Consider the following 69,475-nt stretch of genomic DNA (forward strand, 5'->3'; position numbering starts at 1 on the left):
ATGACTCAAATCCTTCCGTTGCCCCAGCCCCAATCCCAAAGCAGGTTTATCTCACCTGTCAGTTCACTTAAGAAAGGGAAGGGCTCTCAAGGAAAGGAAGAGAGGGACTCCCGAGCCCCTTGGTCACTACGAAGAGGCCATAGCAGGGCCCAGCCACCTTCAAGTACGGTCATTGTCTTTCCAGAGCAAGGCTGCTACATGTGCAACCAAAAAATAGGTGAAAAGGCAGGGGGTCCACTTGGAGGAAATGACCCTTCTGCCCAAGGATGGTAAAGAAGGGATGAGGCTTGGCAGAGAGGGATGAAGGAAAGCCCAAAGGTGCAATGGTTTGGAAGGGTGCAGGGACAAGGTGGCAAGCAAGACTGGAGGCTTCCCTCTTCCTCAGGAGCAGCTGCTCAGGAGCAACTCATGGGGACAAAGTCTTGGGAGGAACCCAGTGCGTCCAACCCCCAATGTCAGCATGAAGGGCCAATGCCAGAAGCAGATCTGTGACAGTGAGGATGACATTCTCCCTGCTCCCTCCTTGGCACAATAATAAAGACTACATTTCCCAGCATCCCTTGCGAATAGGTGCGGCCGTGGGCCGCATCCTGGCCAATGATATGTGAACATATCTGTCAAGTGGCCACTCCCCGACCCTTCAATGGGAGGGAGAGGAGGGAAGTGTCTGGGTGTCCGAGAACTCCGTAAAGCAGAATTCTTTTTTTTTTTTTTTTTTCTTTTGAGACAGAGTCTCACTCTGTTGCCCAGGCTGGAGTTCAGTGTCGCAACCTCGGCTCATTGCAACCTCCGCCTCCTGAGTTCAAGCGATTCTTCTGCCCCAGCCTCCCGAGTAGCTGGGATTACAGGCACACACCACCACACCCGGCTAATTTTTGTATTTTTAGTAGAAATGGGGTTTCACTACGTTGGCCAGGCTGGTCTCGAATTCCTGACCTCGTGATCCACCCTTCTCAACCTCCCAAAGTGCTGGGATTACAGGCGTGAACCAACATGTCTGACTCTTCCCTTTCACACACCAGAAATTGCTCTGTCGCCCAGGCTAGAGTGCAGTGTTGTGATCTTGGCTCACTGCAACTTCTGCCCCCGGGTTCAAGCAATTCTCCTGCCTCAGACTCCCTAGTAGCTGGTAGTACAGGTGTGCACTACCATGCCCGGCTAATTTTTGTATTTTTAGTAGAGACAGTTTCACCATATTGGCCAGGCTGGTCTTGATTGTGTCACTGGGATTAATTTACTGGGTAGAAACACATACGTGCACCCGGGTGTGTCCAACGTGAGCAATGGCCCACAATCCGACGGCCAGGGAGAGGTGTCTGGAACAGAGACCAGAACGGGCCAGGATCGGCCTCTCAGGTTGGCCCCTGTCTTCGAGCATGGCCAAGAATGGGGCTGCCAGCTCCCAGATCTGGGCAGCATCAGCAACACCTCCTCTCAGGCTGGATGGCGCTAGCAGGGAAGGAGGATGGGGCTTGAGATTGTCGAGTCTCTGAGTCTGGCCCTGTGGCATCACAGGCTGAGGACAGCACTGGGTGACCGTGGGCTTTCCATTCCCGCCCCACCCTGGCCCACCGCCTGGGCAGCTTTCCACGCACGCAGGCAAATGGGGTCTGATGGGCTTTTTCCAGGCGGGGTTGATGGCCTGGCCCAGCAGGAGCCACGGGGACAGGACGGGGCGGGGACCATTCCTGGACAGTCAGGGGAGATGAAGTATGACCCTGAGCCCCTGTGGCTGGGGCAGGGGGTGGGTAGCAGCTTTGCTGGGGGCAGAGGGAGGTCGGGAGGGGGAGATCAGCAGCGCCCCCAACCCACATCCTGTTTTCAGAATATGGGGCCCAGCATGTGCTTTTTCCCTTGGACGTTCTCCAGGGCAGCATCCCCCACCCAGGCCCACTCCCAAGGGAAGCCTGCATGAGGGTGGGAGGGTTCCCCAGCACATGCAAGCAGGGGCTCACCTAGAGTTTTTCCAGTGGGAGCTGGGCCCCTGAGCTGGAAGGGGTGGTGGGTGGAAGGCACATGCCCTCCCCTTCCTGAAAGCGGGCCTGGGGGTTTCTGTCAGCAGATGGAAAACCACAAAGGCCCCCATGGCTGACAGGAGAGGAACTGTGGCCGAGGAGGTAAGTCCCACTACCCTTCCTCCTCAAGGGACAGGTATGACCTCCCTCCAGTGCCTGCACCCACCAGTCCACACAAGCCTGGCACAGAGGCAGCCCCTGCCGGGCATTGTCAGGCCCTGGACACCACCTGCGAAGCCCAGCCAGGCTGGACAGTTCCACGAAAGGCTCAAGAGCTTGGGCTCCAGAACCAGCAGGGCCCACTTAGGCCTGGACCTGCTATTTACCGGCTTTGTAACAGCAGGCATGTGGCTTAGACCCTCTGAGTCTCAGTTTCCACATGAATAAATAGTGCCCTCCCGCCACTGTTCACAGAGAAATGAATGAGCTCTTTGGTATTAAGGAGCTAACGGGGCTCCACACCAGGCCTGACCCAGCAGGTGGGGTATGCTATGCATTCAGGCGGACCCCTAGGAAGGCAGAGCAGACAACCAAACATCTCAGCCTGGAGTGTCCCCTCCCTGACCACTCAGATCACCATCGGTCACCCTTACTCCCTTCTCTATAAAACAGCTTCCCCTGCCACCCAGGGCAGTAGGAAGGAACTCTCAATTCAGAGCATTCTGCGGGGGAAGAAGTCCTCTCTCTATTCTTTACATTATAAAATAACATGTTAGGATGGGCATGGTGGCTCATGCCTGTATTCCCAGCACTTTGGGAGGCAGAGGCAGGAGAATCACTTGAACCCGGGAGACAGAGGCTGCATTCAGCCAAGATAGCGCCACTGCACTGCAGCCTGGGCAACAGAATGAGACTCCATCTCAAAAATAAATAAATAAATAAATAACATGCTTATTATAGTGAAGCTGGAAATTACAGAAAAGTGGGAAGGAAACCAAAGATTTTATTTAACTACTAAAGCCAGCCACTTGGGATATTTTAATGGTTTTCCATATGGGATATTTTTTTCCAGGCCCAAGTGTTTTTCGGTTCTCTGTCACATGGTTGGGAACTCAATATTAAGAACTAGAGAATCCCAGCTGGTCAGGAGGCTGAGGTGTGAGGATCACTTGAAGCCAGGAGTTCAAGATCAACCTGGACTAATAGAGAGACCCCGTCTCAAAAAAAGATGTAGAGCTGGAAGGAAACTTGGGGGTTAGCAAGCCTGGCCACCTTGGTTGATGACGCAGGAAAACCAGGCTCAGTCCAGACAAACGGTTTTTCCCAGGTGAGTGGTGGCAGAGCTGGACCCAGAAGCTGTTGGATGTTTGCTGCCCCTTGAACTCCAGCAGCCAAACATCTTCACAGGCATGATTAGTGCATAGTGGGTCTAGGTTCTAGGCTGAGAGGCTGTCTGGGAAGGGCTTCCTGGAACCCCCCAACTCCCTTGATAAAAGATGTGGCTCTGGTTAACCCCCTCCCCCATTTCCAGATGGAGACTTAGCTATGAGGTGGGGAGGTGGGGGGCCAGAAAGTGAAGGCCGCACAGCCCAACAACGGGCGTGGCCCGTGCTGTTCCCAAGGGCGGAGCCAGCAAGCAGGGTCACCCTGTTCCTTTAAGAGAAGGGGGAGCGCTAGCCCCTCTCAGCCATCCTGTCCGGTCCTCCATCCCGGCCAAATCCGAAAAGGAAAATGAAAGAGGGAGCAAGAGGCGCCGGTCCCAGCCACCTCCCAAGGTCCCTGGCTCAGCTCTGACACCCCAGCCCCGGCCCCAGGGTGAGTGGGGTTGGGTGATGGTCTAGGAACACCAGGGGTGTGTGGGGACCTGTGTGAGTATGGGGTGGGGGAGGCTCTCAGGAGATGTGGAGGCTAGAGGCACAGGAGGTGGGGGAGGAGAGGGAAGAGGCTGGGCCCGCATTCCTACCACGCTGGAGTAAGAGAGCAGGAAAACCTCCGACAAAGGACCCTGGGACAGTTATGAAAGCGGGGTTGCCTCTATGCCAGCCCCCCCTCCTTGAGAGGAGTTCACTACAGTCTAAATGGTGAGAGAAATAGTGGGCCGAGAAAGAAATGGTCTGGCTGCCTCTGCCACTCTCTCCTCTCCCAGGGGCACCAAATTGGGTCTGGAGGCCGGGGTTCGAGGCTCCACTCTTCCCACAGCATCCTTGACAGCTAAGGGCACCGCTGGGTTTCTGCTTCCACCAGGCAAGTCAGGGGCTGGCCCAGCTGATCTCCAAGGTCCTTCCTAAGAATCTGGGATCTTCAAGATCCCAGGGTCGAACCGCGACGGCCCACGGGGGTGCGGCTAAAACACAAATGGGGGCTCCTCCCCAGCACGCATTGGCTCCAAAGAGAAGGGAACCCATACTTGAGCGTCACCTGCTCCTCTCGGGCCTTCCCGTGGCCCTCCCTTCCACACTGGTCTTCTCGCTAAACGCGGGCCTCTCCCACACCATGACTCACCCTAAAGTCAGAGAAGGCCCAAGGGCCCCTACCCCGACGGTCGTGGAAGGGGTGGGGGTCTCTGACCTGCCCCAGACCCTGACTCCCCGCCCCGCGTCCCCAGCGCCATGGGGGAGTGGGCGTTCCTGGGCTCCCTGTTGGACGCCGTGCAGCTGCAGTCGCCGCTCGTGGGCCGCCTCTGGCTGGTGGTTATGCTGATCTTCCGCATCCTGGTGCTGGCCACGGTGGGCGGCGCCGTGTTCGAGGACGAGCAAGAGGAGTTCGTGTGCAACACGCTGCAGCCGGGCTGTCGCCAGACCTGCTACGACCGCGCCTTCCCGGTCTCCCACTACCGCTTCTGGCTCTTCCACATCCTGCTGCTCTCGGCGCCCCCGGTGCTGTTCGTCGTCTACTCCATGCACCGCGCAGGCAAGGAGGCGGACGGCGCGGAGGTAGCGGCGCCGTGCGCCCTCAAGCGGCCCGAGGCCCAGTGCGCGCCGTGCGCCCTGCGCGCCCGCCGCGCGCGCCGCTGCTACCTGCTGAGCGTGGCGCTGCGCCTGCTGGCGGAGCTGACCTTCCTGGGCAGCCAGGCGCTGCTCTACGGCTTCCGCGTGGCCCCGCACTTCGCGTGCGCCGCCCCGCCCTGCCGGCACACGGTCGACTGCTTCGTGAGCCGGCCCACCGAGAAGACCGTCTTCGTGCTCTTCTACTTCGCGGTAGGGCTGCTGTCGGCGCTGCTCAGCGTGGCAGAGCTGGGCCACCTGCTCTGGAAGGGCCGCCCGCAGGCCGAGGAACGCCACAACCGCTGCAACCGTGCGCATGAGGAGGCGCAGAAGCTGCTCCCGCCGCCGCCGCCGGCCCTGCCCTCCCGGAGCCCCGACCCCGAGCCCTGCGCCCAGCCCGCCTATGCGCACCGGTCGCCCGCCAGCCACCGCGACAGCGGCAGCGGCCGCGGCAAGGCGTCACCGGCCACCGGCCGCGGGGACCTGGCCATCTAGAGGCGGGCCTTGCCTCGCGCGGGCTGGACGGCAAGGGCCGGACCCCGCCACCTAAGCCAGCACCGCAGAAGCCAGAAGCCGCTTCCTCCAGAGCTGTCGCCGGACCTGCCCCGGCAGGAAACGAGCCTTAGGGACGGCCCGCAGGCCGCAGCGCTCTTGCCTCGTACTGCCTCCCAGCGGCTGCCTGCGGCACCTGGGACCGGCGGAGCTGTGGGTGGAGGATGAACTCAGGCAGGTCCAGGTGGAAAGGAAGGAGGCCAGTTTCCCGAGAGTGGACCCGAGGCGGAAAGCAGAGCGGAAGGTGGAGGGTGATGGTTTTACTAGGGACGAAAACAACTGATGCCCGCCTTCTCAGGCACTCTCCGTGTTCAGAGAGAGTGCCCCTCCCCGTGTGGGCCTTCTGTGAGTGTGCACACACAGACACATACGCACTGTGAGCTGTGTGCCCTCGCACATGTACACCGTGTGAGCGCCGTGCATGTGCGCACATGTGTACAGCCTGCGTGAGGCCCACTCGTGCGCACAGACCCACGTAACCCCCCGGTGAGCTGTGTGTGTGCACATGCACACAGACACATGTGTGCCCTGTGAGAGCTGAGTACACACATCCTTGTGAGCTTTGTGTGAGTCCATTGTTTACACACACACCGTCCATCCTGCACGACTTCGTGTGCACACCTAGACACATAAACATCCTTGTTCGCTAGTGCGCATGTGGGCATCCTGCGTGACCTCCTGCGTGTGTGTGTGTGTGTGTGTGTGTGTGAAAGAGAGAGAGAGATCTCTGATATGCCCTGCGGAGGTGGCCAGGATCCGATGCCAGCAGCAGCCACAATGGCTGCCCCCCACCACCCTAAACCAGCTGATCTGCCAGGGCATTGCAGGAGGTCTGTCTCCCCTCCCGAGAGACCTGTCCAGGGAGACAAGAGGAGGAAAGGGGTCTCTTCCCCGGGCAGGCCTCAGTCCTCAGGGGCCTATGAACAGATCCTCCCTGTCCGCCTTGTGTTGAGGTGGGGGCTGGGCCCTTTCATGGAGGTGGCGGTGGAGGTGGGGTGGGGGCAGGAGGCAGGCCGAAGGACAACACAGACTTGTGTTATGCCTCCCTCCTCCATCTTTATCCTCCCCACCACTGCTGCTCCCCAGGCTATGAACGGGAAAGTCCCTTCTGTCCTCAGGAGAAAGTTCCCAAAACACACCGCGCTGGGGCCCTGACTTCCCTTCCAACCACCCACTTTTTCCTCCTTTCAGGCATTGGAAGAGCTGCTGCCTATGTAGGCATCCCCGTCCTGTGTCTCCACTCCTGTCTGCCCTCCCCCTTCACCACCCAGTGGGCTGTTATCCATAAGATCGCCCAGGACCTAAGTGACAAATCCAGGGGCCTTCATCGGACTGCACCTTAGAGGCCTCACGGTGTCCTGCCGATCAGGCTGTGCGTTTGCCCGCCATCACCCCACCCTGCCCTTCTGAGTTCCTGACATCCCCCTTCTTTCCTTATTTAGCTCTCCTTGTGCGCCCCACACAGTAGTGAGGGGTCTTTCTGAAACCGCCTCCCCCCACTTAAACCCTGGGGGTGTGCCCCTGCCCTCAGGGTGAGTCCATCGCCTTCAGGAGGCTTCCTTCTGAAGCCCTTGACAGTCAGGCTTCCAGCCCCACAGCACCGGCTTCCCAGTGTGTTCAGAACCACAGGGAATTTTCTGTTCCTAACAAGCACCAGGCCCACTTTTGCTGCCAAGTGTTTGAACGGGCTGTTCCTTTGCCCAGAGCAGCTGCTGCTTCCTGCAGTCTCCTCCCCTAGCTAATGCCCACCCACCTTTTGTTGTCATTTGGGAAGAATACAGACACCTTCAAGGAGAGGGTTTCCCTGGTAGCCCCCACCCTAAGACACAGCTGGATGCCCATGGCTTCCCTTGGGGGAGCACTTCTCCTGCAGGATGGCATTGCTCCCTCCCCTTCCATGGCTTAGTAAACATGTGTTGCATGAGAAACCGAAGGGTCCCCAGGCCTACACACTGCCATGCCCAAACACTATACATGCTACGGGGGCACCGTCTCTCTGATGAGGTTCTGTGTCCATAGTCCAGACCCCTCCACACAAACTCAGACGGGGCTGTCCCGCTCTTTCCCAGATGTATATTCATTCAACAAATATTTGTCAAGTACCTGTGTGTCAGGTAATGTTCAACATCAGTGTCATCCTATGGAAATAGCACGTGAGCCATGTATGGAGCTTCAAGTTTTTCATTAGCCACATTAAAAAGTAAAAGGAAACACGTGAAATTAATTTTAGTTATCTGTTTTCTTTAACCCAGTATATCCAAAACATTTTCATCTTAACACCTCATTGAAATTAAAAAGTATTAGGCTGGGCGTGGTGGTGCATGCCTGTAATCCCAGCTACTTGGGAGGCTGAGGCAGGAGAATCGCTTGAACCCAGGAGTCGGAGGTTGTAGTGAACCAAGGTCAAGCTATTGCACTCCAGCCTGGGCAACAAGAGCAAAACTCCGTCTCAAAAAAAAGTATTAAGGAGATAGTTTACATTCTTTTTCTCATACTAAGTCTTACAAAACTGCACCCACCTAACCAATTCTTTCCTCTAGAGATTTAGCTGAGAGGGGGCCAGGTAGGGTGGCTCACACCTATAATCCCAGCCCTTTGGGAGGCCACGTGGGCAGATCGCTTGAGGTCAGGAGTTCAAGACCAGCCTAGCCAACATGGTGAAACCCCGTCTCTACTAAAAATACAAAAATTCGGGCACAGTGGCTCAAGCCTGTAATCCCAGCACTTTGGGAGTCCAAGGCGGGTGAATCACAAGGTCAAGAGATCGAGACCATCCTGGTCAACATGGTGAAACCCCGTCTCTAGTAAAAAATACAAAAAATTAGCTGGGCATGGTGGCGCGTGCCTGTAGTCCCAGCTACTCGGGAGGCTGAGGCAGGAGAATTGCCTGAACCCAGGAGGCGGAGGTTGCGGGAGCCAAGATCGTGCCATTGCACTCCAGCCTGGGTAACAAGAGCGAAACTCCGTCTCAAAAAAAAAAATTAGCTGAGTATTGAGGTGCTCACCTGTAGTCCCAGCTACTCGGGAGGCTGAGGCAGGAGAGTCACTTGAACTAGGAAGGCTAAGGTTGCAGTGACCTGAGATCCTGCCACTTGTACTCCAGCCTGGGCAAGAGAGCAAGACTCCGTCCCAAAATAAATAAAATTACTTAAAATAAATAAAATTTAATTTAATTTAAAAGAGATTTAGCTACCTGGGTGCCATGGCTCACGCCGGTAATCCAAGCACTTTGTGAGGCCGAGGTGGGTGGATCATGAGGTCAGGAGTTCGAGACCAGCCATGTGGAGAAACCCCATCTCTACTATACAAAAAATTAGCCAGGCATGGTAGCTCGTGCCTGTAACTCCAGCTACTTGGGAGACTGAGGCAGGAAAATCGCTTGAACCTGGGAGGCAGAGGTTGTAGTGAGCTGAGATGATGCCATTTGCACTCCAGTCTGGGTGACAGGGCAAGACTCCATCTCAAAAAAAAAAAAAAAAAATTTAGCTGAGAGGGACAACCTCTTCCAGGAAGGCTTCTGAGCCCTGCCCCAGGCCTGGTTCACTGCCTCTGCCCTGCACTCCCGTAGGCCTGTCAAGCCTGTTGCAGCCCTGCGCAGGTGCCATCCCAATCACTTTCCAGCTCAGTCTCCTGTGAAGGATGGGCCCTGGCTCAGTGCAAAGCAGGTCAGCCTTAGAGGACCACACTCCACAGCAGTGGATCTCAATTGGGGGTGATTTTGCCCCCCAGGGGACATTTGGCAATGTTTAGAGTCACATTTGGGTGTTACAACTGGGGTGGGGCAGAAGCACCACTAGGATTTCATGGCAGAAGGCGGGAGATGTTCCTGAGCGTCCCACAGTGCACAGGCCATCCCCCACAACCTAGTCAGATCTTCACTTTGGTGCCGAAGCTGAGCAACTCAGCAACAGTGAACTGTCGACCACTGAGGACAATCTCAAGCCCAGAGGTTCCCAACAGCAAAGGTGCTCCCGGAAGGGGCAGTTTGTAAATGTGGGGGCCACTGCTTTGTTTTCACAATCATGGGGGACCCTGCTGGCATTTAGTGGGCAAGGGCTACAGATGTCAAGATATCCTCTCAAAATAAAAACCTGACAGGCACAACTTTATTTTTATTTTCATTTGACACAGGGTCTCCCTCTGTTACCCAGACTGGAGTTCAGTGGCATGATCATGGCTCACTGCAGCCTCAACCTCCAGGGCTCCAACAACTCTCCCATCCCAGCCCCACCAAGTAGCTGGGACTACAGTCACATGCCACCAGGCTAGGCTAGTTTTTTATTTTATTTTTTTGTAGAGACAAGGTTTCACCGTGTTGCCCAGGCTTGTCTTGAGCTCCTAGACTCAAGTGATACACCAGCCTCTGCCTGAAAGTGCTGGGATTACAGGTGTGAGCCACTGCACCTGGCCTTAGGCACAACTTTAGAATGTCCCACTGGGACATTGGCATAAGCGAGAAACCAGGGCCCACAACCTGTTTTACAGGTAAAACATTAAGGGTTTTGTTTGGGCCTTTTTTGCATAGTTTTATTATAGACCAAACATGCCGATTTTTTTTCTCTTTAATTTTCCTGGGCTATTTGTACAGAATGGCTTCCAACCTTCTTCTGTTAAATCCAAATGTATTCATTTAAAATAGAGGCATTAATGTACTGAAACACACAGCATTGCCCCTCAATTTAGCCTTTATAATACGGTTGTGACAAAATACTGATTTGTGTAATCACGTGTACAGGTACAGTATGTCAAATTTCATTGCGGACTCGTAAAGATGTTAGAAAATACTTACAGGAGGAAAAGCGCCTCCGTCCCTATGGTTGCCTCCGGCCTGGGGCAGCCTGAGTCAAGCAAGGTGCTGCCCGCCATCTGGTGGCTAAAGTAGAGATGGCAGGCGGCCCCTAGCAAAATTAGCCTTACACCCTCCGGAGGCAGAGGGCTGGGCCCCTAAACTTCCATCCCAATCCTCTGTTTTTGTTAGGTTTCTTTCTTGTTTGTTTGTTTGTTTGTTTGTTTTGAGGCTGAGTCCCAGGCTGGAGTGCAGTGGCACGATCTCGGCTCTCTGCAACCTCTGCCTCCCAGGTTCAAGGGATTCTCCTGCCTCAACTCCGGAGTAGCTGGGATTATAGGTGCCCACTACCACGCCCGGCTAATTTTCTTGCATTTTTAGTAGAGACGGGGTTTCAACATGTTGGTCAAGCTGGTCTCGAACTCCTGACCTCAAGTGATCTGCCCGCCTCAGTCTCTCAAAGTGCTGGGATTACAGGCGTGAGCCACCGTGCCTTGCCTCTTTCTAGGTTCCTATGAATCCCTGACTGAACCTCCTGTGCCATCTGTCACTCCTGCTGTGATGGTCAAGTCCAGACCCAATGTCTAGGGGTGGGGTCCGGCTTCCTCCCTCAGACTAGGAGTTCCCTGAAGGTGGGGACAGCTTTCCTCTTCTCCCCTCCCACTCCCAGACTGGGGCTCCATGACATGGGCAGTGTGGATCCCCAGACGGAGGCCTTCCCAAGGGGCAGGCCTGTCTCCTCAGTGTCTCCAAAGACCCCAGCACAAGGTGAGCCTCAGAAGGCAGCTTGGAGGGGTGCCCTGGCCAGCCTCCCAGCCCCAGTGCTCATCCTGAAAATCACAGGCCCAGAGCACAAGGAAACCCATCCCAAGCCCCCAGCCCAGACGCCAAGAGGAGCAGGTGGAGGCAGCAAGGCTGGAGGCATGTGTAGAATAAATAGAACTTTATTCTTTATCCAGTAGATCTCAGTGGAAAGCCCAACAGTAACAGGTGCACCCGTGGGCTCCAGGGGAAGGGGTCCCAACCCCGGGTGGAGGAAGTCAGGGCAGAGCCGGCTCCCCCAGCCAAGGGTGCAGGGGTGAGGGGAGACCCTCTGAAGGCCCGTCCTGCGGGGCAAGGAGGGGGCACAGGAGTGGGACAGGTGGGGGATGGGGGGCAGGCCAGGGAAATGGAGGAACTCAGGCCAAGTGTGTGTCCCATCTACTGTCCATAGTGTGTGTGTGTGCGTGTGTGTCTGGGGGCCCTGTGCGGGTGCTGGTGGCTGAGGCTGGGGGTGGGGGCAGCTCAGGCCCCTGGCCAGCCCCTTCACAGTGGGGGCTGGGGAGCTTGGATGATGTGGGCCCTGACAGGAGGCAGCTCTCGGTAGAACCAGGTCTGGGAAAACTCTGCTGGGTCCCCTGCTCTGCCCCTACTCCACGCCTCATGTACAGGCAGATGCCAAGGCCAGGAGCCTGTCCTTCCAGGGCTGTCCCCCACCGTCCACACCCAGTGGTCAGGCAGACGGAAAAAGGGGCTGGTGGCTTCTCCAGCGCAAGGGAGGGGAAGGCAGGCCTTGGAAAGTTAGTACTTCACAGTTTTAAAGAGAAAACTGAGGAGGAAAAGGCTGAGGAGAACTGGGGGACACAGGGACATGAAAGGAGAGTGGGGGCCCCTTCTGAGCCACTCCCTCCCCCAGGACCCACTCCCCTCCAGCTCTGGCTCCAGCTCCCCCCAATACACAGCACAAATTCCTTCAGTATAAATGTGCTTAAAATGAAAATTCTTATTTAAAAAAATCAAAACCAAAAAAAATTAAAATAAAAACAAAACCAGCGAGAATTAATACCTGGGGTTGGTATGGCAGGGTATGTACAGGGGGAACCCCCAGCCCCTGGCCCACCCCCTCTGTCACCAACCAAGGCAGGGGGGGAGGTTGAGGTTCCCCAGCTGGGGAGCAATGGCTTGTGAGTTCTGAGGATGGGGGAGCCAAGTCCTGGCATTTGCTGGTGATGAAGATGTGGTGAGCTGGGCAGAGGGGTGTCTTGATGAACACGAGGCCCCCCCCAGGAACCATCCTGAGGCCCAGGACCAGGGGCCTCACTCAGTTCCCGGCCCCAGCCTCGGCCTCTGACGTCAGCCCAGGCTGTGGGAGCAGGCAGTCCATTGAGGGCCCAGGCCTCTGTCCAAGGAGTCGCTGCCTCCTCCCTCCCTGTCCCCTAGGGAAGGTCCCCAGTACTGCCCAGGAGGACAGGTGGCAGGGCTGGCAGGGGTCACATGGTCGGTAGAAAGGCAGAGAAAAGCCAGGGCGGAGGGCGAGGGCTGTGTCCATGTGGCGTGGTCAGTCACGGGGAGTGGGTGGCCGGGCTGCTTCTGTTGGAGCTGGGGCTGAGGCTGGGGCTACAGCTGCCTGGCGGGGGAGCCAGGCCACCCCCGTCCCGCCCCCCACCCCCCGGCTGTCCACTCAGAGTGTCCAGGCCCTCTGAGTTCTCTAGCATTTCCTGGATGAGAGGCGGCATGGAACCCGGGATCTCCATCTTCAGCGTGATCACCCGCTCAGCCCCTGCAGGAGAGGAGGGGACAGAGGTCAGCATGCTGGGCCAGCCCTCCCACCCCAGCTCCAGCAAGCCTGGCTCGAGGTGAGAAGATCAATCCTGCTGATATTAGCATCTTTCTTGGAATTCAGTTCTTTGACATGAGCCAGCTCTCTTAAGCCCCCAAGTCCAGAGGCTGGTGGCAATGGGGCAAAGTGGTCCTGAACTCTTGCTCTAGGGCCAGACTGCCAGCCCAGGCTTGACACCAAGCCCTTCCTCCCTCTTTCTGTGCATTAGGGATTATCCTGACTCCTCTGTAAACACTAATGTTATCCCCACCCCTCAGAAGGGAAACTGCGGGCTCAGAGTAGTTAAGTGACCCGCACAAGGACAGACACCCACGTGTCTGGTTCCAGAGCCATGACCTCAACTACCACACAAATGTGACACAGGCAGGCCACCTGGGCACAATGCAGTCACTGGGGGACCTCGGCCTAGACACAGATGGGACAGGTGTCTCGTCGTCCTCCACAAAGACGCAGGCTGCTGGCTTGGACGTGGGAGCCTGGGCCAGGTGTCAGGGGCCAGCACCCCGCCAGGTCTGGAAGCCTCACCCTTGGCGCTGATGCTTCGCAGGTCGGTGATCTTCATCAGCATCTTGGGAAACATGTGGGGGCGACTGGGCCTCCGCTTCCGCACGTAGACCTTCAGCGCCTCCAGCAGCGGCTCTTGCAGCATGTCCACCCGGTCTGGCTGCTCCAGGTCCTGGCGGTCTGAGGAAGCAGGGCCACCCACTGAGTAGCTGGGAACACAGCTGCACCCCCAGCCTCAGCCACCTGGGGGCGTGCCTGCCCAGGCCACAGAGAAGGGCAGCTTTCAGGTGCCTCCCCACACAGGGCAGGGAATGGGGTCCCTACTACCACTGGGGACAGAGGCCCTTAAAAGGGGGCTGAGGGTGGGAGGTGCCCAAAGCCCTCCCTACAATCTTAGTTCGTGGGATGGGACCCCAAATGGGCAGTGCCATCCCCAAACAGGGGGAGGGTTCCCAGGTTGACTCCCACTCCCACCTGTTATTCTGGAAACCAGATGAAATGGCAGAAATCACAATAATAAAATAGCAACAAACATACACTGGGGCTTGCTCTGGGCACCTGCACAATCTCTGTTACCACCGTAATCCTCCCATCAGCCTCTGAGCTACAGACCGCTGCTGTCCCCACTGCACAGAAACAGAAGCTCAGAGAAGTTCAGCAACCTGTTCAAGGTCATGCACCGGCCAGGAGATGACCCTGGGAGGTTCGACCCTCAAACCCTAACTCTTAACTTCCCTAGAAGGGGTGTTGCCCAGAAAACGGGAACAGGAGTCCAGGCCCTCTTGCTGTGTAGCTGCAGACCCGACCCTGCCCTCTAGAGGGGCCTGACAGAGGCGGCCTGAAAGAGTTCCCTGGAAGAGTCTCCCAGGGCTGCACTCTCGTCCCAGCTCAGCCCCCGGACCCAGGCCCCTTGCCCACCTCCACAGATGAGGCAGATGGCGCTGAGCAGCCCTGTCTCTGCATCATCCATCTCCAGGGGCAGCAGCTGGTTGGCGAAGGCAAAGACCAGGTCGGTGAGGGGACCGAAGCCAGCGTTGTGCATCTGGGTCCGGTTCAGGGTCAGCCCGTCCGAGAAGGTCATGGTGTCCTGCTCGGGCGTGTACCTCGTGCAGATCCGCAGGATCTGGGTGCAGAGGATGCACGGGTTCAGGGACTGAGCCCCACCCACTCGGAGCACTCAGCACCAGCACTCCCGAAGGATCACCTGGCAGCAGCCGGAGTAATACTGTCTGACAGAATTTTCTACAATGATGGAAAGGTTCTATGTCTGCACCACCCAATACCTCAGCCACCAGCCGCATGCGATTATTGAGTACTTGAAATGTGGCTAATGCAATTGAGGAATTGAATTGAGTTTAATTTTAATTAATTTAAATTTAAATAGTCACATGAGGCAAGCAGCTACTGTACTGAACAGTGCAGATCTAGGCATCCTGCCTCCACACAGAGAATTTAGAGGGGACCTAGAATTTCCAGGAGCCAAGGAGCACTGGGCTGCTGCCTGCAGCTCTCAGGATGGGGCAGACGACAGGCACTCAGTAAATGTGTATGGGCTTGAAACATGTTGCACGAACCCAGACCGTGCCTCCTGCATCTGGGGTGTGCGGATGGGAGCCCCTGCAGGCAGAACACTCTACACCTCCCACCCATCACCTGCCTCAACATTCAGAGGTGTCCACAAGGAAATGACAGTCTGCCAGGCGCCATGGCTCACGCCTGTAATCCCAGCACTTTGGAGGCTGAGGCAGGTGGATCACCTGAGGTCAGGAGTTCAAGACCAGCCTAGCCAATATGGTGAAACCCCATCTCTACAAAAAATTTAGAAAAATTAGCCAGGCATGGTGGTGGGCGCCTATAATCCCAGCTACTCAGGAGGCTGAAGCAGATGAATCGCTTGAACCCGGGAGGGGGAGGTTGCAGGTTGCAGTGAGAGCGCACCATTGCACTCCAGCCTAGGTGACACAAGTGAAACTGTCCCAAAAAAAAAGAAATGACAGCCTCGTCAAATCCCAAGTCCCCAACCCTGGAGTAGGCCAAGAGGGAACAGGTGTACTGAGTCCTTGTCAGGAACAGCAGGGAGGACATGCAGTTCCCACTGCCTCTTCCAGCCTCCAGCCCAAGCCAATGCCACCCTTAGGCTTACTGAGTACCAGGCAGTCTCCTGAGTGCAGCATGGCCTCACAGCAACAAGTCTTTCACTTCCTGCTCCTAAGTTAGGGCTACCCTCTCCTTGCCCCTTCTACAAACCCCTAGATGTCACCTCCTCTGAGACATTATCCTTCAGGCCCAAGCAGTCATGAGCCCTCCCCCATCTCCAGGTAGCATTGATCACAGTTTTGCAACCTCTGTTGACTTATCTGTTGCCTCACATGGAAGGTGTTCAAGAGGGGATGGTGGTGCATTCACCGCTGGGTTCCTGACACCCAGCTCAAGCATTGGCCAGAGGGTTCCAGGTGAATCTTTTTAATTTGTTGCAGAAACAGGGTCTCACAATGCTGCCCAGGCTGGTCTTGAACTTCCATCCTCCTGCCTCAGTCTCCCAAAGTGCTGGGATTACATATATGAGCCACTGCACCTGGCCCCTAGGTGAATCTTTATTACCGACTAAATGGCTGGATGGAGGGGTGGCTGAATGTGTGTATGGTGAACAGGTGAGCTCCTGCACATCTGGTTGCTGGGTGGCTGAGTGGACAGGGAGACAAGTGGACATGTGGACAGGGGAGAGGAAGGGCGGACATTTGGGTGGCGGGCATTTGGACAGGTGATTGCAGACAGACATTAGGAGGGAAGGACAGCCACCCAGGGTACAGGGCAGTCCTGGGGGGCACGGTGCAGACCCTCACCAGGATGTCCAGGCAGGCAGCCTTGAGGAGGGTGATCTGGTCGGCGATAGTGAGGGTGGTGAAGCCTGGCAGTTGCTTGGCGAACTCCACAGTCTTAATGATGCACTTGGTGGAGAGTTCACTGAACTTGTCCCAGAGGTCAATGTCCAGAGAGACACGTTGTTCTGAGCTGTTGTTCTGGGGGAGGAGGGAGAGTGAGGGCCTTCTTCTCCATGGTACCCCTTCTCGGCCTGGCTCTGCCAGCCCCCACAGGCCTGCCCTCTACCTGGCCTTCACTTCCTGAGAGCTCCTTGGGAAGAGGCAGCGGGGGAGGGAGAAGAGATGGGAAGGGAAGGACGCAGTAAACCAGCCAGAGGGGAAGAGGAAATGCCTGGCACAAGAAGGGGTGCCCGAGAGGGGCCCGTCCTGGCCCTGTGGCCCTGGGCACCTCCCACCCTGCAGGCCAGGGGAAAGCCATACCGTAGTGTATTTGCCCAGCTGGCAGAGGGCAGGGAAGGTTTCCTGGTGCGCTTTGCGCACCTTCTCAATGAGCTCCCCCACCTCCGGGCTCAGCGTGTAGCTCTCAGAGCACTCAGGCTTGGGCACCTCCTTCTTCTTCTTGTTTCGGTCGTTTCTCACAGCTGTGGAAGGCAGAGGGGGTTAGAGGGCAGCTGCAGGCTGCTCAGGGCCTTGTCTACCCCCAGCCTGACAGAGAGCTACCAGCTGCTGAGGAGGTCACCCCAGCTTTAAGCATGCGCATACAGCACACGTGCACAAGCAGGCAAGACATCGCCATGCACTCCGGCCCTCCATGCCCACCCAACCCACACATCAAGCTCTGCCCAGGAGCTCCATGAGCACAGCTGTGGCCCTCCACACACACCCCGCAGCTGACTGTGTGCTGTCCCCCGCGCAAAGGTCCTTCTCCAGCCTCCACGAGCCCAGCCCTCCCACCTGCAGTCTCCCTGGGGGTCCCTTGGGACTGGCTCTAAGCAGCTCCTGGGGTAGGCGGGGAGTAGGGCTCCCCAGCCTGAGAGTGAAGGGCCTGGCGGGGAGAATCTCTCGGCCCATTAGCTGGGGAGCTGACAAATCACCAGGGGCGCTGAGCCGCACACACCACTCGGCTTTAAAGAAGAGATGGGGTCGTTACCAGCCGATTATCCCAGACACACAATCACTCACAGGGCCAGTGGTGGCGGCTGCTGACGCTGGAGGAAGGGAGGGTGGGGGAGGGGCTCAGGGAGGGGGTAGCGAGGAGGGGGTAGCTGGCATAATTTGGAGATCACTCATGTCGATTCTGCAAATTCAATAAAGTGCAGGGGAGAGAAGGAGAGGGAGAGGGAGAGTGGGGGGATAATTTGGGAAGAGAAAATTGCAGCTGTGACAAGACGTTTATCATTCGGAAGCTTTAATTCTATTGAAATGGCAGCTGCTCAGCTCCGGGGCACAGAGCAGCCGGGAGAGGGGGAGCTGGTGGTGGGAGGGAGAGGGGGAGTTGGTGGTGGGAGGGAGAGGGGGTCCCCACCCTGGTCCTTCTGCCATAGAAAGAGCAGAAGGTGGCACAAACCCAGAGGAAGGAGGAGGTGACAGCCCTTCAATGAAGGGTTCCAGGCTTGTGGGTCTGAGTTGTCACCACTCTTGCAGCAGGAACCCACCACTTCCTGGGCTCAGGACAAGGCACCCCCAGACTCCTGTGGCAGGATCCTCCAGTCCCCTCCACTCCTGTCTGGGGCTCTTCGTGCAACAGTCAAAACCATCTCTCCCATGCCCCCTCCCCACTACCCTCCCCACAAAGGGCTAGGGGGTCCTGCAGCCCCCTCCCCCATCCCATCCCCCAAGGCTCAGGCTCCATGGCAACGTCCACGCAGACAAGGAGGCGTCTGTCAGCGTCATTTATCTCTGACATCATCAATCACCGGTCACCACGGCAACACCCATGATTCAACACAAGAGGGTCTCCCGGTCCAGCCTTTCCCTCTCTCTCTCCCTCCCTCCCTCTCTCCCTCCATCAGGCCTCAGCTGAGCCCAAAGTGGAAACCCCGTTTCCTCTGGGATCTAAGAAGTCCCAATTCTTTCTTCTAACTCTGGATCCCAGGCTTAACTAGACAATGGCTTTGGATCCTTGTGCCAGCCCCTCCACTCCCCGATCCAGCCCAGCACCCCTCAGAATTCAAGCCCCTCCCCTAAGACTTACAATCAGAAGGGACTGACTATGCCGCTGAGCCCCACCCCAAGGCCAAGCGCGGCCTGGAAGAAAGCCATCCTGGAGCAAGTACACATGCACACATATGCAAGCACACACAGCCAGACGTGCAGAAACAGGAACAGTTACAGATACACGCTCCTGGAGCACAGACCTGCACCAGGCAGACTTGCAAACAGGTCCTTGCAGCTACACACAAACCACCCTCAACCGTGGTCTTTAGGAGCACCTGAGGCCCCTGCCCCATGGCACTCACACTCCTTGGACATGCCCACTTCGAAGCACTTCTGCAGCCGGCAGTACTGGCAGCGGTTCCGGGTCACCTTGTTGATGATGCAGTTCTTGTCCCGGTGACACGTGTACACCATGTTCTTCTGGATGCTGCGGCGGAAGAAGCCCTAGGTATGGAGGGAAGGGAGTCAGGTTGTCCACACCCGCAGTGGGAGCAGTGCCCGGCTACAGTCTCAGTCTAGGGGAAGAGGGCCAGGCCAGCTGCTGCCCCAAGCCTTTGCCCATCGCCTATCTGGGCAAGCCAGAAAAGGTGGGGAGGACGATTCACCTAAAAGGATCCTCCTCAGGAGAATCCCAGTACCCTCCTCAACGCTGCGGGATGGGCAGGAGTCTTCCCCCAACTCACTGACTCCTCCCTTCCAGGGAAAGGACCTCAGGGCTGCTGATGAGTCAGAAATAGGAAGACATGGGGCTACCTTGCAAATAGCCAGGGATCTGGAACCCACACCCATGAACTCAGAACACAGGAAGAGCAGACAAGCAGGAAGAGGCTAGGAGGCAGACACAGGGGCTGGCCAGAGAAATGGAGGCAAACATACACATGCACTCAGAAGCAAGGCAGAAAGACGCAGGTTCACCAATGAGACAGGAGTGCACTGACCAGCACAGACACAGACCCAGGCTGGCCAAGGGCTCCACATACAGGCTGACCAGAGAGTCAGATGGACAGATGAGAAACTGACAAGGAACAATCAGACAGAAGAAGAGGACACACAGCCCGACGCCTTGCGCTTTGCCCTTGACCTCCGTCTCATACCTGGGGATAGCTGTTCCAGGCTGAAGGGCAGCCCAGAGCCACAAGGCCCAAAGTTGTAAGCCTCTGAGCCCCAGTGTCTGGAGGTAGAAACCCATACAGAGAAAGGGGGAAAGGAGGAGAAGCCAGGCGAAGAGCTGCTGAAAAGGAACAGCTATATCTGCACTCTGGCGCCTAACACGAGGGTGGGGAAATTCGGCCAGACACTGGGGAGCCCACAGCCTGGGCACCTTAAGGGGAAGCCAAGGCAGCGTGCCTGCTCCTAACTGCCTCCTGCCAGGCTGCCATAGTGAGGTTCAGGCAGGGCCGCTGGGGGAGGACTCCTGGGTCCCCAGCCAAGAGCCAGTTGGCAGCCAGCTCACCATGGCAACCTGGGCAGCGGTGGCAGAGCAGGCGTATGCCCTGCCAGCTGGAGGATGAAGACAGGGAAAGGAGCTGAGGAAGGAGGGGACCTCTGGTTTGAGGGAGCCCTTTACATTTATAGGGGAGGTCCTACAGCAGGTATCCTGCTTGTTGTCAACTTCCACAGAGAAACAAGAGCAGCAGCTTCAGGGACACCCCCCCATCGCAACTGCACACTCCCAGGACACGGAAGTGGGGACATCCCATTTACCTAATCAAGCTGTCCTTCCCAATGACCCCTTCAACTCACCTTGCAGCCCTCACAGGCGCTGACCCCATAGTGGTAGCCTGAGGACTTGTCCTGACAGACAAAGCAAGGCTTGTAGATGCGGGGTAGAGGGGGCGGTGAGGGAGGGCTGGGCACTATCTCTTCAGAACTGCTGCTCTGGGTCTCAATGGCTGGAGAAAGAAGAGGGGAGGGGCAGTTAGAGACCTAGGTTGTCATCCTTAGTACTGAGCCCCACCCTTCCTCCAAGAGCTGGTCTCTCCTAAGAGCCTCTCCCAGCCTCACCACTGCTGGCAGGATTCAAGTCTTAGGAAAACTGGGACTCCCCAGCCAGACTCAGGGAAGGAGGCTGCCAATGAGGCCTCCAGCGCCCCATCACTCCTACGGACTCCAAGGACCCTCACCTTCAAAAACACAAAGATATGATGATAAACCATCAGATTTGCATGTGTGCCATCACTGTGCTTGGGAAGTGGGGGTGGGGGTCAGCCTGACCCCAAAGCTCGTGCCCTTGGGCGGCCTGGACCCATTCTCCTCCGAGTTAGGAAGGAGTTAAGGCTTGAAGAGGGAGGCAAGAGGACACAAGCTGGGGGCAGAGGAAACTGGGGTCAACAGGATATTTAAAGTCGGCCACTCCCCTGCTCCCTCTGCTTCCGCTCCCTCTTCCACCCCATTCTGCCAGCAGCCATAGGCCCTCCTCCACCCAAACAATCCCAGGGCCAGGGACCCAAGGCAGAGGGTGCAAAGAAGAGTCACAAATGCTGGGCAGAGCAGGAGACATCCCCCTGAGAAAGGCAGGAGACATCCTAAATACAGGGAGAAGAGTCCTCAGGGCCCCAGAAGCCCATCATTCTGGGTACCCCTCATGGGGATACCAGCCCATCATGGGGAGAGATGGCATGACAAAGGGGGTCTGTTCCCATCAATGCTCTGTCTGTCCTCAATACTATGTCTGGGTTACTACCCCTCCCCTTGTGTTATTCAGCTCCAAGAGGGCAGCCAGGAAGGGTGACCCAGACAGCATGGGCAGCCCTCACTGGCCAAAACTTCCCCAGTGCCTGGCACCATGCCCATCACTGGAGCCAGAACAGGGCTGGGTTGGGTAGGGGCTGTCTGTGTCTAAAGCCTGGGCAGCTAAGGGTGTTGGGTACAAGCTAAGAACCATGACTGAGGCAATCCCAGATTCCCAAGGGGCCACCCAGCATCATCCTAAGGCCTTTACCACATTCGAGTCAACGTTTCCAGGGCCAAGGATGGGTGAGGATGCCTCCCTGAGTAGAGAGATCCCTGCCTCCTCCCATATCTCATAATCTTACCTAGCCCTACCCCAAACTACAGCACATGAGATTCTGGCTGGTGTTTAAAGGTGCCTGCAGCTCCTGGCCCAAGCACCTTAAAGACACCAGTAACATGGCCCCAAATCACATGACCCTAAAGTTGGGGCACAGAGGAAGGAAGCATGGGAACACAAGGAGTTGACTATGTGTTACCACCCTCCCCACTTACCTGTAGACACAATGGGGGCTCCTAGGTGGCTGATGACAGGGAACTATGCCAACAACCTTGACAGGGATTTCCTGACTCTTAGTAGTGCCTGGGTACCATTTCCTTGGCCACCTTGGCTGACCAGCACTGCTATAGTCCCACATCCCCTTCCCTGCCCTGAGAGCAGCCTGCAGCAAAGGGACAGTTGATGCCCACAACCCCCCCAGCTCAGTAGACTCTCTTCTGACCTCCCTCCGCCATCTGCTCCTCACCCCAACACCAACTGCCCTGGCCTGGTTTTCTCCCACTTCATTCTCCCCAGGCCAGACAAGCAAATCAGACAGGCTGAGAGCCCTGAGAACAGCTGCTGGGGGGGCGGGGTTGGGGGGCCTGGGTGAGGCCAGGAGGCAGAGGGGGTGATCCACAAAGGAGCCCTTTGTTGTGCTAACTTTTTCCAAGACGTAAAAGCAGTAACAATAGACAATCCAGACTGTTGGGGAGGGGGGTCAAGGGCAAGGGGGTATGTGGAGGGTTGTGGGGAACCATGGCCTAGAATCTTGGTCAACATTCTGACAAGCAGAGGAAGAAGGCACTGATCTCCCCACCCCTCCTAAGCCACCATTTGTGCTGGGCCCCACCTTTCCCCAGGTCCCACCTGTGAAATGAACCAGACTGGAGAGGGAGAAAGGACTGAGGGAGCTGTGAGGTACAGAGTGAGGTGGCAGGAGGGGAGCTGGGACATGGGGAGCCATGGAGGATACCAGGATGAGGCCTACACAGCTCTGAGGCCTCGACAGACTAGAGGGCACAGACCCATAAACACATGAAGCTTAAGCAAAGTCCAACAGAGTGTTTACGGAACTGAAAGAATGTGCTTTTTAAAATTATTTTTTGGCAGAATGGCAGAGATGACCGGAGGCGAGGGCTACAGTTTGGGCTGGGCGAGGTCTCCTTTGAGCCCACCCAGTGGCAGCCTGGCTGCCTTGGAGGCTGTAACGCAGCCTGTCCCTATCTCTAGCACATCCCCACCTGTCACCCAGGTAACCCAGCTCTGAGGTTTCCCTGCTGTGCCCTTTGAACCCAGAGCTCGAGGTCCCACCTCCCCAGGACTCCAGCCAGCAGCCCAAGGAGGTGAGATACAGGGACCAAGGCAGAGGTGTGGGGAACTCCGGGATCCTCACAGCCTCTGCCGGAGTTAGGACACAGCCGTAACTCCCTGCACACACAGGTGTGAGGGGAGGGTCACCAACGGGGGAGGGATTGGCCCGGGCCTAGCCCCTCCCTGCTAACCTCCCTCTCCAGAGGCCCAGCCCACCAATCTCTTCCTGCATTAGGACTCAGGCTAGAGAAGGACCACACCTTCTCAGCTCAAAGTTCCAGTGCCTAGCAGAGGACTGGAACTGACCCAGGAAGCCAGGCGTCCCCTCCCGCCGACGCTGCCAGGGTGCCCCTCCCTCGCTCCCCCATCCTGGTAGGGCGGGTGGCGCAGAGCGCTCCACTCCGGATTCCCCACGCCCCCGAGCCGTTCGCAGGCTCGCACAAGGGGCCGGTTTCCTGGAGGAGATCAGCAGGAAATCAGCCGGGCCCCCGGCCAGTGGCTCCCCTCCCAATCCAGCTGGCGCCCGCTCCCCCGCAGCTCCCCTCGCAGCCCCTGGGGACGGTTGGGGAGGGGGCGCAGGGCCCTCTGTACCGCCCTTCCTCCTCCCGGGGAGAGGCGGGGGAGGGGGGAGGTAGCTCTGGGTGTAGCGCGGCAGCAGCGGAAGACGGCCCCTAGCCCAGCGGCCGCCCGATAAGCATCTCCCCCTCCCCCTACTACGGGCATCCACGTGCTTCACATTCTTGGACGTCTGGGAGCGGGCAGAGGTGTGAGTGGTTGAGATTGGTGGGGGACAGATGGGGAGCCACATCCTGTGCCCCCCCTTGTCCTCTAATGCACCGAAATGGGGGATCTGGGGAGAGAGGCGAGGTCCCTAGGGCCCTGCAGGACCCAGGAGGCTGCCTCCTCCCACAGCCAACCTGCTCCTCCCACCTTCAGTGGAAGTGAAGTGGGCAGTGAATTCCCCAAGAGGGGGGTGGAGGCGGCTCCAGTCACCAGAGGACTTCCACACACAAGAGGTCCCTTCCAAGGCGGTAGCATTGGCCCCACATATTCTAGATGGAGTCTAGTTGCCACCCTCAGACTCCAGGTCCTTCCTGTGCCTCAGGGCAAGTCTCCAGTGCCCCCCACCACCAATCACTCCCAACCTTGCAGCCTCAGGACCTGAGCCACTGAGACCTCACTGACTTATACAAACACCAACGCTCAGACTAGAGGAACTCTAGGTCTACCCCACTCCGAACGGGTGTGGGGACAGGTCTCCACTTTGCCATGTCCAGTGGTTTAGGGGAAGCAGGACTTACCAATACACTGCCTGTCCTACATGCTGTGATCCTCCTCCCCCTCCAGTTCTGGGCCAGGAAGAGCTGAGCTGTCCCCATGGGCTAAGAAGAGACAGGGGCTGGAGTCCAAGGTCTCAGATCCCAGCTTCTCTCCTGCCTCTGGAGAAGGTGGCCAAGGCAGTGGAAGGGGTGACTCTGGCAGCCCCTGCCCCAACTATCCCACTAGGGGAGAGGGGCCTTACTCCAGCACTTGGAGAATGAGAAAAAAGGTCCTAAAGTCACCCTCTCACTCTCTCTCCTTCCAAAGTCAACGGTGGATATCCTCCCTCTGCTGTCTACAGCCACACAGCAGATTCAGCCCCGGAGGCAAAGGTCGGGGACAGGACAATAGGAAAAGCTGGGATTGAAGTGGCTCTGGGAGGGCAGAGGTGGGCTCTCTGTCCATCTCAGGTCTCTCTCCTCAAAGCAAGAGGGGCTAGGTCCTTTGCCCTTCAACCTTCTCCAATCTGCCAGGCCCCCTAGACCCACTCCACCCCTCCTCCCAGGCAGGCAGGAGGGAGGTGGCAGGTCATGAAGGGTGGGAGATCCTCCAGGGAAGAGCTTTCCCCAGGGAAGAGCCCAAAGTCCAGTAAGTAGGTGAAGAAACCTGAGCCATCTAACAATAACCCCTTTGCGCCTGCTCCCGCCCACCCAGTGTACACTGCCTCACAGCTAGGCAGGGAAATGCCTAGGTGTACACCCTGGTGCTCCCAGCTCCTAGGTGTGCACAGAGCCCTTCCTCCCAGAGGAGCTTGCACCCAAGCAGGGGTCAACAAGGAGAAAAGATGATCAGGCTGTCAGGATGCTAGGATTCTCATTAGTGCCCCTCTTAGGAAGGGACAGCCCAGGGCCTGGCCCTATCCCCAAGTGAATTCAGGGTAACAAAAGGACTCGGTGGGGTGGGGGGCTGGGAAGGGATGCAGTCCTCATTTCCAGAGTAGCCCCGGACCCACAAAAACAAACTCATCCCCCAGAGAACAAGTCGGATTAGGATTAGGGGCAGAGGGATTCTTCCCACCAGAGCAGCTTCTCTCCTCTCCACTCCTGGGGATGAAAGCCTCAAAGATGACAGCTAAGTGTCTGGGGCCAGGACAACCCCCACATGGACCCAGTGCATCTTGCCAAGATGGAAGGTTAGTTAGGATGGTAGACGGGTGTCTGATGAAGTTGCCCCTTCTGTCACACCCCGCTGTCAATAAGACATCGAGTGCTCCCCTGACACCCACTCTAATGACGCAAGAGCAGGGGCTGGGGGCAGCAGCTGTTGCACAGGAAGGGGCTCTCCCTCGAGCTTTGGCAGAAGTGGGATCTGGGGAGGGGAGCAGACCTTTACCCCACCCTCCAGCCTGCTGTGAAGCTACTGGATTCCAGGCAAGAAGATATAAACTGGGGGCAAGGGGCTTGGGCTTCATTTCTCCTGGAAGAAGTGAAACAAGAGATGAAGGAATGTCTCTTGAAAAAAGGAACCCTCAAAGTTCCTCAGCCCTAATCTAAGAAATTGCACTCAGGGTTACTGGGGGTGGGAGGGTGGGAGTGCAATTGTCCAGCAAGGGCAACATGGATTAAGTGAAAGGTAGAGACAAAATCCCTATCCCTGAGGAGCAGTAGAAGCCCTACCGCCCACTCCCACCCCCTACAGCAGCAGAGGGAGAGACCGGTACATACAGTGGTTTGAGCCATTCCAAAGCGGAGTCCGGAGAGGGGTGGAGTAAGGACCCGAGGCGGGAAGCCCCTTCTCCGGGAGCAAACAGGCCCGGTTCTGGTTATAAAAATCCACCACTAGGAAGGGGTTAGGGGTGGGACCCCCCATTTCCACACTTTCGTACATCTTCCCCCTCGAAGGCAGGAGGTGCGAGCTGGGAAGTCCTGCGCGCTGCCCCCGTCACTCAGCCGGCGGCGCCATCCGAGTAGAGCAGCTGGGGGCGAGGAGACGTCCCCTCGCCCTGACTGGTGACCTGGGCAGGGGGCGGCCCCCTGCCCTGAAGTCTACACGACTAAGTCCGCCGGCGGCTCTGCCAGTCCCAGTGAGAAGCGAGGAAGTTGTGTGTGCTGGGAGCAGGGGATCCCTTGGCTCTCCTAGGGAAACCCGGCGGGGTCCGGGAACTCAGCAGCTTCACTTCGAGTGGGCTCCTGTCCAGAGTCTCGTGGCGTCCGAGGCAGAGTCCCGCTGCGCCCCAAGTCCGCAGGCCAGGGGCGGGATCAGCGCGGTGCGGGGGGTCAAAGAGCACTTCCTCGTCCCCGCTGGGGATCCCGGGCTTCTCCGAGGTTCTCCGTGGGATTCCGGGTTGGGGTGGGGACCCCGCGCGGTTCCGCCTCTGCCAGGCGAGGGACAGCCGGCGACTCCCTCGGTCTCCGGTGGTGCGCGCCGCAGCACCCCCAACCTCATTTCGGCGCGCCCCCTCCCCTCCAGGTACCACCCCCTTTCCTCTGCCCCGCCCTGTCCAGGCACCGCCCCTGGCTTAACCCATTCCCGGCGGGTCTGGCTGCCCCGGGAGAAACGCAGGGAACCGAGAGGGAGAGGCGGCCCGTGGACAGGCGAGTGGGGGCAGCCTGGGAAGGGGGAGGAGAGGAAAAGGAAGGGGGAAAGGCATCAGAGGAGGAGTACATAGAGCACAGAGGGAGGCCGAGTACAGGGAGAGGAGGGGGTTGCGGGGGGACTAGGACGGAAGAGGGGCGGGCGTCTTCCCTAGTCTCAGTTCCCGCTCCCAGGCTCCCCCATGGTTTGGTCTGTCCCCAGCCGAGTGAAGCCGTGGTGGAGTTGGTGGTGGGGCGGTGAAGGGGGGGTGGTCCCGGCGTCCTCCCCTAAACACACACCCCACCCAGGCTGTGCCTCATTTGCCTAATGCAATGCGGCTGAACTCGCGCTGAACTCGCCTGGCGGCGCCTCACCTCCGAGTGACCCACCCACCACTACCCGTGACATCACCCGCCCGCCTGCCCCCTGCCCGGCAGGACCGGGCCACCTCCCCGGGAGACTCGGAGGGCGGCCGCAGGAGGCGTAGGGCTGGGGTGCGCTGGGCTGTGTTGGCGCCCGGGTGTGGCATTGTGCAGCTCCGAGGTTGTGTCGGAATGAGACACCGGTTTGTGTCATTGTCTGTGACATCATGTGTGACTCCAGCCGCCGGAACCCGACGCGGCAGCGCGGGTGCTGTTAGCACAAACACAAGCAGAGGGGGCTCTCCTCCCCACGCTCTGCGTGCTTCCGGTGAGCAAAGCCCCGCCCAGGGTGTCTCCCAACTGGGGAACCAGGATCGGCCCCTGGTGCAGGGTCCGGCGGTGGAGATAAAAGGAGGAGCTGGTGCCTTCCCGTTGACTACTTTATCCTGGAAGCCCTGGGGATGCACGTTTCATTGGAAGAAAGGCCTAGCTTGGGTAGGACCCTAGAGAGGAGATACTCCTGGAGGAGGGGGTATCCTATTACCCGCACTCTCTAAAAAGAGTGGAGATGTACATGCTACCCAAGGATATTCTTCTGGAAGCCTGGTTCTTTATATACATTGTCATTTTATACGCACAGCAACTTCAAGAGATAAGTTTTACAAATAAAGAAACCGGTCTCAGCAAGACTATGTGGGTTGTCCAAGATCATATTACTAATAATAAAGGGTAGAGCAAGGGTTTTAACTTTCTGCTGCCAAAGCCCATGTTCTTACCAAGCCAGGCCAATTCAAGGTACTTTTCTGAGAACCTTCTATGTGGACACTCGGGGGAACGTGCCCTGGTAGACCTTAAGGAGCAACAGCCATTAAGCAAATAATCACTATATACACACACAATTGCAAACTGAGATAATGGTATTATGCTCTGAATAATTAACATAGGCACCTAATTTAGGTTGAACTAAATTAGGGAAGAACTCAAATAAAACAGACCTACTGTAAGGCAAAGTTTATAAGTTAATCAGGCAAAGAGTAGAAAGGATGAATGTTGTCCCAGTAAAAGAACAACTCCCAGTAAACGGGTGTAGTCCCAGTAAAAGAGCAAGCCTGGGCCGGGCGCAGTGGCTGAAGCCTGTAATCCCAGCACTTTGGGAGGCCGGGGCAGGTGGATCACAAGGTCAAGATATCGAGACCATCCTGGTCAACATGGTGAAACCCCATCTCTACTAAAAATACAAAATATTAGCTGGGCATGGTGGCGCATGCCTGTAATCCCAGCTACTCAGGAAGCTGAGGCAGGAGAATTGCCTGAACCCAGGAGGCGGAGGTTGCGGTGACCCGAGATCACGCCATTGCACTCCAGCCTGGGGAACAAGAGCGAAACTCCGTCTCAAAAAAATAAAAAGAGCAAGCCTGTGCAAAGGCCCTGGGGTTACAGGAGTTGGTAAGTTCATTCAAGAAACTGGCAGAAGGCTAGGATGATGGAGCATAAAATTCAAAAGGAAAAAGTAAACAAGACCAGGCTGGAGAGGTGGGCTCAGGCCAGACCAGGCGGCTTATAGGCCTCAATAAGGCTTTTGGAGTTTATCCTAAATGCAAGGAAAAGCCATAGAAAGATTTCAAGCAAAGGAGAGGTAAGATCATATTTACAGTATAAAAAGATCTTTCCAGCAGCTGTGTGAAGAATGGATTATAGGAGGGCAAGAGAGACCAGGTAAAAGCTACTGCAGCAGTCCAGGCAGCAGACAAGGGTGGCTTAGCCTAGGAGACTGGAAGTGCTCATGGACAGAGGAAGGTGAAAGGTGGATTCACTAGATATTTTAAAGGTAAAATCAATGTGGCAGAGGGTAGGGTAGGAGGTATGGGAAAAGAGGTAGCAGGTAGCAAAGAGGCTTATGCATCAGTGAAATGCCTGAGACTGCAAAGCAGAGAAGTCCACTGGGCTGCTGGGCAGGTGGGTGTGGGACCCCGAAGTGCAGTCAGGGTTGCAGATGGAATGCTGGGGTTTGGGGGCAGGTATGCAAATCTTGACAGTGGATGAAACTGACGGGGAAGAGGACAGAGTGCTTCCATGCCCTTGGGATCTTTCCTCTCAAATGATGGAGCTAGGCTCTGTGCTCACAGCTGCAAGTTGCTAAGGGACCTGAGACTCTGCCCCTGCCATCAAAGACTTTATGGTCAGGAAAAGAGGTCCCAAAGATTACAGCTCACGGCAGCAACAGGGGAGAAGCAACTTCATGGTAGAAAGATGAGTGTTGTTAAAAAATAAATAAGGACCCATAGGCATTCTAAGGAGGGAGGGAGAGTGTGGCAAAGAAGGGGGAACATCTGTGAAGATTTCTGGGAAGAGGCGGCATTCAAGATGTTCCTCGAAGGACAGATAGGATTTCCGGAGCTGGAGAGGAGAAGCTAGGGCAAGAGGCCTGTTCTGGGCAACAGCAAGGTCATGGGGCAGGTCAGAGCAGAACACACTGTCCTGGGACAGTGGGAGAAGAGGGAAACAAGGAAGGCTCTGGCCAGCAGCTGGGGCTAGGGGCCTCTGGTGGCAGCTGTCTGCAGGCCTGGGGCCCCATCCTGCTCAGCCTTATCCCTCCCTCAGCTCCTCAGGGCTTTGCATTTAGTAAGCCCTCAGCAGGTGCGGGCTGAACTGGCCCCCACTTGTGCCAGGCAGAGCCTCCTCCTGTCCCCAACCCCATCTGGAGGGGACAAGAAACAGGAAATCATGAGGCCTAGTGCCAGGTGGACACTGGGTCCCAGTACAGAGTGGTGCCATCCCCCAAGACAGTCCCCAGCTCTACCCTGCCCCTCACTATCAGAGCCTTGCAGGGTATGTGAAACTCACCAAGGGTCTCAGCAGGAAGTAGGCCACCATGGCCTAACAGCAACTTGCCCAGCCAGGGAAGGATTAGAAGTCTTGCTTTACTTTATGTATTTATTTATTTGAGACAGTCTCATTCTGTTGCCCAGGCTGGAGTGCAGTGGTGCGATGTCAGCCCACTGCAACCTCCACCTCCAGGGTTCAAGTGATTCTCATGCCTCAGCCTCCCGAGTAGCTGGACTTACAGGCACACACCAGCATGCCCAGCTTATTTTTGTATGTTTTGTAGAGATGGGGTTTTGCCATGTTGCCAAAGCTGGTCTCGAACTCCTGAGCTCAAGCAATGCTCCCACCTTGGCCTCCTAAAGTGCTGGGATTACAGCCACTGTGCCTGGCCAGACGTTTTGCTTTAAAGAGGAGGAAACAGATTTGGAGAGAGCTTGAGTGACCTGCCCAAGGCCACACAGAAAGAACTGTCCTTTAAGGCTCCTGCCCATGGAAAGCCCTTGGTCTGTGGGCAGGTTGAGGTTTCCAGCAACCCAGAAGCCAAAATGGGGAGGGGAGTACCTCTATTTCTGACAGCCAAAGGTTGAGTGGCCTCCAATCTACCCTGGAGCCTGATTCACTGGCAGTGCCCCAACTCCATAGAGGAGGAGGAGGAGGAAGGCACGGCCCCAAAATCACTTAAGAGATGGGAACCACTTCCTCTTTCTGCAGACACTACTCCCTCACAGGGCAGTCAGGCCTTCACTGGCACAGCCCCATAGGCAACACATCCCTTGGCATGGGGTAGACACGATACCTCCCGCCCTCACCCACTTCAAAGGAAGAAGGGCTTCCTTCCCTGAGTCCCCTCCCCCAGTCCATGCTGGGATCTTGTCCAGAGGGAACCTGTGCATTATCCTTCCTGGGAGATGAAAGGTGAGGGACCCCATATTCATTAAAAACTCCATGTAATGGTCTTTTGGCTGACTCTACATTTTGGCCTACGAGAAAAGCATTGTTAGGCAGCACTGTCCCCTTGAGCTGTGTCCCTCCTATTGTCCAGGGAAAGAGTGAGAAGCAAGAAGGGAGGGAGGATGCAGAGACTGCAACAGGGAGGAAGTGGCAGAGGATAGGAAGAAGGGAAGGACACAACCTCCTCCTTTCTGCCTTCTGCTGGGGCTCACCCAGACCCTCAGGCACTCCCCAGTCTCTAGGCACACAAAGCAAATATGCAGCCACCCTTTTGGGGTTCCCATCCCCAGCTTCTCTGTTGATTGCTTGCAACTTCTTTGCCTACATCCACAAATTGAAACAAAGTAAGAATAAGAACTGTGGCTTTTACACCCTGTTCCTTCATGTCTGTCTGGAGATCGTGGGGAGGGTGCCTGCTGAGTTCTGCAAACTCCCGTGGGCTACAGCCGGCAGATTTAGGGGTGGGGATGGTGTGAACAGATTGTATCCACAGCTTCCAGGACAAGAAGGAGATCTGGCCCAGGCCCCTTATCTTTCTTTCCCTCCAGTCTTCAGGATCCAAAACAGAGAAGATTGGGTATCGCTTGGGCCTTCCCTACGCCCCCTACCGGGGGAAGGCAGGTTCTAAGGCAGAGAAAGGGCCTCTGCAGTGAGGGAGGGGGTTTCAATCAGCACTGAACCCCACCCGCCATGCTTCAACAATCCCCTCTCCCTATTCTGGATGGTGGAAAACAGCCTGGCTTTACAATCCTACAGTCATGATTCTGCAGTACTTTAACCTCCCCCAGCACTGTGTCCTCTGTGTAAGTGGGGATAATGTCCCTCTTCCAGAATTGCAGGGATTAAGATTTGTAAAACACCGACAAAGCCCCCGACACACAGTAGGTGCTCTATAGATGTCAGCATTCCATTCTCTCCAGCTCCCACCTACAAAAGGCCTGGGTCCCATGGCATCAGGTCACATGCAAGGCACAGAGCTAAAGCAGTAGTAGATGATCTTGCCTAATCTGCAGCCCTCTGAGGTGGGTTCTGGTAATATCCCTATTTTACAGAAGAAGCAACATTCTCAGCCTGGGTGCAGTGGCTCATGCCTGTGGTCCCAGCACTTTGGGAGGCCAAGGAAGGCAGATTCCTTGAGCTCAGGAATTTGAGACCAGCAGGCCACATTTTGAGGCCCTCTCTCAAAAAAAAAAAGAGGCCAGGCACGGTGGCTAATACCTGTAATCCTAGCACTTTGGGAGGCCGAGGCAGGCAGATCACCTGAGGTCGGAGTTTGAAACCAGCCTGGTCAACATGGTAAAACACCATCTCTACTAAAAATACAAAAGAATTAGACCAGTGTGGTGGCAGGTGCCTGTAATCGCGGCTACTCGGGAGGCTGAGGCAAGAGTATCACTTGAACCCGGGAGGTGGAGGTTTCAGAGAGCTAAGAGATTGCGCCACTGCACTCCTGCTTGGGTGACAGAGCAGGACTCCGTCTCAAAACAAAAGAAAAAACAAAACAAAACAAAAAGAGAAACATGCTCTGAGAGATTATCAGCAAGTAGTAAGTGGCACAAATGTCCAAGTTATTGTTGTTTTTGAGACAGAGTCTTGCTCTGTCACCCAGAGCAAGAAGTGCAGTGGCATGATCTTGGCTCACTTTAGCCTCAACCTCTTAGGCTCAAGTGATCCTTCCACCTCAGCTTCCCGAGTAGCTGAGACTACAGGTGTGTGCTACCATATCCAGCTAATTTCTTCTCTCTGGTAGAGGCAGGGTCTCGCTATGTTGCACAGGCTGGTCTCAAACTCCTAGGCTCAAGCCCCCACCTCAGCCTCCGAAAGTGCTGGAATTACAGGCATGTGTCACTGCACCTAGCCAGAGTCCAAGTTTTATTCATTTATTAATTTATTTTTGGAGACAGAATCTCGCTGTATCGCCCAGGCTGGAGTGCAGTGGCGCAATCTCAGCTTACTACAACCTTCGCCTCCCGGATTCAAGCAATTCCCCTGCCTCAGCCTCCTGAGTAGCTGGGATTACAGACATGCACCACCTCGCCCAGCTAGTTTTTTTATTTTTAGTAGAGACAGGGTTTCACCATGTTGGCCAGGCTGGTCTCAAACTCCTGACCTCAGGTCATCTGCCCGCCTTGGCCTCCCAAAGTGCTGGGATTACAGGTGTGAGCCACCACGCCTGGCCCAGTGTCCAGCTTTTAAACTCATCACTACAATGCCTACTCCACAGGCCCCAGTCAGACTCCTTTGCCCATGGGATTCCCAGGCTGAACAAAAGAGGCAGATCAGTTTTCCCCTCCAGCCCAGAAGAACAGTAAGAACCCAAACCAAAGACCACTCCTCTTTAAGCACTCTATGCCCTAAGTCACACACCCCCGCCCCAACATACAGACAAGTTGACTCTTCCTCCTCAGCTCTAGATTTAATTCTCCCAAAACACTCTCAGGTCTCTAACCCTCTCACCCAATACACACAAGTCATTAATACCCTTCCCAATACACACCCAAGCCATGACCCCACCCCCAAAACACACACAATCCTGACCCTCCCCATAGTGCACACAGAATCCCAAACTTCCACAGTAAACACCAGTCTTCAGAGACCAAGCCCCAGAGGCCGGTTTAGGGGGTGGAGGAGAATCGCTGTACCATCTCTAGGACTCCCACCCTGGCTCCCATGGAGACTGTAGCACTACAAATACCCAGCCCTCCCCACAGTGACCTGGAGACAATTTCTGTTGGTCCCATAGGCTACTAGGTCTCTGAAGGGCACACCCAGGCCACCAAAGGTGCTGCCTCCTCCCCATCTGGGGAGAAGGATGATGGGGGAGGAGGGGCTCAACACCTTTGGTGGGGAATGGGAGGAAGCCTCATCAGCAAGGATTCCTACAAAAAGGGTGTGGGCAGACTAGGGAAGACCACTGCTCTTGCAGGAATAGAGGACCATGGATTGTCATCTCTCCCAGGAAATGCCTCACCCTCAGCACCAGCCCTAAGGCCAGGAGAGCAGCGAAAGCTAAACTGCCTCCATCTCCAAGACCAGGCATGTGACAATTTTATCTGTCATGCTTTCCTACACAGAGCTCAGGAGCTCTGTCCACCAGGCAGCCCCGGCTCTGCAAAAGGAGGGAGATGCCAGGCTCCTTCAGACCCATGCCACACCTCTGGTCCCAGAGATGAGGAAGGTCAGGGAGAAGCTCAGAAGCTAAGGGGCTGGGTTCAGAGAAAAGTTGTTGTTGTTTACTAGGGAGAGGGGAGGGGCAGGGAAATGAAAAGGCTCACAGAGGGAGGGGGCAGGAAGGGGGCATTGCCTAACCTGGGTGGAGAATGCCAAAGAAGGCTACACTTGCCTGAAATGTGGGCACCCCACCCATATTTGGGGAGAAGGTTACCAGGATGGGAAGCCCTCCCCACCCATCTCTAAGAAAGAGGAAGAAGCTTGCAACATTCAGGGGAGGGCAAAGCATTTGCTCCCTCTGGCCAGGATGGGCAAGGACGGGCCAGGCCCCTGCCCCCACCTCCAACCCTTCAGTGAGCCCAGGCTGCAGGTGGAGAGAGTGTCTGGGAACTCTGTTGCCATTACCTGGGTTAGGACAAGTTGTCCACAAGCACCAGGTCGCAGGTCCCCAACTTCTCCTCTCTCAAAAATCTTACCCTGAGCTGGATGCAGTGGCACATGCCTATATCTCCAGCACTTTGAGGCGAAGGCAGGAGGACTGCTTGAGCTCAGGAGTTTGAGACCAGCCTGGGCAACATGGTAAGACCTTGTCTCTGAAAAATCAAAAAATTAGCCTGGTGCGGTGATGCACACCTGTAGTCCCAGCTACTCCCAAGGATGCCTTAAGCCCAAGGATACCTTAAGCCCAAGAGATCAAGCCTGCAGTGAGCTGTGATCATGTTAATGCACTCCCACCTGGGAGACAGAGTGAAACCCTATGTAAAAAAAAGAAAGCCAGGCGTGGTGGCTCACACCTGTAATCCCAACACTTTGGGAGGCTGAGGCAGGCAGATGACTTGAGGGCACGAGTCCAAGACTGGCCTGGCCAACATGATAAAACCCCATCTCTACTAAAAATACCAAAAATTTAGCTGGGTACATGGCACCCACCTATAATCACAGCTATTTGGGAGCCAGAGGCATGAGAATCTCTGGAACCTGGGAGGCAGAGACTACAGTAAGCCAAGATGGTGCCACTACACTCCAGCCTGGATGACAGAGCAAGACCCTGCCTTAAAAAGTAAAAATAAAATCCTACCCTGTCAGGAAGCTAGACATTCTTCTAGTTCCAGTGGCCCAATCCCAGAATATAAATCACAGTCCCTTTAAATGCAGTGAATATTCTACAAAGATACACCAACTCATTCCCCAGCAACCCTAAACCCCAGAGGCTGGCCTCTATCCATCACTAACACAGACTGGAGGACCAAACAAAAATCAGAGTCCCCAGTTTCTATCCATCCCACACTCCTACGTGAGGTGAAGAGAAGAGACAGCAGAAACAGAAGACAAAGGTTTGATAAGGGGTGGCAAGAGAAACTGAGACAGCACCTGCCTGCCCACTGGCCCCAGAGCAGAAAGGGTGGGGAACGTAAAGAACACAGACATAGAGCCCCTGCTCCTGGTGGCTGGTGGAGTCTGGGAGGGAGGGGGCCACAGCTAAGCCAGAGGAGGCAATCCAGGAAGCAGTGGTGGCGGTGGGCAGCCAGCCAGTGCGGGCAGTGAGGCGCCCAGCCAGGGCCTGCCCCAGGGACAAAGAGACTCCCTGGCTCCGGGGAGAGAGCGCTGCCCCCATACTGAGAGGGGGGCACTGACCCAGCCCAGCCAGGCACACAGGGCAGTGGTGCCAGGCAGCTTGCCCACAGCCTGAGAGGGTGGTGGGTGCCCAGGGCAGGGTGTGCAGTCCCTGCCGGCCAGAAGAGGTGGGACACATTTCTCAGGTCAACAGCTGACTGGCTGGCCAGCCAGCAGCCCATGACCCATTCTGCTGCTTCCACCCCCTCCTGTCCCAGGCCAGGCCCCTGCTCCCTCCTCCCCCCAGCTCTGGCCTGGCGCCCAGCTGGGCCCTGGGGGCCAGAGTTACTGTAAGCGGCCTGGCAGGCCCCAGCCCTGGACTCTGCCAGCTGGCCATAGCTGCTGCCACCTCCCACTACCTGGCTCGGCCAGCCAGCGAAGGGTACTGAGACCCCTGCCCTGCCAACGAGTGACCCCCCCATGGCAGAGGGTGGAGACAAAGAAAACACATGCCCTGCCAAGACCACGCATGCATCCGGGGCCAGAGTCCAGGCCAAGTGTCCCCTCCTGGGACACTCACCCTATTCACCCGGCCAGACCATGGGCCCCTCCCTCTCATCCTCCCCACAAAAGGAAGCACATCCTAGCATAGCCAGGGGGTGGAGCTGGCAGGGGTAGAGGTGGGGTTCCAGCCAGCCTTCCTCCGTCTGCTCCTTGAAGCCCTTTCCCTCAGAGGCACCGAGTCAGGGTGGGGCGTAGGTGGTGTGCTGCTCTCACTCTAGGTAGAGCTGCCATTTCCATCAAACATCAAGAGGTTTGTTTACCCACCTCCAGCCTCTGTGTCCAGTCCTTGGAGCTATTTTATAAGGCCCCAACAGCATAGCACAGAAGAGGGGTGTGAGCGCCACTGCAGGCCAGAATAGCATGGCTTCATCTCCCCCTCTGCCACCCCCAACTTCAAACACAGCCACCATGATTGGCCTAAAGGCCATAGGGCTTTCATTTTCAAGATCTCAAAGGACGGTCACCCCAACTGGAGAAGATGCAGAGCACCGTGCCTTCCACTCACAGCAGAACAGACATGTCCAGAGCCCAAGCTCTGAGGCCCACCGCCCTCCACGGTCCCCTCCCACCCCCTTTCCCCCGACACCCAGACTTACTGGCTGGGGATGGTGTGCTATATCCACTAACTGGAAGCTGGTGCTGGAGAGTGGTCAGAGCGCCTGGTGGGGAGAGTCCACCCAGCATAGGAGGGAAGAAGAAGGCGTAGGGAGGCACCGGGTACCCATTGAGGTGCCCGGCCCCAGGTGTCGGGCAGGAGCTGCTGTTGCTGGCCATGCCAGGCGGCCACAGTCAGAAGGGAGGCAGACAGTCTGGCAGGGGGCTCTGGTGGGCTTCAGACCGCCCCTCCTCGGGGCATGGGGCCTGGGCCCAGACGGGGTTTGGGTGGTCAACCCACCCGCCCTGTCCTGGAGCTGCTGTCCTCTAATCTCAGTCTCCTGGAGCCCCACCCTAGCTGGGGGCCAGGTGGGTTGGGGGATGTCTCAAGAGCCGGTCCTTTGGTCAAGCAGTTCTGTGAGCTGGCACTTTCCTGGGAAGGTCCAGAGCTGGCCTTCAGGGCACCAAAAAAGATCCCACTCCTAGATGGGCCCCAGCTAGGCGGCTGAGGGGGCCATGTCCTGTGATGCTGCAGAAAGAAGAAAGACAGGTGAGTGGGCACTGAGGAACAGGCACATGGGCATTCCCCGTGGAGCTCCCCGACCTGAGCTGCTGGATATTTTCCCGTGGCACCCAGCTGAGCAGACAGCTGGCACCATGCCTGGCTGGCAGAGATGACCTGGAAGCAGGGCCCAGACACTGCTAGGGGTGGCAGGATAGCACAGGCAGGCTGGGGAGACACGGACAGAACTCAGAGACTTGAAGGCCCTCTCCCCACCAATCCTGAGGGGAAAGAGTCCACAGTGCCACCTCAAGGGATCACTATAGTAGAAGCAGGCACCTGGCCCTCCTTCCCCCAGTGAGGGTTACCTGAGGTCAAGATGCAGAGAACGTGTGCTTGTGGGGAAGAGGGAGGGGGAGGAAAAGCTGCTTCCCTAAAGCATTGGTACTTCTCAGAAAAATGACTCTTAAGCCAGGGGGCCCCTCTTACACCACTTCCCCCCTGCCAAATCTAAGCCCCAGCACCCCAGACAAGTTTGTCCCACAGGCCCTGGGAGTAGGCCCATTTACATACACATGAATAGGAAAATGGGAACCAAGGACTCCTAGGTATCATCTCCAGTGCTTAACAGCATGGACGGTCCAGGGGTAGGGGATGTATAGGAGGGCAAGGACTGCCCAGGAAGACTCCTACCCCCAAACAAGGAAGGAGAGATTGATGTCAGGGTTTACCCACATACTTCTGTCTGCAGAAGCAAAACATATTGAGTGGGGTGGGAGGTGGGAAGAAGAAAATGAAAGGCCAGATGCCCCCTTCACCAGTGTGAATACAGATCCACACAGTTTGAACAGCTGGCACCAGAGGATATATACAGATAATACCATGGGGAGAGAGAGAGAGACAGAGATGAACCCAGAGATTCCACAACACAGTGAGACAGACAGGCAGCAACACGAGCAAAGTGAGAGATCATGAGGAACATATCCACAAGAGGACAAGAGGATGCTTCCAATCCATTGTGGGTATAGGTTATACATAAACATATATGCACATATTCATTTATGAGATATATATATATATATGAAAGACAAAAGAAAAGAGACAGACAAAAAAAAAATGGCCAATCAAAAGCACAATGAGGCCGGACATGGTGGCTCATACCCGTAATCCTACCACTTTGGGAGGCCAAGGTAGATAGATCACCTGAATCAGGGGTTCAAGACCAGCCTGGCCAACGTGGCAAAACCCCATCTCTACTAAAAATATAAAAATTAGCCAGGCGTGGTGGCACATGCCTATAATCCCAGCTACTCAGGAGGCTGAAGCAAGAGAATTGCTTGAACCTGGGAGGCAGTGAGCCGAGATTGCGCAACTGCACTTCAGCCCGAGCAACAGAGACTCCATCTCAAGAAAAAAAAAAAAAGGACAATGAGATACCACTTCATACCCACTAGGCTAGCTATAATAAGAAAGACAGATAATAACAAGTATTGGTAAGGATGTGGAGAAATTAGAATCCTCATATATTGCTGGTGGGAATGTAAAATAGAATAGCTGTTTTGGAAAACAGTTTGGCAGGTCCTCAAAAGGTTAAACACAGCAGTAGCATGTGACCCAGCAATGCTACTCCTAGGTATCTACCCAGGAGACATGACAATGTAAGTCTACAGAAAGACTTATGTATGAACATTTACAGCATCATTATTCCTAATGGCCAAAAAGTGGAACCAACCCAAAACTCCATCCACTGACAGGGGCTGGGGCATGGATGTGAGTGAGGAAAATGGGACGTGACTATTGATGGATATGGGGGCCCTTTTTGGGGTGATGAAAATGTTCTAAAATTGATTGTGGTGGTAGTTGCCCAACTCTGAATATACTAAAACCACTGAATTGTACACTTTAATGGGTAAATTTTATGGGATGTGAATGATATCTCAATAAAGCTGTTTTAAAAAGAGAGAAGAAAGAGGCCGGGTGTGGTGGCTCAAGCCTGTAATCCCAGCACTTTGGGAGGCCGAGGTGGGTGGATCACGAGGTCAAGAGATCGAGACCATCCTGGTCAACATGGTGAAACCCCGTCTCTACTAAAAATACAAAAAATTAGCTGGGCATGGTGGCGCGTGCCTGTAATCCAAGCTACTCAGGAGGCTGAGGCAGGAGAATTGCCTGAACCCAGGAGGCGGAGGTTGCGGAGAGCCGAGATCGCACCATTGTACTCCAGCCTGGGTAACAAGAGCGAAACTCCGACTCAAAAAAAAAAAGAAAAAAAGAATAGAAGCAGGGCCACAGAGACTCAAAATAAACTAACACCCCCTATACCTTGCCACTCCACCCCAAGCTCAGGATACACTAGGTTCCAAGCTCTACGCCCCAGACTCCAGGCTCAAACCTGGAGTCCTGGGGACATGCACATGGCCAGCATTTGGTTGAGGACCAGGCCTGGGAAGGGGGAGTTCCTGCCAAGGACACTGTGGAAGAGGCCAGGACTTCTGGCCCAGCTGAGCCAGCCAGGCAGCCAGCCTGTGTGGAACTGAGGGAGAGAGGGCAGGAGGGTACAGGTACTGGGCTAGGGAGGGGAAGTTGCCCCAGGAGTAAAATCTGGTAATGACCACGATTTTTACTGTTACTCATTATGACAATCATAGGGCCTCTCCTCACACCTGAATAAAGAGTCCCCTTCCTTCCCCAGGCTCCTGACAACTCCCTCCTAGGCTGAGGGCTGATGTCAGAGGAACAGGGCCCCACCCACTGGACCAGCTGCCACCCTGGCCCTGCGCTCCCTCCCCCTGGCCACCGCTCCTATGGGGCCCCACACAATGGGAACTGGAGCTGGGGGAACCATGCAAAGGAAGAAGGGGCTAGCGGAACCTCATCGTTCCTACAGTTGGACCCTCACACACAAATACACACCACACGCTTGCAGAAACTCATGCTTGCAGGTCTACAGAAAACATCTGGGTGGGCGAGAGCACAACTGCAGCCCCAGCCTGTGTGTGTGCAGGCATGCATGTGAGGAGAGGGAGCCTGGAGATACCATCTCTCCACACCTGGACTCCCCCACACAATGAACACAGCTCAGAAATTGCATGCATAGGCCCCAGTACACAGCTCCCCAAAGACACAACCACGGCCCCACAGTCTCCAAAACTGCACATTCTTCGGTCCTCACACAGCCAGGCTGCCCCTTATACCTGCTACTTCTGCCAGAAGATGCTCTGAGGTCCTCCCTGTGGGCCCAGCCCATGCCCCAGGTCCACAAGTATTCAGGTGAATTCACACCCACACAGAGGTCTGCCTCTCTCAAGGTGAGGCCCAAGAAGCAGCTGACCCAAAGTGAGGCCTCCATAATCCAGGCTGAGGCCCAGAAAGCCATCACTGCAGACCCCAGGAATCCTGACCCAGCCTTTGGGGTATGGGAGGCCAGTTCAGTCAGTCCAGCCTGGACCCTCTGGAACCCACCTATGCTCCCAGAGAAGAGAGAACCACAGCCACCTCAACTCTGCCCCTGAGGAGTTTACAACTGAACCAAACTTCAATCCCCACTACTACAACCTCATCCCCCAGCCCACCACCCACAAACACTACAGGGCAAGGCTGGAAGCCTCCTCAAACCCCTATCAGAGCATCCAAAAAGCCTAACCTACCTCTGCCTGCAAACTTCAGTGCAAATTTACTCAGCTCCCTGGGGAGGGCCTTGAGCCGCAGGAGGGGTTAAAGGTCACAAAAATGGGCCAAGGGCCAGATAGACCAGAGAACAGGGATGGGCAAGGGCAGGGATGACCAGGGTGGGGCTGAAAGAAGCACAGGCTCTGCCTCAGAAGGTCCTTCAGGAGCTGTGACCCCCAGAGAGATGCCTGGGCCTCAGCCTGCTACGTCCCAGGGGTGGAGAAGGCCCCAGCAGAGAATAGAAACCAGTACCAAATAGAGGGAAAACAAACTACCCACATCCAACCTCCACCCTATGCCAGTCACCTCCACTGCCCACGGGCACCCTCCCCTGAGAGAGAGAAAGCCACAGGCCCACACCTCCAGTATGCCAAGCCTAGCCTAAGCACAGCAATAAAAGGGGTAGAGGGCTGGAGCTCCTGCAACTAACCACACAGCCCTGCTCACTAGGGCTGCTTTTACCCTCAGAAGGTGCTAGGATCCCTTCCCCAGCGTCAGCGTCCCTAGCTGCCCATGTGTTATACCCCACAGTCACACACCTACAGAAAAAGGTGAGAGCTTTCTGAGGCATGAAAAAGCGAGAAACAACCAAATGCTGGAAGGGTCAAATCTCAGCTCTGCCACTCTGGGTGACCTTACACAAGACACTTAACCTCTCTAAGCATCTGTTTACTCACCTGTGAACTGCCTACCTCAACAACGGGTTGTGCGATTTCAGACAGGAAGTCCTGGAAAGCACCCAGCCCAGAGGTTGGCACAGGGGAGGCGCCGGGCAACTGAAGCCCTCCATCCCCACACCTCTTGCCAGCACCTTGGTGCACCTCAGCAGTCACCCTGCTTTCCCTTGCCTCACCCCACCCAGGGCAACATCTGTTGACAGGGCCAGGAGGGAGAATTACCCATTTCCCAGGGTCTGCTTCCCCTCAGAAAGAGGAGAGGGATGTGGGGAAAGGGATATTCAGGGTGTGGGTGGAGGCCTGACCACAACCCTTTCCCAAATTCCCTTCTTTCATTTCACAAACCAAAAAAGGGAAACCTTTGGATTTGGGGAGGGGAGAAGGGGAAGAGAAATAGACCATTTCCTCTCCTGTACTCAGGAGAGAGGAGCAGGGGACCCCAAACTCAGCCTGGCCTGGGCCCAGCCTCCCTTCCTCATTCAATTCTCTCTGCTCTCCAGGCTCCCCGGAAACAATGGTTCCCAAGAAATAGAAGTCAGGCAGTCTCAGAGGGGCTGAGAGAAGGGGAAAAGGATTGGGGAGCTTAAAAGAAGGGGAAACTGGGGGTTTCCTAAGCATTCTAGACAGTTAGTGAATCATATGCAAATGACACCCAGAGCTCAAGTTCAGCTTGCGCAGGAGGGACTCTAGCCTTGGCAGAAAAAAAGCCCTACCGCCTTTGGACCCCTATCCTGCCAGAAGCTGGCCAAGCAAGGCAGAACAGGCCAGATTCTAAACTAGAACCATTTACAGACTTTCCAGGAAAACACACTCCCATAGGTACAAAACAACAACCTCTCCCCTCCCCCACGCTCCTCATATCTGCAGACAGGGGTTAGGGAGCAGCCATGACTCCTCCCTACTTGTTCAAGGGTCCCCTCTGGCCTAGGCTCACACTCCTCTCCTCCCTGGCAAGCCAGCAACCCAGCCACTTGGATCCTCTGTTTCCTGTCTGTTCACCAGGGTCTGGACTGCAGGAAGCCAGGTTAGCCCAGCCTCATTTTAAAAGAGGCTACCCTAGGAGGGCTTGAGAAGGATCATCTGGGGGTAGCTGAGATAGTTGAAGGGCACCTCTTCCCCACCAACCCCACAGAACCTGGGGCTAGCCTTGCTAGAACTAGGACTGGTTTGAAAATCTGCCATAAGCATGTCCTCCTGGGAGCTAGGAGAAGGAGGAAGTCTAGTGTCTCACCTCCGGGTGCTACTACTGCCCACTGCCTCAAGACACAGTGCCTTGTCCCAAAAGAATAGGTTCAGTGTCTCCACAACTTGTACTCCACTCAGCCCAGGGTTCTTCCCCAGCTACGCAGAGCTAGAGGACCCCCACACGCCATAATCTCAGCAGTGACTGGATACCAAGCAGAAAGGGCGACTGGACAACCCAAGCTCAGGGCAGTCCCTGAGGTTCTAGGAGGAGGAAGTGGGGGTCTCTGCTGATCAGGGCAGTGCTCCCAACTCCTCCATCCCCAGGGGCCATACTCCAGATCCCCCAGGGGACATGCTTAGGACTTCTAAAGCCCAGAGTGGCTGAGAGGTCCACCTAGAACCAGAACTGAAGCCTCCCTACTCCAAGAAGCAAGTAGGTCAAAGGGCAGGGGGTAATTCAGGCCTCAAGGAGAGGGACCAACCCACAGGGAAGGAAAAAAAAACAAAAATGGGAAGAGGAAGAGATGAGCCTACTGAGGCCACAGCCAGACCACAGAAATGTGTGGACCATACACAGGCAGTTCTGTCAGGTGAGAGACCAAAGGGGCACAGACAAAAGGGGACCCCCTAGCTTGGAAACCACCGACCTCATATCCAGCCTGGCACGGGGCTTTCCCCACCCTTACCTTGGCAGCTGTCCCCTCACCACTACCTCCCCTTCACGCTACCAAGCAGGAAGCACAGCTCTCTCACAATGTGGGGACAGCTCACAGAGAAACAGGCAGGGCCAGGGTGGGGAGACAGGCTGCAGCAACCCCCACCCCTTTCCTCAGCTCAGCCCAACCCTGCAACTGCCATATTCTAAGTCCCAGGGCAAACTGCCAGCAGGACTAGATGGTACCAGCCCCCTCCCAGCATCCCACCCTGGGGACCCACACTGCAGGGAATCCAGGAATACAACCCCCCCAAGTCCTGCCTCAGGATATCCTTTTGGCTCTGACCCCAGACTAGGCCTGAGTCAGACTGTGCCCTGCCCCATGCCCCCCTCCACCCACTGACCCCCCAGCAACTTCCTACTCCATACCTGCCTACTCAGTTGGGGCTAGAACTAGGGGGAATCTCTTCCCCTCTCCATCCCCAGCTGAACAGGAAAGCCTATAAGGGGATAGAGATAATAGGTCACAGAGGCCCATGGCCTTCCCCTTAGAGAATAGGGCCTGCTGGACAAGGGAGAAGTGGGTGCAAGCTGTGTGTGTAGGGAAAGGCATGGTCTGCAGAGCCCCCACCTCCCCAGCCCCAAACACACACAACCTGGGACTCTGCCCCAGAGCTCCTCGACACTGCAGCCTGGATCCCAGGAAGCCACGGGCACTCCCTGGGGAACGTGGTTTCCATCAGAACACAGGATAGGATCAAGCTTGAGAACCACATATGAGGACAGATAGGGAGCACAGAGCTTCCCTGAATGGGCATCTCTATGAGCAAGAAGAAACCCGGTTAGAGGGGACAAGGGCTGCAAAATCAGTTAGACTCACACAGTCACAGCCACAGTTAGGCACAGCCAGAAGTCTGGGGGGTCTTGGAGAATCTGGGGCATCAGAGACCACACACATTCAGCCTGAAAGGACCCCCTAGTCAAGTTCCTCAAGTACCCCTGCAGCCTGGTGGGGAGGGGTAGCTCCTTCCCCACAAGAACCAGCAGTAGTGCCCACGGCAGATATCACCATGGCAACCAACAACAAACATCCCAGGAACCACAGTGGGACAGGAAGTGACAGCCACGTGACAGGAAGACTTTTTTTTCCTTAGTGTTGTGGGGGGTGATGAAGATTGTTTGCAGCCCCTGGGGAATCAGCTGTCCCCCAGGTTTCTCCCACCTGGAGCTGGAGGGAAGGGGGACCACTAGGAGGGGGGCCAACCCCTCCTTGCCCTGCACAGTGGGTCGCGGGACTGACAGGGCTCTCCCTCTCTGCCTGCCACTCATGGGTCCCCCCCTTAACCCCCCTCTTCTCCACTTCCTGCCGTGACTGGAGATCAGAGAACTCTCCACCGCAGCTTCCCCTTCTCAAGTCTCGATTCCTGGGCTGAAGGTTTCACTGTGGGGCGAGGGACAGAGAAGGAGAGCTGAGGACCTGCGGTAGGACCCAGGGGACAGAGGCTTCAGTGAGAGGGCCAGGATAAAGCCACTCCAAGGTAGGTGTGTACATACAGACACACAGAGAGTGGGTCATGGTGATACTGCCTGCAGGTCGCAGTGACACATGAAGACTTCCTGACCTCAGTAACTCTGGGGGGAGAGGAAACAGCCAGAGGACCCAGCCCTGGTGTGCCCCACTCTTGCCCTGTCCTGAGCCTCCAGGTTCGTCTCAGGCATCGACTGGCCTCCAGAGAGCAAGGTCCCAACTATGCCCAGCCCCTGCTGCCTCTCCCCTGGCACCTCTCCCCTGCCTTTTGTGCTAAGGAATCCCCCTCACTGCTCCAAGGTGCCCGCCCAGACGAGGGCACCTTGGCTGGAGGTGGGGGAATGGAACCTCCCTCCACCCCCCTCCCCTTCTCTGCAGATGTCCCAGACTATATTTAGCCCAAACCGGGCGGCCAGCCAGACCCAGACTCCCCACTGGCCCAGAGCTGAGCTCCCAGTTTTTAGGCAATTAAAACATTAACAGAGAACCACCCCCATCCACACACCCCCACACCCCCAGCCCTGCCAGGGCAGCAGAGCTCTGAAAACTTGAAGGAGGGCAGCCCAGCTCTGCAGCCAGGGATGGGGGTGGGGGTCATCAGGCAGGACAGGGGCATCATCCATGAGATCAGGTTGACACTTGGGTGGTGAAGGGGAAGGCTTTCCTTGTTCCGGCAAAAGGGAAAGGCATATCCAGTTGGGGGGGTGGAGTTGCCTAGCTGCAGAAATTACACCTGTCATTCTGCAGCCCCCTCCCTAGCAAGCTCCAGTTATAGGGCTGGGGTTGGCAACAGGTGCGGGCCAGCCTGGCAGCAGCCTAATCCCCCCACCGGCTCCCCAGGCTGACTGTGGTGCCTGGAGGTCCAGCAGGGGCCCTTTGTGGCAGGATGTTAAGTAGAAGGAGGTGTCACTGCCCAGAGGGGTGGGCAGCCCATGGCCCTTCTGTAAGAGCTGGCCCCTGGCCCACATGATGTGTGCTGAAGGGTCTAGGGAAGCCAGAGAAAACTTAGTTCCATAGCACCTATTTCATTTCCCCATGATGCCAGGTGGGCGGGCTAGAGTGTGGGAGGTCTGTCTGCCTGCCTCTTCCTCCTCCTCCTCCTCTCCAAATTCCAGGAACAGGCAAGGGAGGCTCCAGTTGTGGGGAGAGAGGGAGAGCAAGCAGGCGGTCCCAGCTAGCGGGGAGCGAGGGGAGGGCAGGACTGGAGCGGGAGGCAAGATCCAGACGAAGCAAGAGACACCCACACCCGAGACACCCACACCCGAGCCAGACTGGGGACAGACACACCAACGCTGACACATTCTCACACTAGGCCAGGTCCCCACATGCCGCCCACCCTGCGGGGACACCCAAACAACCTCGGCCAATCCTGCCAATTCCCAGAATACTCCCCGGACACACACGAAGATCCAGGCCCTGCCCCCCACCACGCATACCCCCACAAACCGTGTGGGCTCCAGACAGCAGCCAGAGGGTGGAGAGGGGAGTAGAGGGAGGAAAGACAGCAGGCGTCAGAGAGAGAATGTGCCGCCAAAGCCTTGGGAGCTGGGGTATCAGTTGCCATACTCCTGTCCCAAAACATAGTAAGTCAAGACAACCCTGGTCATCTTGCCAGGGGCCCTGCCAGCTTCCCAGACTCCCAAAACTACTGACACAAGATGGGTGTGGGGTGCTGAGCAAGTGGAGCTTACCCTGCTTATTCGTCACAGGGACAGGATTACCATCCCCAGATGCCCATCACCCCAGATCCCAGGCAAGGCTCCCAAATATTATTAGACCCCACAGAGGCAAAATCATAGCTACCCCTCCAGCCCAGCCTAAGTCCTGTCCTGCTCATGCTTCCAAGAGGATTGGAAACTAGGCATTGGGGTTTGTATTTTGGGGCAGGCCCCATCCTCATATCACATGGTTCTAAGGACCATCCCACCTGAGACTGGAGTCTGAGCAAGGAGTGGACTGCAGGGAAAGGTCCCAGAGGGCAGAGTCAGCTTCCAAGATTAAATGGGTTAGGAGAAGGGGAAATCATTAGCAGGGGTCTGGGTGAATGTCCCCAAAACAGACTCGAGAGGCCACTAAGAACTCAATGTCCTCTCCCCCATATTTAGATGGGGTGGCAGGAACCACGTCATGGCACGTGTGGGTGACTATACCCAGTTGGGGAGGCACATGGGCGATCAGGATGGGGCTGCTCGCAGCTAGCTTCCTGCCAGGCTGCCTTAAAGTTGGGAGTAGGAAGGAAACTAAAAAGGTGTACCAGGGTGGCAGCCAGAGCATTTAGGGTCAGACTGAAGGGATAGAGATTTAGGGGCTATAGGAAGGAGGAGGTGGCCAGGATCAAGCCATTCCAAGCCCAGGATCTTCTCAGAACTGCCACTGCATCTGTGTCACCATCACCAGTCTGATGGTGAAACCCCTGCAGTGACACCTCATGTACACTCACTCACACCCTCAAAATCCCTGCAAATCCAAGATCCTCAGCTCCCAAGAGGCTACTCCAGTCTGACCCTACTGACTTCTCTTTCAGGACACCACATGGCCCTGACTCCCAGGCAGTACTGATGTCCCAGCTCCTCCCAGCATACCATCTTTCACAGCCACAAACTCTCTGACTCCATAACCACCTCCTCTTCTTCCTCCAGGAAGAAGCATCACACAACCAACTCCAAATATTTTTTCTCTTGTTTCTTCCCCCAGCCTCATCCCCACCCACCCCCCAGGGGAAGCCCCAAGGCTCCAAGCCACCCCCACTCCAACCTGGGGCTTCCCTGGCACAGCCTCCTCCATCAAGCCCTGTAGGAGACTTTGGGGCCTGAGGTCCAATTTCCTAGCAAGACCTGAGAGGTCCTTACAGAACCACTTCCCCAAAACAATCTTGCCCTATGAAGACTGCAGCCAGGGAAGGGTATAAGAGACAACCGGGAATGTCCTGGCCAGGAAACTGAGGAGGGGGAGTGTCAGAGGCAGAAGTGATCCTTGGTTAAGCATCAGGGGGTGGGGGTGGGGGGTGTTTTCAGAAACAATCCTTTCCAAGAATATATACACATGTTCACACAGCCAGCAGACAGAAGGCAACATGGTTACAGAAGACAGAGCCAGAGTGGGGAGGAGGTACCCTTCCAGGCCACCACATTGGGCATCCTATCCAAGACAGGATGGAGGGTGCAGAAACATCTCCAAGGCTGGGGAGCTCTCCTGTCTGGTTTCTGGATTAGTTGGTCCCCATCCCTACCCTAGCACACTGGAGGCCTGTCCTTCACAAGGAGCAGACTGACAATAGGGCAGTGCCCAGAGAGGAGAAGAGGGGACACAGCCAAGCTCATTTCCCAGCTCCCCCACAACCACACAACAGGCGAGCACACACACATCTGGCCAGCAGCTTCCAAGCCTCGTGGGTGGCACCAGGTCCCAGACACCCTCAGCAGAGCAAAGTCGACCCGTCTATTCTGTCTTCCCCTCAACCCAAAAAGCTCCCACACCCCATGGTCGCACAAGACCCCAGGGACACCCCTACATACATACTGCATTGGCTCCTGCACCCAGTTCTGACAGCTCCCCTCACTCCACGGGGAACACCAGCTGAGCGGGCCCCGCCCCTGGCCGGCTCCCTATGGTGGGGGTGGGCCCCCTGACTGATTCTCCCCAAACCACAGGGCAGCTCAGATAACAGGAGGGAAAAAGGGAGGGGGCTAGTCCGTTAAGCATCCGATCTCTCCCCAAACAGGTTTGAAAGTATTTTTGTTGTGCTTGTTTTTGAAGAGAAAAAGAGAGAGCAGGAGTTCCCGGCGGCAGTTCTGCAAGGGCTCGAGCGCCGGGGACACACGCAGACAGACGCCTCAAGGCTGCGCGCGAAGACACGGCGCAGGCAGACGCACAGACGGGGCTCCCCCACCCTGGACAAGGCGGCAGCGAGTTGGGAAGCCCAGGAAACCCCGGGTTCCCGTCGGAAACCTCCCGGCACCCAGTCCCCTCCCGTAGCGCTTATCTGGGCAGGACATGGGGCCCCGACGCCTGCGGGAACCAGGGGCTCCCCAAAATCCCCGGGGGAGGGGTTACCTCGCAGCCGGGGGACGCAACCCGTTCGGGGTGCCCGCGAGCACAACGTCTGCCCTAACCCGGCGCCCTGGTGCTGTTCGGCATTAGGGTGCGGGGTCCCGGGAGAGAAGCCGTCCGGGGGGCCGCCGCTCAGGGGCGCGGGGCGACGGCAGCGGCCATGGCGAGTCACGTGCGGAGGCTGAAACTTTACCCGGAGCCCCAGACTGTAGGGGCGGAGGGTACGGAGCAGAGGTGGGGGAAGGCCCTCTCCCTCAGGCCCGCCCCTGCCCGCCCACCGACCAATCATCAGTCAGGGGCGGGTCTACAGGATCACCACCACCACCCCCCGCCCCCACCTCTCCTTAACAGACCCCGGGAAGGGCGAGTCTTAAAGGAGCCGGTTCTAGCAGAAGGCTGGACCATGGTAATCTGGGAGAATCCCTCCCTCAGACCCGAACCGAAAATTCAGAGCGAGGAGGGTATGATGTTCTGCGGAAAAAATGAAAACAGCGCTCGGTGAAGACCGCAGCGTGTGGTATCCTCTACTCCTTTCCCCCGAGACCACACACACTCCCACACCTAAACCCGAGAAGAGAGGCGGCGGCAGAACATGGAAGTGAGTGCGGTGACTCCTGCCCTAGCTGTCAAGCCCCTGAATCCTATAATTATAATCCTCTTCTAGGGACCAGCTGGAACTGAAAGCTGTGTGACCTTGACCAAGTCACTTCCCTTCCCTGGATCTTAATTATCTCAGCTGCAAAAAAAAAAAAAAAAAAAAAAAATCCAGGAGTAGATCTCCAGCAAGTACATTTCTTTCCCCAAATAACTCTCCAGCTCCAGTGGGTACTAGGAACTCTGGCCCAACCCAACCCCTCCACCCGCCTTAAGGTATACTTCTCCTCAAAGGGCAAAGACTTTTGGATCTTCCAGTAGGGGCGCCCAGGAGCACCCCTCCGTGCTCAAAGACAGACTCCAGCTTCTTTCTCTCGAGCAAGTCTGGAGAAGCCAGGGACGCTCTTGTTCATATTCCAGCTGGACAGGATCTGAATCGCCATCCATCTGAGAGACCCCAGTCTCCAACACAGCCATGACCCTCCTCCCAGACTGCTGCTCTGTATGGGAGGATCCTGTCCCCCTCGCTAGCAGTCCACTGGCGGGCTTAGGGGAAGCAAAGTCGCTTAGGGAATACTCCCCTCTCCCCTGTTCCCAGGCAGAGAAGTGGCCACAAGTGCCCCCACAGGACTTCCCGCTGGAAGGGGAAGTGCTGCACTCCCAGGCCTCTAGCCCAGTGAGAAGACTCTCAGCCTGACCCTGTGGCAGAGCTCTCAGACCCACTGATCCGACGGCCCCGCTTTACAGATGAGGAAAGAGAGGCCAAGAGCAGGCACAGCGTTTTGTCCACAGCCCACCGGTTGCAGAGCCGGGTCTAGAATCGAAGTATCTGATTGTCTGTCCCTGGCTCTAGCCCAAGAGCCATAATAAGGTAGGACAAGCCAGGATGGCGGGACGCTCTGCCCTGAGGGCTGGCGCACGGGGAACTGCCCCGGCTGTGCGGGACCGCGCTTCCTCAGGCCCCTTCCCGCCACTGGGCCGGAGCTGTCTCCCGCTCCCGTCTGGATTTCCGTCCGCCGGTGCGAACCTCGCGCCCAGCCCCTCCCGCCCAGTCCTGTCCAGATTCATCCGCAAACATGCGCTCAGCCAGCAGGAATGCACCAATGGCTCCCAGATGTGGACGCCACCGCTTAACCCCTTACCCCACAGCCGCGCTCCCCCAAGGGCCTTCAGCCCGAGCCCTACCAACAGCTGGGAGCTCTGCCCAGGTGAGGAACCAGCCCAGGACTGAAGTCAGCGCCAGCCCACCCCCAGTGCCCACAGGCACCTCCCAACCTAGATTCTACCGGTCTTCCTTCCTTGAGGCTAGAGGGGAAGGCTCATGGACACAAGAATGCAAGCATGCATGCACATAGCTGCACTGCCTCTCACGTGGCACGACCTTCAGGTACACCTGCCATCATAGGGTCAGGCATCCTGGTACAAATGCACATGTACATTCAGGACAGCGTTGTGTACAACCCCAAGACACATGTATGCACATCGACACATGAACAAGTACATCCAAACACAATTTGTGCCCAGATGAGGGCATGAAGCAGAAGGGGCACACTTCTGCACAGACACAGAAGTAGGCCCATGCGTGGATGAGGGAAGAAATTTATACACACAAACCCACACCCCACAGGGGTCACTCACACAAGACCAGCACCCATGTGTACAAACACATAGAATGCACATCTTTGGGGCATTTCCTTCCTGTCCAGGGCAACCAGTACCACCTGTCCAAGGTCCAGCTCTACCCAAACTTGACTGCAGAAAGCAGGAGAGGTCCCCAGGTGGGGAACCAGGAGTCTTCAATCTGCAGCAGCAGCTGAATTCCAGCTGTGCTGGGCTCATAATAGGGCTTCCGCCAACCCCTTCCACCAGAGACCCTGATGCAGGAGGAGAGAAGAGTACCCAAGAAGCAGCAGGAAACTAGCAGAGAGAGAAAAGTCACAGGCTCAGGGGTACCTCACTCTTTAGGAAGGATGCTCCTTGGGGCCTACCAGTTCTGTGTACTGGGAGATAGGCTAGGGGAGGAGCCTGAGCCACTGATTTCCCAAAACAAGGATCCCTCTTCAAACTAGAAGAGAAGAGAGTCTGGACAGGTAGCAGGGCTGGTGACAGTTCTCGGTAGTCAAAAAGAGATAAAATATAGCTTTGAGACATCCTAGGGGGGCCCAGACTTCTAGTACAAGGCTGTCCTCTCACAGCCTGTGGGAACTCCTAAAGAACAGCATTAAGTGATAGTCTAAAGAGAAGATGACAAGCAACTGGCCCTCCAAGACCACCAGGATCGTGTGGGAGTTTTGTGTTGGAACCAGCTCCAGCTGACTCCTCTTCCCTTCCCAAGCCTCCTTGCTCATCCCAAAAGGAGCTCCTCCCGCGAGTACCTTAACAGTCCCACTCCATTTCATTCTCACAGGTCCTAAAGGGGCAGGCTCCTGTTGCCATTGCACAATGAGAAAACTGAGGCTCAAAAAGAAAATTGCCTTCCTCAAGGTCATACAGCTTGTCAGTGGCAGGGCTGGGACTCAAACCCAGGCCAGGTATGGTGGCTCACACCTTTAATCCTAGCACTTTGGGAGGCTAAGGTAGAACAATTGCTTGAGTCCAGGAGTTTAAGACCAGCCTGGGCAACATAGCAAGACCCTCTCTTTTTTGTTAAAATAATATATATGTATATATAATTATATATAAAATTATATATTATATATATAATAAATCCATATATATATAAAAAACACAATGTTCCCTCAACTCTCCCCACTGCTATTTACTCCAATCAAACATGTATCATGCCACTCTGTGCCCTGCTACCCCTTCCTTCACTCCTCAATGGATCACAAGGGAGAAGCGACATCCTTGCCTGGCTCTGCAGGTTTATGGGTGGGGCCAGGACATGCCAGAGAGAGAGCAGAGAAGACATTGGGGGCTGCACACATAGCCCTCCACCCCCACCGCAAGTTTGGTGCTGCCTAGCAGGCATGGCTGGGTGACTCAGCTTCATCCGGGGGAGATGCCAGGGCAGTGACTCACCTACCGAGAAGAGTGGAGCCTGGCACCTTGCCAGCCCCAGGACAGAAGTGACTTAGTCACCACTGAGACTGTGATGCCCAGCAGGCACAGCCCAGGGATTGGAGACAGGGGCAGACTATCCCTCCATGGTTACATGCACCCCTGGTGAAGAACGGGCCTCCTGGCATTCTGGGGCCAACAATGGCTGTGCCAGCCCCTACCCCCTCACCACTGCCCACCCCCACCACACCAGGCCATGTTTCAGTGCCAACAAGTTTTGTGAGACCCCTGGGCTTCCCTGCCCCCACTACAACCTGCCTATCACTCACCACCCACTCTCCCACCAGCCCCACCTCCTCCTGCCACCCAAGTTGTACCCAGGCTGTGAGTCTCCTTTAACATGTCCTAGCAGTACTCCCTGCCCCCACAACCCCTCTCCCCCTCTCCCCCATACACACATGCACTCATACACACTTCTGCCAACCTTGCTTCTGCCAGCAGCTGCTGAAGCTGTTGAGCAGGAGGGAAATCAGGAGGGTGGGGTACAGGGATTGAGTTACCAGAGGTGATAGGGTGGGCTGTCACCTAATCCCTTTCCCAGCTAGTCCCCACCACTGCCCCACCCCCCCCACCCACCATCTCTCCCTCACCCACTGGCCTCCCTCCCCACCTCTGGGTGGCAGCCTACTGCCCTTTAAGCCCCTCCACCCAAGCTAGAAAATAAATGTTCAAGAGTATTTGTCATGCTAAGACCAGCCCAGTATATGAGAGAGAATGAGAAAGAAATGAACAGAAAAAGTAATTCCTGTGCTCAGTGCTCTGGCTACAACCACTAAATATGTGTATGCTGAGCTGTAAGGGGACTGAGCAACTCCACAAGTCCCAGAAGAGTTGGTGGGGCCCAAGGGGAGTTGACAGGCTGAACAGCCTTAATCCATTTGCACTATTGATTTCTCACAATAGTGATGGGGGGCATGATAAATCAGCCCCCCAGGGACACAGAAACTAAGTGAAGAGAAACTACGTGCTCCACAACTGGTGGTGTGCCAAGACCTACTTGGTAGGTTGGGGGTGGGCCGCAGAAGAACAGATGTTGAGTGGCATGAGGTAGGGTAGGGAAGAGGGTGTCAGACTAAGACATATCTGGAACACTTCCTTCCAGCTGGGTCTGAATTTGAGGGAAGAAGGTCGGGGACAGATGCACCACATTTGGCTACACAGCCATGCTGACTTGAACAACCCCAGAGGGTGCCATTCACATCATAGTATATGGAATAGCTCCCCTGCGGCTGTACAACATGGTGGCCCTTGGGGAGAGGCTGAGGCAGAAGACAGAAAGCAGACTGAATTCTGAGGGACCACAATTTTCTAGTGAGTTTTCTCCCCATACACACCCCAACTTGCCCTGCCTCCCCCTGCCAGGGGACTGACCTCAGGGGTGTCCCCTTCTGACTAGTGATCAGAAGCTGGTAGTAATCTGCCTACTCTTCAGCCCTGCTCCTTTCTTTTGCTAAGGAGATTGGCAAACAACCACTATGACCCACAGGTCCTGAGCAGGGCAGGAGGAGGGCTCACAAAGGGCTCTGGGGAGTCTGGACATCCCTTCTGTAAGGTGTCTCCTAGCCCCAGAGCTCACCAGCCTGTGAGCCTGCTGGAACCTGTCCAGCACCTCCATTCACACCAGTGGCCACAGGCCACCCAAACAAATCCAACTCTGACCTCCTTCCAGCCTGGACACAGACTCTCTCCACATGGAGAGACTTATAAACAAACCAAGCTGGGATTTACAGAGACCCTGCACAAACAAGCAGAGGGGGAAATGGACCAGGTGTGTCTGCTTGTGGTCCTCCTTGCTGCAGTATGGGAGGGAAGCACACTGAGGTGTGGTGAGGAACCATGACAACAGAAAAATAGTGCAAAGGGAGGGCCTGGGTTCAGGTCTCAACATAGCCAATGACTGAGTGTCCTCTCTAGGCCTCAGTTTCCTTCTCTGCCAGGACAAGGGATTGCCTAGGTAGCCTCTAAAACCCCTTCAAGCTCTGAGTCCAGTTGGATAAAGAAAACCCTGAAGGGTGCCAGGACTCTTCCACCCAGTCCGGTCCAGCCCATCTACCTGGTTCAAGCCCCTCTCAGTAAGATCCTCCCCCTGCTCCACATGCTTCCTTGCTCCGTCTTCTGCCCCTCTGGCCCTTCCTCACTCCTCTGCCTGCCTGTTTACCTTCACCTTGGCCAGCCCCTCTGCCTGCCCCGTGCTTTTCTGCACGTCCCTCCTGCCAGGGGACTGACCAACTAAAAATAGTCCCTGCAGCCTTTCTCGCCCACAGCTGCCCAAAGAGCAGGAAATGAGGGGGGCAGGGAGGCCCCTGCCCTGCCTTCCCCCCAGTAACTCCCAGGTCAGAATCATGTCCAGTACTCCAGCCTGGGACTAGTGCCAACTTGGCCATCCTGGGGGCATCCCACACCCCTTCCCTAGGGGGGAGGCCTGCTCATAAGTGCCTGCAATCACAGAGCTGCCCCTACCCTATGGGAGGAGGAGATAGGAGGCAAGTGGTCTAGAGGGAAACCTTCCCAATTTCTGACAAATCAGTGCCAACCACATTGTGGGCACCCAGAGGGCAGGGCCTGGCTCCACTGACTGGTCTTTTGAGGGCAGAAGGAATTGGCATGGGGAAGTTGTGACAGTTTCCTTCATCCTGGCCCAGCTGGAGGGAAGACAAAATAGTGCCCCAGCCTCAATTATGTTAGTCCCTTGCTCCCCAAAACACAGGGATTTCAATAGCCACCCCCAGATACCATGGGGGAAAAAACGCTTAAAAATGGGAGAAGATCTAGGCTTCTATAAAGACAGAAGCCTGGAGGCAAGAATAGGCCATGCCTGCTAGGCTGGGCATGTGCTGCCCCCAAGCTGAGTCAGAGGCTAGGAGGAAGAAGCTGAGGTGCTACAGTGCCAGAGGCTACTGTGCCCCCACACCATCCCACCTGGGATTCCTGACACCTCCCAACCCTAGGGGAAGGCCCTCCCCACACAGGAGGAAGGAAACCAGCTAAGCGACTCTCTGGAGCCCTGCAGGGGAGCCCTGCACCACAGGCAGGCGGGAAACCCAGGAGTCCTGGCACCCAGCCCAGAGAGAGTGAAATACCTTGAAGGGGAGGAAACAGCCCAGATTGAGGCAGACATGTGGCACCCCCAGAAGCTCCCAGATGTGATCCATAAGGAAGTACTGACCAAAGGGGCTAGATGAGGCAAAATGAACACATTTCTGAACAAGAAGAGAAAAGAAAGTGGGGCTATAGGAATGAGGTGGCGAGGGTGAGGGCCGCCTGGCTCATCGCTGTCCTTTCCTCCTTATCAGAGTCAGAGATACTGACATTAAGGCCATCAAATATCAACGAGGTCCTCAAGACCTTGGTGTGTTTCCTCCTCCCCTAGTCTCCAGACCCCAGCCTGTTCATTCCTGAGCTTCCTCTGGCACCCCTTCCTTGGGGCAAAGCCAAGTAAGAAATCAGCAGGCCCAAGGTGGTGCTTGGGAGGCCGGGGCAGTGCCAGGGGCAGTCCTCATACCATCCTCCCACTGGCTTCCCTCCCGCCTGCTCTTAGCCGCCACACATATCTCAGCTGTCGAATCCGATTAGGGCTCCTGCCCAGTGAGCCGGACAAGGAGGCCACTGGGCAGGGGAGAGAGAGACAAGGACGCCAAGCAGGGATGGCAGAAGGAAGGTGGAGACATGGCTCAGGGGAGAAAGTATGGGGCCCCAGAGGAAGAAATGCCTGGTGGAGAGATCTGTACTCTCTGACCACAGGTGCTCTGGCAACAGCTACAACCTGCAGGGGAATTCTGCAGTACCCGGGGCAATAGCCCTGCCTGGTTCCTCCATCTCCCAGATGGGTAAAGGATGAGGGAAGAAAACTGAAGGCAGAGAGATTGACCTAGATTTAGGAAGAGGATTCCATCCTAGATCCCCCCAGCCATTACTACCATTTGGACTGAGCTTTACAATACATTATCTGTGGGGTCTTGGTGGCAGACCTGCTTGCTGATAGCCATTTTTACAAATGAAGAAACTGAGACTTAGCACAGGGGAAGACCTACATAAACACACATAGTTAAATAACCAGGCTAAGTCTCCATTCAGGCCTCTGATTCCCAGTCCACTGCTCACACTCAGAATCTCTACTTTCCTTCTTGGATCAAGACCAGAACAAAGTGTGAAGCCACTCCATTATCTACCCTGTCCTCCAAAACCAACCCTTAGGGGACCCGGGGAGCCATGGAAGAATGCAGAGTACACCCCACACCTAGACACAGCTACCAGACAGGGACATGCAACCCACCCCTACCACACACTGAGAACTAGAGGAGTTCTCTCAGTGTGACCAGTCTGTTCTATCACCCCCTCCCCAGTCTACTACCCCCAGAAGCAAGATATACACTCACACACGGTAACTCAGACAGTGTACACCCTTCCTATAAACCCACCAAACCAGAATGGCATGCCCTAGATCATCATCAGAGAGCAGGGCCTGTCTGCCCACCACAGGAGAAAATACGCCACTGTAAACAGTAGGTGCCATCTAGCCCTCTCTGAGAGCATGTGGGGGCAGGGGGCAAAAGCTCGGGGACCTTATAGCTCTAGAGAAACACCAGGAGCCTGAGACTGAAAGCAAAGGAGCTCAGGGAGCTGGCAAGGCTGGGTGACCTCCTCAATCTGGTCCACACCCCCTTCCCTAGCCATCTGGACTGAGCCTGTTCTAGCCTGGCCACACTCTGGTATCCCTCCCTTTCAATGCCTGCAGCCACCTCTATCCAAAGCTTCTAGATCTTACAACCACATTGTCAACACACGCACACAGGGGTCGGGGGTGGGGGGGAGGGGGGAGCGCTTCTGCAGAAGGTGTTGAGATGTTGACAGGGATGGGGGCTCTAAGCTGAAAGAAGTTTCCCAGAGGAAAAGGTCACCAAAATGCTCACAACCTCCACTAGCTTCCTGCAAAGCCCTTGGCCACCCAGGTGTGCAATGAACCTGGAAAGGGACATTAGTTCCCCTACAAGGTGAGTAGGGATTGGGGACAACGTCCTGAGCTCTTTGGGCTAGGAAGCAAGAAAGAAATCCCTCAGGAAAGCTCAGGTCCCTCTCTGGCTCTGTCCTCTCTGTTACCCCAGCACTTGCCAATTCTCCAGTCTAGGTGAGGTGGGGGAAGGGGTTTTAGGCAATACTGCAAAGGAGGGTGCAAGGGCGTGGGCCTGGGCAGACCTTCCCCCTACTCCCCACTCTTAGCTAGGAAACGAGGACTGCCTCAGGAGAAATGCGGGAAAGGAGCTGGAGGGTGCAGTGGGCTCTGAGCTTTCAGACACCCTACTGTTCCGAGACTCCCACCTCGCAGGACTACAGTGAGTGACAGGAGAGGAGGGATGGGGAAAGCCAGAACTGACGAGAGGGAAACGGCTAGATCGGAAGCAGAGGCCAGTCAAAGGCGGCCAAGGAAGAATTGGGAAGGGGTGTGCATGGTCCTACCTGGTCAGGTGTGTGCTGGCAGGGGGGCGATGGGGTTCCCAGGAGAACCGGGAAAGCCCTCTCAGCTCGATTCAGGATTCCCCCCTGCTTCTGGGTTAGGCTGCTGCAAGAGGCACGGGTTCCCGTTGGGTCCTAAAGCCCACTCGCCAAACAGAAGACTCTCCCCGCCCAATTACACCAGCCCTGACTGGGTCAGCCGGTGCAGAGTGGAGGACTGATGGGGGAGAAATAACGCACTGGAACAAAGATGGGGGTCTGATCACCGGCTGGGGACGGGAACAGTTCCCAGTATCAAATACACAGCATATGGATAACGAGGATAGGATGACATAAAACAGGAGAAAATAGACATTTCTTCCTGGCTGCCCTGAGCAGATGGACTTAGGTTTTGGTGCTAGAGGTGGGGTTAAGAACTCTTTTCCTGCCACTCCCGCTGAGGCATTTAGCTAGAAATTTGGAGAAGGGAGCATTCCTTTTAGTTGGATGCTCACTTCTGTCCTCTTCCTTGTGGACTGCAGGAGTCTCTTCATCCCTCCCAATTATTCTCAAGTGCCTAGGAGGCAGGCCATCCAGGGGGAAAAAAAACAGATTTTCAGCCTGTAAAAAGTGCAGGCTAACTTAGATGGCAGCTGGAAACAGGTAGGACCAATTTGTGTGTATCTGGGTGTGTGGGGTCTGCAAATATACTTATATAGGCAAAAGTAAAAGCAGGTGCGGTTAGAGAAGAAGAAAAAACAAAAAAGGACCTTGGGCTACATCTATTACTGGAGATGATAATTGTCAGTGGAAGAACAGGATGCAGAACCTAGAGGTCAACTAGGGCCCCTACCCAGCCCTCAATAAGGTCCGAATCTTTATGACCAAAATAAACAAGTTAAAGAGAGAATATTTTCCTATGTACCATTCTGGATAAATATAGGGGCACAGGGACCTCAAAACAATAGATCAACTTCAAGGTCACTGTTTCAGTTTAGTATAGCCAATCTTCTCAATAGCTCAAAGGGAGAATTCAGGTTTGGCGGGCTAGATGAGCAAGAGAAAGGTGGATAAGAATTCTGAAGTTGTGGATTGGGAACATTTTGCAAGGAGAGTTGCACATATCTCTAGCAGCAGATCAGGGAGAATGTCATAAGGGCCAGAGGAAGTCAGGGACAGACTTGAAAGAAGAGGGCATGGCCTCTCCCTAGAAGAGAGGACACCAGCAATGCCTCCACACCTCTTTTTGTCTTCCAGAAAGAACTCAGAAAAGGAGCTGGGAAGTTAGGATGGAAGGCCCCAGGGTGGAGTCCATGGGGTGAGTTTAGGTCAAGCCTTTCACCCTAATGTGCCTCAGTTCTCTCCCAGCTGTTAAACAGGGCTCTTCGTTCTTCCCAGGCAGTTAATGAGTGTTTACAAAAGGGTTTGGAGATCCTCAGATCTCAGCTGGGCCACCACTAGTTATAAAGTTCAGTAAGAGCTGAGTGTTATTTGGGGAGAGGAGTAGGGGAGAAGGAAATAGACTACTCTCTTACAAACTAAGGATAAAACTAAACTCAGAGAAGCACAAGCCTCGCTGCTGCCACAGGATATCCTTGTGCCCATGGATGGAGGTCACCCCACCCCCATCAACCACCACCAAAGGCTGGCCTCCAGCTAGCTGTAGGCAGAACCTAGACTAGCAGCTGGTCTTCATTAACTCCAGCTTTTTCACCCCCCACTGTGAACCCACAGCTTCTACAGGCCTAGGCTAGAGGGGGCTGCCCTAGCTCGACCTTGCAGCTGACACTGGGGTGGGGGGCACCGCACTAAAGGCCAAGTTACCAGCTGAAAAGAAAGCCGAAGCAAGAGTCCTTTTTCCCATTGGGAGCAAGAAGAAAGCAGTGTGGGGTTGAGAGGGTGGAGGTGGGGGAATTTAGGGCAAACAGCAGGCAGTGAAGTCAGCTGGATTGAGGCCCAGAAACCCCCACACCCTGGGGCCAAGTCTTATTCTAGCTTTGCTTTCAGCTTAAGTCTTGGCGAGGCCCCAAACTAGGGAAGGCCCTGGTTGCCCCTTTCTGCCTCCCTACCCCCACCCTTATTAAATACACATTTTATCTCTCAGCATCTTCATTATCTTAACTGAAGGAGACAAGCAGTGGATGGCGGCAGCAGAGAGCGTCAGGAGAGGGGGGCGGTGTGGGGAGCAGGCGCACCCTTGTTATAAAGTGCTGATCTAGCTCTTTCAGGCAGTGTGGGAAACAGAGGAGGGATCAAAGGGAGTGAGGCTGATTCAGAACTCAATTAGAGCTTTTTAAAAAACGAAGCTGGCTCTCTCCTTTCGCCAGTCTTCAGCCTTTACCCAAGCCCCTTGCACCCAATTAACTTCCACTGCCAGTGCCTTGGGGCTGGGGCTGAAAATCAAGGGGAGGCCAGAGGGCACACCTTCTCCCCTTACAGAACACACCTATTCTAAGAGGAAGAACTACACTGTACCTTAAAAGAAGGTACCTTATCTTTTCAGGACCCTGAGATCACAACTTTCCCTAAGTTAAAAAGTAGGACATCAAAGGTGGGCTCCTCCCTAAACCCTTGCCTAGAGACCCAGCTTCTGACTGATCTAGCCACACGGAGTAACATCCAGACAAGCAGCCTGTCGATAAGACTCCCCCCTCATAGCCAAAGCGTCCCACCAGCAACACGGAAGGTGTCTCAAGCAAAATGACACATCAGAGGGAACAATTGGAATGCATCTGTGAGGCTAACAAATGCTCCAAAACTGCCAAAACACATTTTATAAGACACAGCACCCTTCTTATGTGGGGGTGTGCTCCACCTCTGTGCAAAAGAACCAACTTTTTTTTTTTTTGAGACGGAGTTTCGCTCTTGTTACCCAGGCTGGAGTGCAACCTCCGCCTCCTGGGTTCAGGCAATTCTCCTGCCTCAGCCTCCTGAGTAGCTGGGATTACAGGCACGTGCCACCATGCCCAGCTATTTTGTATTTTTAGTAGAGACGGGGTTTCACCATGTTGACCAGGATGGTCTTGATCTCTTGACCTCGTGATCCACCCGCCTCGACCTCCCAAAGTGCTGGGATTACAGGCTTGAGCCACCGCACCGGGCCAAGAACCAACATTTAACTTCAGCTTAGAACTGTCCTCACCACCTTACTTGGTTCATTTATCTGTTCAACAACTATTGAGTACATACCAGGTATCAGGCACTATACTAATTGCTAGGGACAGATACAAATGTAAATAAAATTTAAGTATTGGCTCTTTTGTTCTCCCTCAGCAGTCAAGGTAACACCTCTCAATATTTTTTAAAAAAAAATATAACCTACATCACATATTATTCCCACCTTCTCATTCTTATTGGTGTCTGTTTTTTCTTTTTAGAGACAGGGTCTCGCTGTCACCCAGGCTGTAATGCAGTGGTATGATTATAGCCCATGCTGAGTTGAACTCCTGGGCTCAAAGCATCCTCCCACATCAGCTTCCTGAGTAGCTAGGACTACAGGTGCATACCACTATGCCCAACTTTTAAGATTTTCTTTGGTAGAGAAGCCAGGGGAAAGGTTCTCACTATGTTGCCCAAGCTGGTCTCAAACTCCTGACTTCAAATAATCCTCCTGCTGTCACCTCCTCCCAAAGTGTTGGCATTACAGGCATGAGCCACCACACCTAGCTTGATGTATATTCAAAGGGACACTTAATAAAGGTAAGGAGCAATGTGACTTGGTGGTAGTGGGGGGCACAGAGAGAATAAGGCTCTGCCAATTTTTTTTTTTGAGACGGAGTTTCACTCTCATTACCCAGGTTGGAGTGTAATGGCATGATCTCGGCTCACCACAACCTCCGCCTCCTGGGTTCAGGCAATTCTCCTGCCTCAGCCTCCCGAGTAGCTGAGATTACAGGCAGGCGCCACCATGCTCAGCTAATTTTTTGTATTTTTAGTAGAGACGGGGTTTCACCATGTTGACCGGGATGGTCTCGATCTCTTGACCTCGTGATCCACCCGCCTTGGCCTCCCAAAGTGCTGGGATTACAGGCGTGAGCCACTGCGCCCGGCCCGGCTCTGCCAATTTTTTAATCTCTGGGTAGCTTGGACCTCACACATTTTGCTTTTTTGAGACAGAGGCTCACTCTCACCCAGGCTGGAGTACGGTGCCATGATCTTGTCTCACTGCAAACTTCACCTCCCAGGCTCAAGCAGTTCTCCTGCCCCAGCCTCCAGAGTAGCTGTGATTATGGCGTGTACCACGGCACCCAGCAAATTTTTGTACTTTTAGTAGAGATGGTATTTTGCTGTGTTGCCCAGGCTGGTCTTGAACTCCCAGCCCTCAAGTGATCCGCCCGCCTTGGCCCCCCCGAAGTGCTGGGATTACAGGTATGAGCTATGGCACCTGGCCTATATGTATATATATTTTTTGAGACAAGTCTTACTCTGTCGCTCAGGCTGTAGTGCAATGGCGCGATCTCAGCTCACAGCAACTTCCGCCTCTGAGGCTCAAGTGATTTTCCTGCCTCAGCCTCCCAGTAGCCAGGATTACAGGTGCATGCTACCATGCCTGGCTAATTATTTTAGTAGAGACAAGGTTTTGCCATGTTGGCTAGGCTGGTCTCGAACTCCCGACCTCAGGTGATCCGCCTGCCTCGGTCTCCCAAAGTGCTGGGATTACAGGCGTGAGCCACCGCACCCAGACTGGACCTCACACATTCTTACAGTTAGTTAGCCACAGGCAAGTCTTCATTGAGCCAGAAATGTCTATGGCAGCTCTGGAGTTGAAACACACATCAATTTATTTTGTCTATGCTCTTTCTATGGCAATACCCAACAGTCTATGGACGCTTAATCAGCTTCCTTAGGGTGGGGGAAGAGATTAACCAGGATATAGCACACACTCCACCACCTTCAAAAGGAAGAATGTAGGTCAGCATCTTTGCCACTACTCTAAGTGAAGCAGCCCATGATCCTGGCAAAAAGTGCTAACCACAAGCCCATCCCATTCCACTAAAACTCCTACCACCTTCCTGTAGCTCTCAGCTTCAGTGAGAAAAGCCAGCAAGGAAAGAGCTTTCTTCCTCAGAGGTCTGAATTACACTTAAGACTTTACTGACAAATATATATCAGCTTTTGCTCCCACAAGGGCAGCGGAAGCCAAGCAGGGACATGAAGTCTGCTTCACGCATCATTGACAGAACCAGCCCTGTTCCAATTGCTAAAGTCTTAAGAGCAGCAATGACCTAGAAATTGACAGTGGGGGGAGAAATAAAGAAAAGGAAACCAACAAATCAGTAAACAGAAAACCCTATTTCCAAATACCAGGAGAAAGGGAGAGAAAGGGTAGAGGGGAAAGAAATTTGGCCCCTTTTATTCTACCAATGTGATTTTGGCTGGAAGCCAGGGAGGATACATAGCAGCCCCACTGTGAGTCAAGCCATGTTCCTGATTCAAGCCCTACAGTTAAGAGGAAGGCGCCAAGCCTCAAACACAACAAGGTGGGGAGGCTGCTCCTTATTGGGCAAGATCCTACTGTGGACACAGAACAGACAGCAGCTGCCCACAGTGTGGAAACAAACTGTAAAGCAGTCACGTCTCTTAAGGCTGCAGCATCCAATAAAATGTAATTTAAATCAAGCTTCGCATCTGTTCTCAATCCCATTCAGTCTCTGCTTTCCATCAGCCTTCGGACAATCTTTGCAATTATGACTGTTAACCCTTATAGTTCCAAACACTTTCCAACCTTCTAGGTATAGAACTGTTTCCCATGTGCAAATTACCTTCAGAGGGAATGAATGCTCTAGTAAACAAGTGTGAGGGTGAGAACCACATTCAGACTCATGCCTACAGACTATCTTGTGCTACACACACCAGTGGATAGTGTTCATTTCAGAGAGCTCTCTCTGCTTTCCCTGCCTCTATACCATACCACCTGTTGGAGCTCAGATCACATTACAAGGATACAGTGGGCAGGATGAATGAAACAGTGGCCAACAGATCATTTGTACATGTATCAAATTCCCAGATGGAAGGCCATGTCAGAAAGGTATAGGCAGCAGCAGGAGAGCTCAGGGTCACTGGCTCTCAGATCATTCATATCATACGTGGTTTACATTTCAAGCATTTGCTTAAGTTATAAAAGTAGAGCAATCTCCCAAACAAATCAAATGAGAACTTCTCCCTTTACCCCAAAACTAACTCAGCCCCAAGCATCTACTTTCAAAGTAGTCAATGTTATAATGGTGCCCTCTGGTGTCTCAGTCACAAATTACCATTTAATGGCACCAAACCAAATCCAGAAGACTCTTGATTAACCAACCATATGGACTAATTTATCTAAGACTGGAAAAAATGTGTTTAGATGAAAACCCAACCCCAAACTAAGGCATCTTGAAAGAAGTGGTTTCATATAAGGATTGCAAAGACTGTGGGACAGTCTAGGAAGAAATTTTCATTTACTTCTGAAAGCATGAGCGCTCTTGAAATCTAATTGCTTAAAAAGACAAAGAACACAACTTGAAAATAAATATATTCACAATCTGTAGTTATAGTCTCCTTACAACCCCAGTGCCCCTGGAGGTGCCCAAGAAGCTCAAAGCCTTTAAAATGTCACAATGTTGTAGTATCTGCACTGTGAACATAGTATACTCTAAAAATAAATAAATTCTTTAACCAGTATCCTCCAAATCTCCACGTGGACTTGCTTAACTTTCCTGGATCATTCTTTTACATTCTTCTTACCCTAACCTCAAAGTTCTGAACAAAATACACTCATGGCTGGGGGCGGTGGTTTACACCTGTAATCCTAGCACTCTGGGAGGCCAAGGTGGACAGATCACTTGAGGGTCAGGAGTTTAAGACCAGCCTGGCCAACATGGTAAAACCCCATCTCTACTAAAAATACAAAAATTAGTTGGGTGTGGTGGTGCCCACCTGTAATCCCAGCTACTTGGGAGGCTGAGGCAAGAGAATCGCTTGATCTCAGGAAGTGAACGCTGCAGTGAGCCAAGATCACGCCACTGTGTTCCAGCCTGGAAAACGGGGCGAGACTCGGTCTCAAAAAACAAAAACAAAAACAAAAACACTCATGTTTGAGCAAGCAAAGTGGTAAATATAGACACATTTCAGATCTGTACACTTATAAGCACATTGGCTAGAGATACACAGTGGTAGAAGTAGTGAATGTAATTAAAAAGGATCTACCTGATCACTTTTATAGGTAAAAATAATAAGACTCAAAGATATTATTCTGTGCTAATAATAAAGAATCTATAGATTAAAATCCATTGGTTTCAAGTAAAAAAGGTCATATTTGTTTTCAGACCTGAATGTGTAAAGCACTAAAATGAAGACTGTAGCTCTCTAAATGCCAGATAAATACTTTCAGGTGAGGTGTAAGAGAAGAATTTAAGGCAATCCAGTAGCTAAGATATTTCCAGTTAAAGCTTTATCTTTCAGAGCATGCTCTATTTCCTTCTCTTCAATCTTGAAAGACACCTGGAAAAAAGAGAAAAGGATTTTTCATGCTGGAGAACTCACAAAACAAAGTTATAAGTACAGAAACTTCTACCATATTAAACTTTTCTCACAAGAGGCAAGAAAGTTAAACACTTTTTTTTCCAATAGCCTGAAAAAATATTCATACCACACTCCCATTTTTACACACCTTAAACCTTAGCTAACAAAAAATGACTTGTTTAACTGTGGTCATCTTGTATAACAGTAAACCTTTACTTTAACTTCACTCTACAAAATAGGACAATTAAAAACACTGTCACAAAAAAGCAGTTGTACCTTTGTCAAGCGGGTTTCCTTGTTTTTCTTTAATCCTAAAATGCCCCTGGCCTCCAAGAGCCCTGAAAGTGACAAACACTCTGACTGGTCCACAGCCGCCACCTGCTGTTTGCGACAGACTTTACTATAGGCTTCATATAACTGAGAGAACAAGGGAGAACAAATGCTGCTTAAAAGTCACATTGCTTATAGCCTTTAATCATTTAAGAAACGTGAGTCTGAGTTAGCAAAAAATTTATCTGAATACCCTATTTCTTCCTCTTTTCAATAAAATCCTTAAACAGTCATTCTGTAGATATTCCCAAAAGCCTATATAGTAATGTAGGAAAGGGGATTTATATATTTCACAGAGAGATGCAGAAATGAAGGAGAGCATGGGGAAAGATTAATGGTAAACTCTCAACCACAACCCAAGGGAAATAGGTGACTTTTATATAGCACCAGTATTAATTTTTTTATTTTTAGACGGAGTCTTCCACTGTCACCCAGGCTGGAGTGCAATGGCGCGATATCAGCTCACTGCAACCTTCATCTCCTGGGTTCAAGCAATTTTCCTGTCTCAGCTTCCCTAGTAGTTGGGATTACAGGCGCACACCACCATGCCCGGCTAATTTTTTGTATTTTTAGACAGAAGGGTTTCACCGTGTTCCCCAGGCGGTCTCAAACTCCTGAGCTCAGGTAATCCACCCTCCTCGGCCTCCCAAAGTGCTAGGATTATAGGCATGAGTCACCGTACCCGGCCATTACCAGTATTAATTCTTACTGTTAAAATCCATTTTAAATTCCTATCAGCTGAAGTATCATAGGCCTTTTGGAAAATATCTGCTCTGCAAAGCAGCTTCTCATCTCTACCTCTGCTCCATCTGCTCCATCCCAACTTACCTTCCCCAGAGTGACCTCTTTGATTTTCAACTGCCTGATCAAGAGCATCAAAGAGCAGACCAAGATCTTCTGCTGAAGAGGAAAGGAATCGTATACTCCTTCTTGGCTCAAGGTCATCCTGTTACCATCAACTTCTGAAATGACTTGGGATATATGAATAAGACCAACCTTCTTGGGAATCAAAGGCTCAGAAGGTGATTTACCTATAAAGTAAGTCAGTCAAGTTTAATTCAATTTCTAAAATATTGTGTGTGTGTATGCATGATGAAACAAATGATACTAAAGTTTGAGCTAAAGGAATTTCAAGTAGTCACATGGTGGCAAGCAAAAGTTCAAACTCTCTAATCAGAGGCCAAAGGATAAGAGATAATGCTATTCTCTTAAAAATGTCAAAATAATGTGGATGACTTGAAAATTAGGGTTACCTTTTCTCTGGGCAAAATAGTGAGCTATTTTGTCCTATGGAATGTAATTTAATGTCAGAGGGACAAAACCTACCTCATGAAAGGACCAGACAGAGAACTACTGTATTCCTTTTTTTAGAGGGGTGGGGAACAAGATCTCTGTTGCTCAGGCTGCAGTGCAGTGGCACTAGCATGGCTCACTGCTGCCTTGACTTCCTGGGCTCAAGTGATCCTCCTGCCTCAGACTCCTGAGTAGCTAGAACTACAGGCGCATGCCACCACAGCAGGCTAGTTCCTAGTATCTAAGAGGTATAAGAAGAACAGAACCTTGAAGCAAAGATGGTGACTGTGCCTGGTAATTAAGAAAGGAAAAAAAGGCCAGGCATGGTGGCTCACGCCTGTAATCCCAGCACTTTGGGAGGCCAAGGTGGGCACATCACCTGAGGTCAGGAGTTCAAGATCAGCTTGCCTAACATGGTGAAATCCCATCTCTACTAAAAATACAAAAAATTAGCCGGGCATGGTGGCAGGGACCTGTAATCCCAGCTATTCGGGAGGCTGAGACAGGAGAATCACTTGAACCTGGGAGGCAGAGGTTGCAGTGAGCAGAGATCATCCAGCCTGGGCGACAAGAGCAAAGTTCTGTCTCAAATAAAAAAGAAAAAGAAAAAAAAGTTGGAAAATTACCTAATATTTTGGATCAAATGTGTGGCTAAATGTGGAGAGTAAAGTCACTGCCATATCAGTCCTTCAGATGGCTTTCCCAAATGACCTTTGTGGTTTGGTTCACTTGCCCAAGCTGATCAGCAATACAGCCAACATTTGAGAAAATGTCACTGGGTATGCTAGTAGATAGCACCATCTTTTTTTTGGTAATTTTTGTAGAGATGGGGTTTCATCATGTTGCCAACGCTGGTCTCGAACTCTTAAGGTCAAGCAATCTGCCCTCCTTGGCCTCTCAAAGCACTGGGATTATGGGAGTGAGCCACCATGACTAGCCAGATATCATCATCTTAATAAAAGCCAGGAGTTGGGAAACTGCCAATAAGCTGCATAAGACTATATCCTTAGCAAACTACTGTAGGAACAGAAAACCAAATACCGCATGTTCTCACTTCTAAGTGGCAACTAAATGATGAGAACACATGGACACCTAGAGGGGACAACACACACTGGGGCCTATATAACAGTGGAGGGTGGGAGGAGGGAGAGGATCAGGAAAAATAACGAATGGCTTGAGCTCAGGAATTCATGACCAGCCTGGGTGACAAGGCGAAACCCCACCTCTACTAAAAATACAAAAAAATTGCAGGGCATGGTGATACACGCCTGTGGTCCCAGCTACTCAGGAGGCTGGGGTGGGAGGATGGCTTGAGCCTGGGAGGAGGAGGTTTCACTGAGATGAGATCACACCACTGCACTGCAGCCTGGGTGACAGAGTGAGACCCTGTCTCAAAAAAAAAAGACTATGGTCTCATTGTTTGGAGATACATGAATTGCAAGACAGAGAGATGTGCTCTGTAACAACTTTTGCCTGAAGCTACTCCCTGAATCACTTGCAGTTGCCCCATAACAATTTACTTCTATAATGTTTCATTACCACAGAGGGATGCTGCAGAGGACTAATGCAGAAACCAGAGATCACAGATCAAGTAAGATAATCTTAAAGCTCAAAGGAATTTCGAAGTCTATTTTTACTCTCTACCCAGTGGCTGAGTCCTCTCTAAAACAATCTCAACAAGTGGCATCTATCTGGCTTTTGTCTGAATATCTTCAATGCTGGAGAACCCACTATGTTTCAAGGAAGCCCAGTTAGTTCTAGTTATTAGAAATTTTCTTCTTATATTTAGTTGAAGTCAATCTTCCTATAGCTTTCTGGAACAATTAAAAGCCAAAACCTGGTGTGGTGGCTCATGCCTGTAGTTCCAATGCTGTAGGAGACCAAGGCGGGAGAATCACTTCATCCCAGGAGTTTGAGACCAGCCTGGGCAACATAAGGAGACTCCTCCACTCAATGACTCTACAAAAATTTTAAAATTAGCAATAGCTGGAACTGGGGAGGCTGAGGTGAGAAGAGGATTGCTTGGGCCTGGGAGGTTGCAACTGCAGTGAGCCATAATCACAACAGCCATAATCGCATCACTGGACTCCAGCGTGAGAGACAGTGCAAGACCTTGTCTCACACCAAAAGAAAAAAGCCAATCACACACAATCCAGAAATCAAAAGATAGAATTTACAACCTCTTTACCTTTTTTAGTTATGTTTGTGCTAGTGATGCTCACAGGGGCCAGTGACAAGCCTAAATGTTACTGGTGGGGAAAAAGCAAGGGAAAAGGGAATGATCTGAAAAATTAAAGAGGACGAAGAAACCAGTATCTAAGTCTATACATTGGCATATATTGCCTACTATTACCCTAAGCACTAATTTTGGCTACATCTGAAATTATTTTTAATTTTTTTATGTTAGCAAATTGATGAAAAAAAGAACTCCATGAAAAACTATAATGCCAGAAACAATTTTACTAACTCCCAACCAGTGTAGGA

At 54.1% G+C, this 69,475-nt stretch overlaps 3 protein-coding genes across 10 annotated transcripts in view; 1 reads left to right on the forward strand and 2 right to left on the reverse strand.

Annotated features, from left to right (window-relative positions):
* Positions 1–3,676: 3,676 nt before the first annotated feature.
* GJD3 (gap junction protein delta 3) lies at positions 3,677–7,711 on the forward strand. Its single transcript, XM_078375549.1, has 2 exons — positions 3,677–3,770; positions 4,102–7,711. The coding sequence occupies exon 2, from the start codon at positions 4,565–4,567 to the stop codon at positions 5,432–5,434; it is 870 nt and encodes a 289-aa protein (XP_078231675.1). The 5' UTR covers positions 3,677–3,770; positions 4,102–4,564; the 3' UTR covers positions 5,435–7,711.
* A 3,494-nt stretch (positions 7,712–11,205) lies between these two features.
* RARA (retinoic acid receptor alpha) lies at positions 11,206–57,999 on the reverse strand. 5 transcript variants are annotated; one of them, XM_002748559.7, is made up of 9 exons: positions 57,893–57,999; positions 36,521–37,047; positions 20,103–20,251; positions 18,662–18,803; positions 16,683–16,843; positions 16,224–16,400; positions 14,299–14,503; positions 13,402–13,560; positions 11,206–12,816 (listed from the first exon to the last, which is right to left on the reverse strand). In XM_002748559.7, exons 2-9 carry the CDS (start codon positions 36,696–36,698, stop codon positions 12,599–12,601), a joined length of 1,389 nt encoding a protein of 462 aa, XP_002748605.1. In that variant the 5' UTR covers positions 36,699–37,047; positions 57,893–57,999; the 3' UTR covers positions 11,206–12,598. The 5 variants fall into 5 exon arrangements, with proteins under 5 accessions (XP_002748605.1, XP_003733076.1, XP_035156483.1 ...); XM_003733028.6 differs by lacking the exon at positions 57,893–57,999 and adding an exon at positions 48,788–49,000; XM_035300592.3 differs by lacking the exon at positions 57,893–57,999 and adding an exon at positions 44,087–44,278.
* A 6,363-nt stretch (positions 58,000–64,362) lies between these two features.
* Positions 64,363–69,475, reverse strand: part of CDC6 (cell division cycle 6) — a 16,698-nt gene continuing 11,585 nt past the window's right edge. For 3 of the 4 annotated variants that reach the window (XM_008997528.6, XM_078373649.1, XM_078373650.1), the window contains exons 10-12: positions 66,527–66,729; positions 65,645–65,785; positions 64,363–65,347 (exon numbers count right to left, since the gene is read on the reverse strand). In XM_008997528.6, the coding sequence (XP_008995776.3) occupies positions 65,258–65,347; positions 65,645–65,785; positions 66,527–66,729 (434 nt within the window). In that variant the 3' untranslated portion in view covers positions 64,363–65,257. The remainder of the gene's footprint in view (positions 65,348–65,644; positions 65,786–66,526; positions 66,730–69,475) is intronic. The other variant, XM_078373651.1, reaches the window with a different exon arrangement.

The sequence above is a fragment of the Callithrix jacchus genome, chromosome 5 (genome assembly GCF_049354715.1).
Source record: "Callithrix jacchus isolate 240 chromosome 5, calJac240_pri, whole genome shotgun sequence".
Classification (NCBI taxonomy): Eukaryota; Metazoa; Chordata; class Mammalia; order Primates; family Cebidae; genus Callithrix; species Callithrix jacchus.

Excerpts from the sequence above, each read along its gene's own strand:
- GJD3 (XM_078375549.1), top strand. The coding sequence starts at position 4,565 with ATGGGGGAGTGGGCGTTCCTGGGCTCCCTGTTGGACGCCGTGCAGCTG.
- RARA (XM_002748559.7), bottom strand. The coding sequence starts at position 36,698 with ATGGCCAGCAACAGCAGCTCCTGCCCGACACCTGGGGCCGGGCACCTC. Across the intron at positions 16,844-18,661 it reads AGTGGGCATGTCCAAGGAGT|CTGTGAGAAACGACCGAAAC; the intron begins GTGAGTGCCATG and ends TGCCTTCCACAG. Across the intron at positions 12,817-13,401 it reads GCGAAGCATCAGCGCCAAGG|GGGCTGAGCGGGTGATCACG; the intron begins GTGAGGCTTCCA and ends CCTCTCCTGCAG.